At 36.9% G+C, this 72,089-nt stretch overlaps 2 protein-coding genes and 3 long non-coding RNA genes across 6 annotated transcripts; 3 read left to right on the forward strand and 2 right to left on the reverse strand.

Moving 5' to 3' along the window:
- Nucleotides 1-5,676: 5,676 nt before the first annotated feature.
- On the forward strand, nucleotides 5,677-7,633 carry LOC110865315. The gene is made up of 3 exons (XR_002550533.2): nucleotides 5,677-5,873; nucleotides 6,702-6,759; nucleotides 7,486-7,633. It is a non-coding gene; the product is annotated as an uncharacterized LOC110865315 (long non-coding RNA).
- A 58-nt stretch (nucleotides 7,634-7,691) lies between these two features.
- On the reverse strand, nucleotides 7,692-9,440 carry LOC110944661. The gene is made up of 6 exons (XR_004860690.1): nucleotides 9,331-9,440; nucleotides 8,932-9,003; nucleotides 8,781-8,817; nucleotides 8,536-8,681; nucleotides 8,389-8,454; nucleotides 7,692-8,056 (listed from the first exon to the last, which is right to left on the reverse strand). It is a non-coding gene; the product is annotated as an uncharacterized LOC110944661 (long non-coding RNA).
- Nucleotides 9,441-18,449: 9,009 nt separating this feature from the next.
- On the forward strand, nucleotides 18,450-21,055 carry LOC110863936 (mitochondrial fission 1 protein A). 2 transcript variants are annotated; one of them, XR_002549478.2, is made up of 6 exons: nucleotides 18,450-18,663; nucleotides 19,618-19,756; nucleotides 20,306-20,427; nucleotides 20,545-20,608; nucleotides 20,698-20,846; nucleotides 20,914-21,055. XR_002549478.2 is itself a non-coding variant. In XM_022113143.2 (5 exons), the coding sequence occupies exons 1-5, from the start codon at nucleotides 18,583-18,585 to the stop codon at nucleotides 20,781-20,783; spliced, it is 492 nt and encodes a 163-aa protein (XP_021968835.1). In that variant the 5' UTR covers nucleotides 18,450-18,582; the 3' UTR covers nucleotides 20,784-21,055. The 2 variants fall into 2 exon arrangements, 1 of the variants encoding a protein (XP_021968835.1); XM_022113143.2 differs by having other exon boundaries at nucleotides 20,698-21,055.
- A 507-nt stretch (nucleotides 21,056-21,562) lies between these two features.
- Nucleotides 21,563-29,385, reverse strand: LOC110865316. Its single transcript, XM_022114560.2, has 2 exons — nucleotides 29,292-29,385; nucleotides 21,563-23,290 (listed from the first exon to the last, which is right to left on the reverse strand). Exons 1-2 carry the CDS (start codon nucleotides 29,309-29,311, stop codon nucleotides 21,844-21,846), a joined length of 1,467 nt encoding a protein of 488 aa, XP_021970252.1. The 5' UTR covers nucleotides 29,312-29,385; the 3' UTR covers nucleotides 21,563-21,843.
- Nucleotides 29,386-45,122: 15,737 nt separating this feature from the next.
- On the forward strand, nucleotides 45,123-45,944 carry LOC110865317. The gene is made up of 3 exons (XR_002550534.2): nucleotides 45,123-45,300; nucleotides 45,441-45,673; nucleotides 45,774-45,944. It is a non-coding gene; the product is annotated as an uncharacterized LOC110865317 (long non-coding RNA).
- Nucleotides 45,945-72,089: the final 26,145 nt, after the last annotated feature.

Genomic DNA, 72,089 nt, shown 5'->3' on the forward strand with positions numbered 1-72,089 from the left:
TTCTGTGATACTATATATATATACCGGGCTCGATGGGTATTTCTTATAACATAGTAAAGTTATTGAATTCTATCATGTAGTTACAATTGTATTATTATCTATTCTTTCATTTTCATTCTTCATTGCTATCATTATCCGCTCGTGGCATTTTGCTCCTTCGCATTTTTTTTCTTTTCTACAGGTTAGCAGGGATGGCGGGAAAGTGTGAAGAGAGCTAAAATAAACAAGTTGGAAACTTAATGTGTAGTTTTAATAATGCATGAAATAAATTATCAGGAATAAATCTTTTGTAAACTCGTTTGGATATTAATAAAATAAGCCCTTTTGAATCTGATTCTGTAATAGTGACACGTCAGCCCAGAGCCGGGCTGGGGTGTTACAGTTATGGTATCAGAGCTTAGGCTCTTTCCTGTAGAAAAAAAAAAATTAAACGAAATCTAACCTGTGAGTTAATGGGTAGAAACTGGGATAGGAAATCCAATCTTTCGTTTTGTCTGTATTGTCGTTCTTACATTATCTTTCCTTCCAGATGCCTCCTCTAAGATCTGCTCGTCGGAAATCAGGTTCTTCTAAACGACGTAATTTTAATGAAGCCTTTCAGCGTGCTTTTGAAAGAATACTGCCTAATATTCTACAGACCGTTGACCAACACGTACATAACTCGATTCCTCCACCACAACCACCTCCACCTCCAACTCCACCTCATATATCACCTCCTTCATCTCCCCATGTTACTCCTCCTACATCTCCACCAAGAAACAACAAAGTGGAAAACACTGATACTAAACTGTCTGAAGGGATTCATATTTGGAATGAGAGATTCCAAAAGCAAAAACCAAGATCATTCAGCAATGCAGCCAAGCCAGTGGATGCTAGCAACTGGATAGCACATGTGGAAAGATATTTGAAGTCCTCGGTGCAGATGATATATTTAAGACAAGGTTGGCATCATACAAGCTGGAAGATGACGCTCGTATATGGTGGGAAGGAGTTAAACTTGCTAACGGGGGAAATGGGTTTGCTGCTACTCTTCCTTGGGCCGATTTTCGCACCATATTCTTCAAGCAATATTTTTCTGAGGTAGAGAAAAACGAGTATGCTAGAGAATATGCATCTATCGAGCAGCGGGATAATGAACCATGGTCAGAATTCGTGGCTAGATTCTGTAGACTGGCTAGTTTTCTCGGGGCGGCTGCTGGAACACCAGAAGTACAAGCAGAAAAGATGAAGTGGGCAGTCTGTGAAAAGAACAGAAGATGGATAATAACACAAAAGTTCAACAACATTACTGAGGTTGCAGATGTTGTTAAAACATTGGAAATAGAAAATAAGAAAAGATGGGCTAAATCTGAGGAGAACCGCAAGAGAAACCGTGATGACAACCGCATCATAACTACTGGGCAGTCATCCAATCAAAACCACTACAATGGAGATCGAAGAAACCAATTAACGCGTAACCATAACAACCAAAATAATCAATGGCAACCAAGAAACCAAACTTTCAATCATGCTCAACAACCCCAACCCTATATGGCCCCTAGTAGGACTCCACCTGTCAACCGTCAATCTAACAACAAGAACCAAAATCAAATCCCTGTATGCAATATATGCGGTAATCGTCATCAAGGCGTATGTCGTCGGGCATTGGGAGCTTGCTTTAGATGTGGAGCGACTGATCACATGATTAAGCAATGTCCGAAGCCTGACTCTAAAGGAACTAATGTTGGGAATACTGCTCGACCCACTGCTGGAGGGCGAGTGTTTGCTTTGAATACTACAGAGACTTCAAATGCACAAGGTACGGTCTCTGGCACTCTTCGTTTGGGCTTACATGATGTTGAAGTTCTGTTTGATACTGGAGCAACTCATTCTATAGTTTCACTATCGGTTATTAAACATCTCACGACAACACCTATGCTATTAGAGAACACTCTTACTCTTACAACACCTATGGGTTATCCTGTCGTGATTTCCCATGTCTATAAAGACTGCCATATACAAGTTAAATCCCTTACACGTAAAGCAGATCTATTCCCCATGAAAATGGAGGATTTTGATATAATATTAGGAATAGATTGGTTATCCAAACACAACGTCACTATCGAATGTCGAACTCGACGTGTAATTTTTGGAGACCCTCAATCTCCTGAACTCGTCTTTCAGGGGACTCAACCACGAAAAGTCCTCAAGATTATTTCTGCCCTCAAAGCCCAGAAATTTCTATCGCACGGTTGTGCAGGGTTTTTAGCATCCGTTAAATCTCTTTCATCTGAAGAATCAACCATAGATAGCCATCCGGTTGTCTGTGAGTACCCAGATGTATTTCCAAAAGAATTACCTGGAATTCCACCAGATCGTGAAGTGGAGTTCACCATTGACCTTATTCCTGGAGCAGAACCAATTTCAAAAGCACCATATCGTATGGCTCCCTTAGAATTAAAGGAACTCAAGGAACAATTGCAAGAGTTGTTGAATCTAGGATTCATTCGACCAAGTGTCTCACCATGGGGCGCACCTGTCTTATTCGTGAAAAAGAAAGATGGGACTATGTGTTTATGCATAGATTATCGAGAACTAAACAAAATCACAATCCGAAACCGTTATCCTTTACCTCGAATCGATGATCTTTTTGACCAACTTCAAGGTTCCAAATTATTCTCAAAAATTGATCTCAGATCTGGTTATCACCAACTCAAAATCAAGGATACAGATGTTCCTAAAACTGCTTTTCGAACTCGATACGGCCATTATGAATTCCTAGTTATGCCATTCGGGCTGACTAATGCTCCAGCCGTATTCATGGACCTAATGAATCGTGTCTTTCATAAATTCCTTGATAAATTCGTCATAGTTTTTATCGACGACATTCTAGTGTACTCTAAGAATAAAGAAGAACATGAGACACATCTACGTGCTGTTTTGGAAACGCTCAGGCAAAAGAAGCTATACGCAAAGTTTTCCAAGTGCGAATTCTGGTTAAATCAAGTTGCCTTTTTAGGTCACGTGATATCTGCAGATGGTATAATGATGGACCCTGCAAAAATCGAAGCTATTACAAAATGGCCTAGACCTACCTCGGTTACCGAGATTCGAAGCTTTTTAGGTCTAGCAGGCTATTATCGACGCTTTGTTGAAGGGTTTTCTATGATTGCCTTACCTCTTACACAACTTCTAAGAAAAGGGGTAAAATATACACGGAATGATGAACGGGAAAAGAGTTTTCAAGAATTGAAGACAAGACTTGTGTCTGCTCCTATACTCACTCTTCCAACAGGCTCTGGCGGCTACCAAGTTTATAGTGATGCCTCGAAGAAGGGTCTTGGATGTGTTCTCATGCAACATGGAAAAGTTATTGCCTACGCTTCACGACAGCTCAAGCCATATGAAGTTAACTATCCAACACATGATCTTGAGTTAGCAGCGGTAGTTTTCGCTCTTAAGATCTGGAGACATTACTTATATGGAGAAAAGTGTGACATTTTCACCGACCATAAAAGTCTCAAGTATATTTTTACTCAGAAGGAGATTAATATGAGACAGAGAAGATGGTTGGAACTTCTAAAAGACTATGATGTCCACATTCAATATCATCCCGGCAAGGCGAATGTCGTGGCAGATGCATTGAGTAGAAAAAGTTCAGGAACGGTGGCATGCCTCACCATTCAACCTGAGATTGTCAGGGATCTGGAGAAGATGGAGATTGACATTCAGATCAGGAAGTCTGATGGTTACTTAGGCAGAATGCAAATCGAGCCTGATCTTATCTCAAGAATCAAGGAAGCCCAGAAGCAAGATGGAGAACTGTGGGCAATCTCACAAAACCTGGAGTTAGGTAAACAGTCGGAGTTTCGTATAGATGAACAAGGTATTATTTGGTGTGGAAAGAGATTATGTGTTCCGTCTGACTCCACCCTTTGTGAATCATTATTATTAGAGGCTCATAGTTCGCCTTTCTCTATTCATCCGGGTTCAACAAAAATGTACCGTGACTTGAAACAAAATTTTTGGTGGAATGGCATGAAAGAAGATGTTGCCCAGTTCGTGGCAAAATGCCTCACCTGCCAACAGGTGAAAATCGAACATCAAAGGGCTAGTGGTTTATTACAGCCTCTTAATATCCCTATCTGGAAGTGGGATGAAATTTCTATGGATTTTGTGATAGGCCTACCAAAGACCTTCAGAAAGAATGATGCTATATGGGTCGTGGTTGATAGATTAACCAAGTCAGCCCATTTCTTACCTATCCAACAAGGTTACTCTATTAGTAAGTTATCCGAAATATTTCTTTAGGAAATTATTCGTTTACATGGCACACCATCATCCATTGTGTCAGACAGAGACCCAAGATTTACATCACGATTTTGGAAAGGTTTCCAAAATGCTTGGGGTACACGTCTGAAGTTCAGTACTGCTTTCCACCCTCAGACAGATGGGCAAACTGAACGAACCATCCAAACGTTAGAAGATATGCTTAGAGCATGCACATTAGATTGGAGTGGAAATTGGGACGAATATTTGTGCCTTGTTGAATTTGCATACAATAATAGCTGGCAAGCAAGTATTGGTATGCCCCCATTCGAGTTGTTATATGGTCGTAAATGCCGAGCTCCAATCTGTTGGGAAGAAGTTGGAGAAAAAATCATTGAAGGACCAGAAATAGTTCAGGTCACAAATGAAAAGGTCACTACTGCTCGAGAACGGCTGAAACAAGCTCAGAGCCGTCAGAAAAGTTATGCTGATCAACACCGACGAACCTTAGAATTCAAAATAGGATAACACGTCTTTCTCAAAATATCACCTAGTCGCGGTATTCGGAGGTTTGGGATTAAAGGGAAGTTAAGTCCTCGTTATATTGGTCCATTCGAAATCCTCGAGAAAAAATCGGTGAAATTTCTTATCGTCTTGCTTTACCACCACAACTTTCTCATGTCCATAACGTATTCCATGTATCCTTACTAAGGGGATACAATTATCACCCGATTCACGTTATCAATTATCCGCTAGACACGATTCAAGAAGATCTAACATATGAAGAAGAACCCGAGGCTATCCTTGATCGTCAGGAACGTGTGACAAGGCGAAAGACGATACCTTTCGTTAAAGTTCTATGGAAAAATCACTCTGAGCAAGAAGCGACATGGGAAACTGAGGAGTCAATTCGCTCGCAATACCCCAATTTGTTTAACAATAAGTATTAGGTAACTCTAAACTAGGTCTAATCTTTTGTTGAGTTTTTATCATGATTATGAAAAATATATTCTCACTACTCCTTTTGTAGTTAGATTCGCTAGTTAAATTTATTTACAAATTTCGAGGACGAAATTTATTTTAAGGGGAGTATAAATGTAATACCCACTAATAATAATAATAATAATAATAATAATAATAATAATAATAATAATAATAATAATAATAATAATAAACTAACGTTCAAAACAAAATGACAAAAAAAAAAGTCATACTATTCTAAGTCTAAGTTAATAATAAAATACATAAAGAAAAAAAATTAAAACTAAAATGGTTAAATATCTTAGTGTTTACAGTAAATAAATAAATAAATCTAAAAGATGGATAAATACTAAGACATGAGTCATATGAAAACGTGGAATCATCCTATTTTGTTAGAGAATTATCCTATTTGAATGCAACACCTGTCTTTCTTATCCCTTGTATCTTACCTACCAAGAAAACATGACCCCAAAGTTTATACTCACATACCATTATATATTCCCAGGCAACTTATAAGCAAATCCCATGTAAAATATAAACCAATACATATTTTCACCATCTCCACTAGCTATGTACCGAACACTCAGCCACCTCAATTGAGGCCAGAAGGAAACTCACTTTTCCATCCGGTTTTATCGCCTAAGGTAAAAACGTTTCGTAATACAGTTTTATTTTCCCTTAATACTATATATATACACATTCATACCTAAAAACTAAAATATAAATAAAAAAAATGACAACCTGTGCTCTCTCACTTTTTAAATGAAGAAAACATATTCATTATTTTATCATATTTTATAACATGACCCACTAAGTATAAGGCACAACTTTTATTTTAATACTTAAAATTTTATGTTTAACGTATGGATGTATTATGTTACATTAATTAGTATATGTATGTGTAATTATTAGTATGCTTCAACTCAAAATTTTACTTTCTATAGGTTCTTATAATAAATTTTATAATATACACTACGTCTTAAATTAAATTTAAGAAGCATGTTTCATAACTTTGTGAAACCCATTAAAGATATTTTATTCAAAAGATAAAATTTTAGTTAGTTTGTTATTAAATTATATCAATATTACTAAGTATTACTAACTGGACCATTTTTACAATATATTATAGATTAATAATTAAATACAAAATTAAAGAAATGGATATGTATGATTTGCATATACACAAAGTTAGTTTCATTTAACAGTAACATACATATGTATATGTGTCTATATAAATTTAGTTTATCATATTGTAAATGAAGTATCGTTTTCATCAAACTACTAAAGGGTAAAAATTAATTATTCTGATTTAGAAGTAAATAAAGTAGTTAATAAATAAAGCATATATTTTCATAAGTTTCATATAATCAGTGAGAGACTTATTTAAAAACCATTCATTAATATACAATTTAAACCAGCAGATACTAAGAATCCTAGTATTGAACCGGATATTTATATATACATATTTGTAGATTATTACAAATATTATAAACAAGCTAGGATATCTTGGGAACTTTACAATCAACTAAGGTGCGGATTCCTTCCTTTACTATCTGTATAGTATGGGTTTTTAAACTTTGTTCGTTAATCTTCATTTCAAGCTTCGTATTACGATTTAATTAAGTTGTACCTGTTTGATTAATATCCATTACATTTACTTGTCTAATCCTTTCTGATTCTGAACACAACTTTGGAACCATATTACATGCGATATTATCTTTATTAAATTGTGCTCATTATCGCATCCTACTGATAATTTGTCTGACCTGTTATACTGGATTATGGAGAAATATAAAAATATTATACGTTTACCCTCTGTACTCTGATACCCGAGCACGCCCCTACTTGTGGGGGTGACCGCAAGCATGTCATTGCGGCATCAATGGCGTGGCACCGACTGTGACGGTGAGCCTAAATCACAGCGTCTCGCCTGTTCTGAACTCTAAGGAGTGCCGTCTATATTTTTCGAGGCGTATGGATCGATCCTAGGATACTATTATTTTGGTGGGTGGTTTGTATGATGCCCATACACCATCGCACATCGGTTCAGGACTAGCTAGCCTGTTCCGCCTGTTCTGTGATACTATATATATATATACCGGGCTCGATGGGTATTTCTTATAACATAGTAAAGTTATTGAATTCTATCATGTAGTTACAATTACATTATTATCTATTCTTTCATTTTCATTCTTCATTGCTATCATTATCCGCTCGTGGCATTTTGCTCCTTCGCATTTTTTTTCTTTTCTACAGGTTAGCAGGGATGGCGGGAAAGTGTGAAGAGAGCTAAAATAAACAAGTTGGAAACTTAATGTGTAGTTTTAATAATGCATGAAATAAATTATCAGGAATAAATCTTTTGTAAACTCGTTTGGATATTAATAAAATAAGCCCTTTTGTATCTGATTCTGTAATAGTGACACGTTAGCCCAGAGCCGGGCTGGGGTGTTACAATAAATCACAAACCGTAATCAAAGAGGTTGTGACCTATAATAATATCATAGTAGACACCGATTCTTGCACAAAAAATAGGATTTGAATAGTGTTTAACAATTAATCAACCAAAAAAATGAAATACTGACTATTAATCCCAAAATCAAATATATACCACCATAATCCTCAACCCAGCAACCCTCAACTTAAACCAACCACCCACAAAACTAAACTCCGAAAACAATACCAAAACAAAACCCATACACAAAATTAAAGTACCAAAACATACCACCAAGCTACCGATTGGCGATGCCGCGACAGCTAAGCCGCCATAGACACACCCGTCAGGACCCTAACTTTCACCTCAGCCCTCCTCTGTAACAACCGTCTCCTATAGTCAACAATTCAACAACATACTTGAAAATTAGTTGTATAATGTAAGGACCCAAGAATAGTGACACCACTTCATGTACCACAAAATCTAGTTAAAACCCCAAATTTCTTTGATTTATTGCTTACCAACTCAAAATAAAATGTATGCAATCTCCAGATTGAAGAACAAAAATGTTAAAATATCAAATAACATACCAGATCGACAAACAAAATCGGAAACAAACTCGATATCTTTAGCTTACGAACCTTTTAGCGTATTCAGATTTGAGTATCGATTAACTATAGAACAAAAAAAGGCGAAATCAGTATCGATATCTTTAGCTTACGAACCTCCTGGCAGCATCCCGAGGTCTTTTGTGACAACAAAGCTTGGCGTATCAGCAATATTAACATGAACTGACATTTAATTTAAGCAAACAATAATAAGTTTATATGACCTTTTATAAAATTTGTGACATAGACTTGTTTTTCACTTACAATGAGAGCCATAAACCGGAGGTACGCAATGTTGTTATTACTTCCTACACCGTAATCTTCATAATCCGGTTCAAGAAACTGATTCTCATAAGCAAAACCCAAGAAGTGAGCATCCCGGAGATCGATTTGCGGGCCACTCTACATGCCTGAAAAATACAATGAGAATAAAAAATAGTAAACCTTGTGGACAAAGATTAAAAAAACCAAAGAATAATATTTTCGCCAAATCTTTGTAGCAACTTTACCTGATATCAATAGTCATGACATCTGGATTGGTTCTAGCTGGTGGAAGAGCATAATCCGATGAATAAATATATGAAACATGTCAAATTCAATAGCATTTCAATAAAAAAAATTCACCAAATTATTAAAATTCAGGACCAAAAAAGGCCAAACCTGATTGCAAATCTCACAGGTTATATCCCCTTTCTTATTGCACCATTTCTAAATACATTTCCTATGAGCAAACTGCAACCCACAAATACAAAATTACTATCAAATGTGACAATCCAAATCAATTATAAAAAAAATACTAATTTTGACTAAATTATCATCTGCATTTAATAAATAATAACCCATTCAAATTTAGATAAGAATAAGCAGCACATAAGCAATGACCTCCTAATCGCACCATAATTAGTCAAACAGTAAAATAATCAAAAACCCATAACACCTAAAAAAACCTGAATCTTACATTGAACTAACTGATTTCAACAATAATACTAAATTTATCGAAGAAAAAACCGATTATGTATGAAGGCGATAGAATAATATTTAGCGATTTGAGAAACATACCGATGGATCAATGAAACACAATGGAACTGATAGAGGATCTTGGCGGTGGCGATAGGAGGGAGAGAGAGAGTTACAGCTTTGTTTTTCTAGGGTTAGAGGATGAGTAAAAATCAAGCTTGTGAAAGAAGAATGAGAAAAAAAAAAAGAAATATAAAGGATCCATCAACTCTGACCCGATTATAATTCGGATCCCGTGTCCAATTCTCAACACATCTAATATTGTGTCTTCCCTCCCAAAATCAACCTCCACTAAACCAATGGATGCCACATAAGCAAAATGGCTCCACCATTCAAAGACAAATGGCCCAAATCATCTCATTTATTAATTAATATATATAGATGACACATCCACCGGTTCAATTGAAATGAAAACTCAAATTTCCCACCAGAATGAATACCGATTCGCCAAGTATCATTGAATCTCTGTTTATATCATAAAAAAACAGATTTTTGTTTGTTCGTCTCTCTGGAAATTAACCCATATTTCTTCCCTCTGTTTAGATCTCAAACAAAAGATCCATTCGATGCGTGTATTCAATCAAAAAAAATGTATTCAATCTCCAAAACAAATCGATTTGCTACAAAGATAAAATATCATAAGCAGCATAACCTTTCTCTTAACGTCTTCTTTAGTTCCGTCTATATTCCCATTTCATAGATACAAGTTCCGGCCACCATCAAAATGCTTCATCATTTAATAACCACCATCATATTGCTTCGTCATACAATAACCGATATACAAAAATTCGGAGTCGACAACATTCATATTCATTCACGCTCTGTTTCCTCATGAAGGCGATTCGATTCATCGTTCAATAATCTCTTTTTTCAAAACGCGATTCGATTCAGAATCGCGAGGTTATATGATAGAGATTCCTCATTCTTTATTTAACAATTAATTTCAGGATACGTATACATATGCAAGCGTTCACGTAACATAAAAATATGAAAACTCAAATTTGCTTCATCATTTAATAATCGCTTTTGTCAAAAGGAAATTCGATTCAAATTCGTGAGGTGTAGAATGACAGTTTAGAAGAAGAATTCGCGTTGATCCTACAAATCGTTGATCATGAAAATCTGATAAAACCTTACGATTTTGTTATGAAAAATGTCGTTTGTGTCAAAAGGCGATTCGATTCAAATTTGCCATGTGTGGAATGACAATTCAAAGAAGAATTCGCGTTGATTCGAGAAATCTTTGATGATTTTTTATTCGCATTACAATGGATATTGAATTTTCTAGGGTTGTTCTTGGTCCAGTCGGTAATTTTATAAACAGTAATGACTATCATTACCAAACGCTGAAGGATAACTTTGATGTGCTCAAATTTACCGACGTTTGGAACAGGTAAGTTTTGTATCTGGCCATTCAATTTCCGTGTATTTAATGTGAATGATGCTGTTTATGCAAATGATTTCATTGAGTTTTTGAAACATATCAGGATTTGCTATTAAGAAAAACAATGAAAACCGAATCAATGCCTGTAGATTTGGTGAAATTGTTGATATCTTCATAGATTGTGTTGAATGATAGTGTGTACCAGGTTGCATTTCACAATGGGTATACTCTACGTGACACAGTCTGGATTTTTAAGTTTGATTAATATGTATTTTCCTATCATTATATTAAACATTTGATTTGATGAACTTTCCCAACCATACTCGAAGTTGGACCTTTGATATAGCTTTCATTATTTTTAAAACATTAATAATAGGAAGTTACTAAATGGAAATCTGCAGAATTTATGATATTATAGTTAAATTTGAAGTTGTGAGTAATATATATCGATGGCAGTTTATTTTTTCTAATTTTTTGTTGTGTACCAGTGCTATAAATAATATTAATTGTATAATTTATATACGTTGTAGATAATGAGACATGTATAATTATTTTAAATAAATAATAATGGCATTGTACACATAATAATTATATAAATAGACAAATTGAAAAAGATTATGATTCCTATATGTAACTCTGTATGTATGGGAGGAAGAATTTTTGTTAGCAATAAGAACTTTATTTTAGTTTTTTAATTTTTAATTTAAAAAAATTATTTGTTAATAAATAATGACTTCTTTAGTGGCTTATTAGTTAAACCTTATAAAACATTACTATATACAAATGATTTAGTGTCGTAGTGTAGGCTAGGAGTAGAGCAAATTGAAATAAAATATTTTGCCTAAACAAAAAAAAAATTCGCATAGCATGTAGTGATATTAAAGACTTTAATAATCAACATCCCGCCGCAACGCACGGAGAAAATCAACTTGTTTATTATATTATTTAAAATTCATCATTTCATAAATTAAGCATAGTTTCATATCAAGATACATGCAAATAACATATTTTAGACATAAAAATAATATCACTCATATTTAGTTTAAAATCACACTTGGCAATTTTTAACGTTTTCGTGTCAACTTATGTGAATAAAACCGTCTAAACTTCAACACCACGACCTTAATATATATATATATATATATATATATATATATTAGTGGAATGTTCAAATAAGAATAAATTTTTTGTAAGAAGAAAAAAGAATAAGTTTCAACCAATAAGAATGTTTCATTTTACTTGATTTACTATTCGCATTTAATTTTAATGTAAGGGTATATTTTTAAACTTACATAGATCATTAATTTCTAGTTTTCCTTTTTAATAGCTAACTACATTAAATTTGTAACTTATTTTTAAAATATATATTTTTTCAAAAAATAAAAAAAAATAATAATTTAGAGTGTAGGACAAATTACTAGGTTTTTTTTTATAAGTCAATAAAAACATAAGTTATAATACAAACGAATCATAAAAACAGAGACGATTACAGATTAATGACAGGTAGACGAGCAACAAGTTGCGCCGCTACCCCCTTCTGAATTTAAGTATGTGAAGGATAATTTTCGAAATGTGTAGCATAACTTTTTATGTGTGTAGGCAATCAAAATTAGTTTATGCTAATTAATTACTTAAAGATTGTAATAAATGAGATTGAAGAATAACTATTTAATTGTACCCTTTGATTTTTTTTTCTTCTCAATTAAATTATCTTTTCAAATGAACCTCCCCTATACTTAGTTTATGCTTAAAAATAAGTTTCATTTATTGTTTTAAACAGTTTTATAAAACGCTTGTATTTTTACTTTGAAAATTCCGAATTTTAGACTTTTTAAGCGTGTTATAACTAGACTAAAGCACATACATCACATAGAACATATATGCATATAAAATACAAGTTTTATCCTTTGAAAAATATAGTTTGCTTCTGTCTAAAACCGGACTTTAATAAACTTCCATTGTTTGAAGCTAAAATACCTTATTTTAGCCTTTATTTTATATTTAAAATCCATGCATATTAACACCCAATCACAAAGATTACCACTTTATGTGAAAATAATTATTTTCAAAGCCCAATATACAATTTTTAAATCCATTTTTCCAGATCCTTATTCAAACATGCATGTTTTAATCCCTTCAAAAAGCACACTTTTGGACACCAAATCACACATATGATCATCATATACCAAATTATTCATGCATTTTTACAGCATGATTTTGCACATAAAATCACTTTAAGATCAGACTGAAAATCAAATATTCATGGATCATCCATGAAAACTTGAATTTACCATTTTTTTTTTGTATTTTAAACAATCTTTATAACACACTAATGTTCATACACATACATTAAACCCATGAACACTTTAACGCTACAAGAAAAAACCTTATAGGGACAATATTTTTTCAGCTATAGATAGGACATGTTGTCTCTATAGGCCTTTTTCACATATAGAGTATAGAGACGGCATATCGTCTCTATAAAATTTGTCTCTACAGCCTCGTCCATATAGGCTACAAAAGTCGTCTCTATAGGCATCGTTGCTATAGAATAGTTTATAGAGACGACACGTCATCCCTACAAGTTTATGCAAAATAATTAAAAATCAAATATTTACTAAATAAAAGAAATGTTTATTCTAATATTTTTTAAACCCTAGAGAGACGGTATGTCGTCTCTATAGGTTCTCTTTAAAAAATTAAAAAAAAAACATTTAAGCCCTATAGAGACGACTTGTCGTTCTATAGGTTTTTCTTTATAAAAAATATATATTTTCACCTATCGTCTCTATAGGTTATCTTTAAAAATAAAAATACAATCACATAAGCCATATAGAGACGACTTATGTTTCCCTATAGAAACGATATGTTCTTTCTATAGGTTAGACTTTTATTTCCCAGGACAAATTTGGAATGGTGAGAAATTTTGCCGCCTAAAGTGAAATAATTTTTTGACTAGTCAAACTTTTTAGACACGACATGTCGTCTCTATAAGTTAAACTTTATTCTTTAGTTTTATTTTAATTTTCATACATATTGATCATTAATTAAATTAAATTAAAAGAAAAATATTTAAAGTTATAGAGAAAACATGCCGTCTCTATAAGTTAAAATATTTTTTTATAGTTTCCAATTCAACAAACTAGAGAATAAAAAAAAGCAAAAAAAAAATTATTTTCACCTTATAGAGAGGATATGTCGTCCCCTATAAGGTAACCTATCTTAAAAGGCACGAAAACCCTATAGATACGACATGTCGTCTCTATAGGGTGATTTATAGAGAGGACTTTGTTGTCTCTATAGGGTTTTTTCTTGTAGTGTAAAAATGCATTTCAATTAAAGCTAACCACATTTTAAGATTTACCATTATTCAAATATAGATCATAACATGGTGAGGTTTAGTATAGAATCTCTGACGAATTTTGCAAAAAATGGCTAAAGTTGGAGTTAGTATATTTAGTAGAGGCATATGATTATTAGAGACCAAATAAGAGCGTAGTTTACAATTATTAGTGTAAGGTATAGTATTAACAACAATGTAACATTTATCGGGAAACTTCACAAGATAATAAACCAAATTTCAAAAGTGTTCTAATTAGTTCATTCATAACTTTTTTCCCCATTAAGTCACATAACATTCAAATCGAGCCATTGTGAGATTTGTTATCTATCAAGAAAGAAACAAAGGAGAAGATGTTGGGGTTAGGATTTAATGCCCTCGAGTTGCAGCGGAGACCTAATGTCTGCAAAACGCGTGTCGGCAATGACAAACAGATATCAAATATCAAAACATAAATAAAAATGACGTGGTAACGATAGTCACTTCTTCCTAAAAAAATGATTTTAAATAATCTAATATATAATAATAGGACCCACACGTCCTACACGTTGGAAATTCGGTTGTTTTTTCAGTTTAGTTATTACGATGCTAGTACCTTAAAATATGGATGAGCTCGGTACCTGTAACGGCACCGATAGTACCGATCCAGAAAATCATCAAAATTAGGTACCGACACCGAAAATGCTCGGTACCATACGGTATGGTATTTGAAGGTAAAAATCAGTAAATACAAGTATGGTGCTATACCGGTGTCGAAACGAAAGTAACGATTCTGAAAACGCCAAAAGATGGGTACCAAATTGGTACCGAAAATGATTGGTATATCAAATTTGGTACCGATACGATACCGGTTTGATTACAGGATTTGAAATGATTTGCTCGTCAATAATCTAAATATCAAAGTTAATTTTACATGCTACAATTCATTTATTATAGAAAAAGATAAAAAAGAAAACAAAATAAGTTGTTTTGTATATAAAATCTCATCAAACGAAATACAGTTTACTTATAGTGTGTATGAAAAGTAATCTAAACGGTGCAATTACTTGCGTTGCTACGTTTCTACAGGATTTGTGAGCTCGGTACCAACCGGTATCGAAAATACCATTACCGAAAATCCTCAAATGTGGGTATCGGTACCGAATATACCCGGTACGGTACGGTTTGGTACCGGTGGGTACTAGTACGGTACCGGTATTTGAGGGTAAAAACCGGTGAATACCGATATCGAACCGATGCCGAAAATGTCAAAAGTCGGTACCGATTCAGTACCGAAAATATACCCGATTTGATAAATTTGATATTAGTACCGGTACCCGATACCATTTGCACTAATCCCTTGATGATGTTACTGTTCATTGTGTTTAAATTTTAATTTTAGATTTTAAATATAAGGTAAATGTATTTATTTATTTAAAAAAATAAAAAAAACAATTTAACTATACATATTAAAATATTAGAAAAAAAACATGTTATAATCAGTGTCATCACCCATCACTCTCGATGTCATTATTAAATATAGGAGTGTACATGAGTCGGTTTGGGTCGGTTTTGACCAAAAACATAACCATAACCGCGATATCGGTTATTGGATCATCATAACCATAACCGATCGGTTATGGTGGTTATGGTTATTCGGTTTTGATAGTTATAGTGGGTCGGTTATGGGTGGTTAACCGTGTATTTAGCTTAGCTAAAAATAGTTTAATTTTTTTTTAACATGGAATAAATTGTTATTGCAAATTTGTATATATTAGTATATTACATAGTATTAAAAGTACATATAATCTATAATATTAATACCAATTATTATCGAATATTCAAATAAAGTGATATGATACATTCTATAAATTCAAATAAACATTCAACCAAAACCACAAAATGATGTGAAAAACCAATAAGTACTAAAAATCTTCAGCCAAAAACATCAAATATTAAAAATATGGTAAAAAGTCCTAAATCCTACAAAGATTTATTACATGTCGGTTCGGTTCGGTTATGGTGGGTATGGAAAAATGATAACCATAACCGACCCGCTACATTCGGTTTTTAAAAAAGCCATTAACCGACCCACCGGTTTTTTATTTGGTTCGGTTTTTTCGATTCGGTTTTGTCGGTTAATTCGGTTATGGTTCAGTTAATTCGGTTTTTTGCACACCCCTAATTAAATAAATGGAAAAAAAGACGTGTCACTAGGGTTACCTTTAAAATAGATGAAAAACCTATAATTTTTTTTGTAAAACATTAAAATTAAAGTTGAGTAACCTCCTTCACACAAAAATAAAAGTTTAAATTACCCATAAGGCCGTACGGTATGGGCGTTATCTTTATTGCCACCTCAGCCAAAAACATAAAATAGCGTCCCCATCCCCGTACCGTGGGCGTCATGGGTGGGGCGCTATTGTTGTCTTTCGTGCATAATAGCGAGTGTTCATGAGGTTGCTTTGTGGGTTGTTGTGCCAAATAGGCGTTGAAGCAAACAACACAAATTTAATTTAAAAGAAAAATTCTAAAATCAAAAAATCTCACCTCTGTGTATAACATACACTATTATTTTTTTGTATAAACAATCTCTCCCATCCTCTCAATTTTTAACATCCTCAACTATTTTTTTCACTCTCAAACCTTTTTGTCGCATTGGTACGTCGTTGGACCGAGGTGGAGGATATCGCATTAGGATTCCCCATCGAAGGGCCTCAATCTTGGGGCATGATTAGGACCGCATTCTACGAGCGTGTAGGTGGGAACATTCGTGGAAGAGAACAAATTCTCGGAAGGTTTATGCATCTACGCCTAAAGTGTTCAAATTTTGGGAGGCGCTATGTCACCGCGTTGAACCGCGAGAAAGGTGTAACCGAGGATGTAGTGCTTGCCGAGGCACGTGCCGAGTACGAAGCAATATGCTTAAGGCTGTTTGATCACGTTGCGGCTTGGAGGGTTTTTCGAGCCCAGAATGGAAGGATTTTCGTGGCACAACCATAGATTACCCTTTTTTTTTGATGCTTGATGTTTTATTTTTATGTCTTATGTTTATTCAAAGTTGTATAAATGTAATGTTTTTTTCTAAGTTATTAAAATGCTATGTTTTTTTCTAATTTATTTAGACTAGGTTTAAAGAAGTTCGCCTCGTTGCGGTAAATTTCTTTTGTTATTTAGTCTGTGTTTACATGTGTTTTGAAATCACTGTGAGCGTATTGTGAACAGAACTGCTGACAAGAATGAAAAGAATATGTAGAAAAAACACTAAAAGATAACCGAAAGAAAAAATCAACCAAAAAAGTTGTATGGTAACGGTGTTGTTCGTATGAAACCCGTGGTTAGAGATGAGCAAATTGTTCTGGGTACCTGTGCCAAATTTGCCGAACCGAAAGATGTTAAGTATCAATTCGGTACCGACTTTTGGCGTTCCTGGTACTGGTTCATTACCGTTTTTTACCTTTATATACCAGTACCGTAACCGATATTTTCGGTATCAGTACCGATTCTGTATTGGCTGGCACCGAGCTCATCCCTACCCCTGAAACTAAAAAAGAAAAAATTAAAAGTTGAAGAAAATCAACAAAAAAAAGTTGTATGATACCATTGTTCATACGGTAACCGTGATCAGGGATGAGCAAATGGTACCGAGTAGCCGCACTGAATTTCCCGAACCAAAAGATTTTGAATATCAATTTGGCACCAACTTTTGACGTTTTCTGTATTAGTGCCGGTTTTTACCTTCATGTACTGATACCGAACAGGACCATACCGGTATTTTCGATACCTGTACTGATTCGATACCGGTTGACACCAAGCTTCTAATATAAAAAAAGGATTAAAGTTAAAAAATAAAAAAAATAACTATTATTGTAATATTAAAATAATAAAAATATTAAAAAAGTATATATTATTATAATATTAAAATCGCTATTCATTTCAATTCCTTTAGTAATATATAGTAATAATGTTTGGTTTTTATTTATCTATTTCTTTAACAATAAGAAATATAAAAAACAATTAAATGTTAGAAATATTAAAAACAATAAATAGGTAATCACTGAAGGGGATAAATTTCATGTCCTAGGCTTTATTTAAAAAACAATAGAACTCTTTGTCCTTTGTGGTGCTGATGTGTGGTGACAAAGCATTAAGATCGTGGGATATGGTGGGACGTGGGTTGGGGACATGGTGCGACACATAGAGTATAGGGCACCCAAGACCAAAAGCCAATTTCAAAGAGGTATGGTGGGGCATGGCTGGGGTGGCGTGGAAGAAAAGCCAATTTCAAAGGGCTAGTGCTCTTGGCCAATGAGGTTCCGCCATGTCATGTTTGTAGCCCCGCCCAAGGGACCACGCCGAAACCTAGACCCACCCGAGGTGGTAACTTAGACGTTTGTACCCAACCCACCCCCCATACCCCATAGTGTAAAAGGCTACACCCATACCGTCCATCCTCCGTAACACACCTTTAAATTTTTACTATTTAAGACTAAGTAATTACTCAGATAACAATAATTTCAAGAACACATCGTAAACAATTATTGTTTACACGTTTCCGTTTTCGTAACGCTGTCGTGAAAGTTTTGCAACGATGAACCAATTTTTCGAATCGGTAAATTCCTTCTTCTCCGGTGGAGATCAGCTCCCATGGTGCTCTCGCGACATCATTGCGGTAATTTATTCGTCGATTCTCACTCTTTGATTTCCCTCCTTCCGGTTATGTGATCCATTATTCTATTAATATCATTTTTGGGATTGTTAATATTATTGTGTATGCTTTGCCATAATCTATTAATTGGAGTTTGCATGTGTTTAATTTATACCCTACCTCATCATGTTTTAACCTTTCAAATTTCGTTGATTAGTTTTAGTTTGATCAGAAGATATCTGCAGGCTGTCTTTAGTTCCGTTATCTGTTCTGGAAATTTACCTTTAATTTTTGTGAATTTAAGCATTATGTTATAAAGTTTTAAGTTGATGAAGTTGTATAATATGATAATGAATCCAAATGTTAACATGGTCACTTTTCAAATTAGTTTATTTCGTTGAAAATTTTACAATGTATCTGGTCCATCCACTTGTGTTCATAACCCTCAACCAGCCACTCACACACCACCTCCTAAACTACCAACTAGTCAGGCCGAGCCAAGTCACACCTCTTAATGGTTCAGCACTTACTGGCGCGGAGGTTGCCGAACAGCCCCTAAGTGAACTCGTTGTTAGTTAAGATAATTAAACTTTATTATTAATATTATGTTACTTAAATGGTTATGTAATAAGTGATATGTTATAATCGGATTATGTGATAAGTGCGGGTCAAGATCATGAGCGGGTAATTTAAAACTGCCAAACGACAGTTTTGCCGCCAAGATTAACCGCCATCATCACTTGTATATATATGTTATGTCCGGTAACTATTTCCGGTACCAAGACAGAATATTCAATAATCTTTCTGTCCATTCGCTTGTTCTTGATCATTCATATTCAATTGTAAACTTTCTGCACTTCTAAAATCGTTCATGAATATGTCTACTGATGTGCCGAATCCATGTTTATCCGCTGCAAACTCTATCGGAGTCCAACACTCGTATACCAGTTTACGTACTATGATGCTTTGATTTTTCAGGGTTGTGAGAAGGAAGTTGCCGAGGCTGCAAATGGCGCCTCTGATGAGGCGAAGGGTGAGAGCATCATGCGCTTATCTTGGGCCTTGGTTCACTCTAGGCAACCAGAAGATGTGAATCGTGGAATAGCTATGCTTGAAGGTAATCTAAACTACTGCACATGATGATGTTGGGTTGCCATTTTTAAAATTCTGATAGTTTCAGGTACGATATAACTTTGATCGCTGTTCCCTTTATAATTCTCATGATCATGCCGTTATACTTATCAGGAATCCAATTTGTTCACTTTCACTAAAGTCACTCAAACTTTAAAGAATAAAAAATAAAACAAAAAGGAACTAAATTTTCAATATTATTCCTTTGCTAGTGAAATTTAAAATAAAATGTTTAAAACTAAGTGAGTTAGAATGGAATTTGGTTAATATTTAGTGATTATCTTTTCAAAATTAGTAAGAAGTTAACATGCAAATGTGAAAAGAGGTCACTAAATAGTAATCAAGTTTCATAACATGGTACACTATTGAAACATGAGTGGCCTTTATAGTTGAAAAGGTTTGAGTGAACAATATTGAAACATGATTACGGTTTCATGAATTTATTTCTTCTTTTCTCAACAAGTTTGAGGGCGATCCTTTTTGGACTAGACATGCAACTTGAAATCATAGAAAGTAATTAAACTTGTTTCCGCAGCTTCAATAGTCAGTACCAACAGCCCATTGCAAAAGAGAGAGAAAATATATCTACTAGCTGTTGGATACTACCGAAATAGCGACTTTTCAAGGAGTAGGATCCTTCTTGAACAATGTTTGGAGGTTTTTTTTCTCGGTTCTAGTCATGGCCTTTGTTTTTTTATGCGTTTTTATTACATTATATAACTTTTTTATATACTGTAAATAAATTTCATGACTGATTTGATGGTGTGATCATAGATTGCTCCAGATTGGAGGCAAGCTTTGACACTCAAAAAGGCAATAGAAGATCGCGTTACTAAAGGTCTTTGTTTTATTAAATTTGTTCCTTACTGATGTTATTCATGTGTCAATAGGTCATAAGCATATATACTTTTATCATTATTCATGCAGATGGTGTGATTGGAATTGGCATTAGTGCTACTGCTGTTGGACTTATAGCTGGCGGGTTTGCTGCAGCATTAATGCGGAGGCATTAACCAACGATAATAATAACATTGCATGTTTTAAGGATCTATGGTGCCATCTTTTGTAGTTTGCTGGTAACATTCTTCTATGAACCAGTTATGCAGCCCTTTAGTTTTAACAACATGGAGATCTTTGGTGCAGATGATACGAATGGATGCATGGAAGATCATGATTAAAAACAGCAGTTAGTTGGTTAAGGTTATTGTCTTATATTTGCTTTTATTCTACATACTTTTCATTTTTATTCATATAGTCGTTTAACATGATATGTTTAGAAAAAATAAAATGGTCTTTCGTGTTTATATATACATTTTAATAAATAAATAAATACAAGTTAGTTTGTTCTTGTTCTGTATGAATCAAGATATGTATTTACTTCTACTTAGTGCATGTTTTGATAAATATTAAAGAAAAGTTATACTAAAACTAAGGCGTTAAACATGTACAAACTACAAAGATTATAAAAAATGCTTTTTACTTATTATTTTAACATTGTAAGATTTATTTTAACAAAGTATACTATTTTAGAGGAATTAATGTAGTTACAGAGTTTGGGAAAGTTTTAAGCTTTCAGTTCATTCCTTAAAAGAGATGACAAAATAACTTTCTTTAGCATTGTATTCGTTTCGTTTTTTCACTTAATTACGATATAGTCACATGTATTTTTAATGTCTGTTCCACACCTGAACTATTTGCACATGATGTTTTGATTTTGGGTGATTCTACACACTTATATATCTAAGATTTTAATATACATAATCAAATAAAACCTGTAATAGTAACCACACGCTACTCGTAAATACAATATGGTATTTCTAGGTTAATTGTGTTTCTTACATGAGCTAATGACATGTAATATGTGTATCAAAATAAATTCAAAGTAAAACTTAAATTTGACTATGACTAAAAAAACTTGAATAATAAAACAATCCATTTATATTATTTGAAAAACTGCTTGAGATCGCGGTGCAACAGCAGGTCTCTCTTAATTCTGGCAGATTGAGTAAAGATCGTTGACTTGAGGTGATTGTCGCTTATGAGTAAAGATCGTTGACTTGAGATCAAGCAGGTCTAAGAAGTATTATCAGGAAGTGGCCTGATCGTGAAGTAAGTCTGCAGAAATGTAGTGAACAGAATAGCAGTAGCCACCAACAAAGCCAGTGTCTTCCATGGACCACTAAGGTAAACTGTCAACAGCTCTGCCACCCACGTCTTATACTTGCTATTGCAGTGCTTCTCGATCTGTTGTCGAAGCTGATGAAACATATAAAGATTAACTGCTGGTGTTTCAATCTCATCGTACATCTTCACCACCTCTTCATCGCGACCAAGACTATGAATCAATATACCTTTAGCACGCAACTCCTTCACATCATCGCGGTGAATAACTAACGACTTCATTACGCGAAGGTAAGTTGAGATTCGAAGGTCGTTTGGGTTATGCGGGCACATCTCGTACGCAATCATGTTCAAGTATATAGTTTTGGTATTTGGGGACACCACTCTACGCACAAGCACAAGCTTACCATAGCATTGACGAGAGTAGAACTTAATGCCTTCATTCTTAGACTCGTCGTGGGTACATTTCAAGAAAATCCCTTTAGCTTTGAGTTCTGTTACCGAAGCAAACGACCGATTTCGTTTCACATAATTATAATCCTCAACTGAATCATTCTCTTTACTCCGTCTTCGTCCCATGCTTGACGATTTAGTTGAACCGAGAGCAACAGAAGCCGAAAGCGATATGAAATACGACCTGTAAAGCTCGAGAAGATGAAGGGGTTGTTTTCTTCCGAGCACCTTTTTATCCCTAATGATCACCTCGCCATAGTTTAAATAGTTAAAGAATCCGTTTAGAACATCTTCGCCATTATCCTTGGGGAACCTCAACTTTAACAAAACTTCAAGTACTATAAACGGGATCTGGTTCTCGAGCAAGAAAATGTCACGAGTCAAGTTTGCAAACCCTAATGCGCCCAAGTACTCGTTGTTTAGCACTGACTTGTCGTTTTGACATGATATGCATTCAATATAGAACAAAACAAAGCATCCATCGCGTAACATCATTTGGTTGAACTCATCATCATTGTAAGCGTCGGTAGAACCATCAATATAACACTTTCTCGCATCATGTACCACTTCAAAGACCTTGTTGTATAACGAATCAATAGTTTCTCCGGTGCTCAAACTATACTCTTTCAGTGTTATGTGTTTGTATTTCTCAGCTTGAGCAAAGCGGATTCTTGACTTATGGTGGTATGGGCCAAGTGAAACCACAGCAGGCTCGTAACAGTCACGGTTTCTTTCACCTTTCTCACCTTCTAAGAGTAATGGTGGTACTTTTTGGATGTGGCGTTGGCGTTTGTAATCATTTGTGGCCTCCTTTCCTCTAAGGCAAGCAACCCACTCCCCGATCACGCCAATATTGTTGTTATTGACCGGTTGATTATTGGTGATTTCGACTGATACAGCCTCGGTTTCAGTCATGTTCATATCAATTGTGTATGAGTACTTCTTGCTGCAGTCGAACTATGAATAAGAATGGGATGACTAAAGCAAAAATTAAGCAGATAAACATACATATTAAAATAAAAGCAAACAAATGACTAAAGCAATACTTTAGGCCCCTACTCAAATTCTCAGCCCACTATTAACTACTTGGTACTTGGCCCACTATTTTATTTACGTATAGTTTGTTCTTTTCACACGAATTGGCGATATGTTGGCGAATTAGTGTTTCTTGGAGCACAAGTCGGTGACCAAGAAGAGAAGGTTCCTTGCGAGTTGAGGCTAAGGAAACCGATTATATTGATTAATTAAATGTATTTCGAGTTTGTTTATAGTTTAGTTATCTAGTAAGTTTGTTAGGAGCCAAGGAGTACTTTACAAGCCCGGCCACCCGGGCAAGCCCATTGACGAAAGGCCACCCAGGCCCGGCGAACACAGATAACGTAGGTGACCAGGCCCGCCCACCATTCCAAGGTGTAGGTCCCGGTTTCGGGATCGAATCCGTGATTTTCATGATTATGTTCATAGATGGAAGAAGATAGAGATGATAAACAAACAAACTTTGTATTAATCCGGTAGTAAACATTACAAGTCGGCCCGATTACATGATAACCGAACTAATACCAAAGAAGTATACATCCAGGGAGAAATCAAGTGGTGATTTCTCCCGGTGAGGTCTCAAACCTCCTCTCACTCTCTTGTGTTGCAAATGACAAGGTGTTGGTATTTATACCCAACACAGGTTGTATGGTCGAAGGATCTAACTGACTGATCGATAGATCATCTGTCGATCATTCAGCTTTCGAAAGATACACATATACCTCGAAGGATGACATATCCTTCGAGGTCCATCTTCATCCTTCGATGGATATCTTTCGAGCTCATCGAAGGATATACACAATCCTTCGATGCCCTATCCTTCGACACCAAACATTATACAACCATAAATTGTCTAGCAAACACACACACGGTCAACCGAATAACCTTCTCGTTTGACCACTTCAAACGAGCGGGTCTATACACGTTCGATAGACCGTGTCACTAACTATTACAAATTCAGCGTAAAGTAAAACTAATCTATTCGACAAGCATCGGACACAAAATCTGCATCAACACAAGGGAAACCTACTGTTTGAAGGCCCACTGTGGTAAAACCTCTAACCCACCTGAAAAATATTGCACCAAGTGGGACTCCAACCCATAATCCATTAGAAGGCGATGGGTGCCTCCTCCCAAACCCATTGATCTAGGACTCATTAGCCAAAACTTGTTTGCATTTATTCTTTGATACCGCTTCTTTACTTGAATTGGTATCAGTGCCAAGTTCAAGATCAAAGAACTTGTAAAAATATTCTGGTGTTAGCGAAAATCATGAACGACGACAAGAAGAGGAGTGTGAGTCGTTTTCTTATTCTGAACCAGCCGAGTTTTAAGGGATGGATATTATATCCTCGATAACTCTATAGAGTTGTAAGAAGAGAAGATCAAGGATGGTTGAAACAATAGCACCACCAATGATGTCATCCATATGCGAGTTATATTTAATGTTCATGGTGTTTGGGACGTTACTGGACCAGGCAACGGAGATGCCAAGGAGAACAACATTGCAACCGTGTTGTTATTCCATTTAATTCCCGAAGATCATATTTTGCAGATCGGTAATTTGAACACGTCTAAAGAGATGTGGGATGCATTGAAGACCCAACATCTAGGAGCCGGTCGGGTAAAGGAGGCAAGACTTCAAGCATTATAACCAAGTTTGAAGGGTTAAAGATAGAAGACACGAGAATGATTGATGACTTTGCATTCCAATTTATCAAGGATACATCAAAGGCAAGTACATTGGGGCAAGCAATCGATGAACCAAAGTTGGTCAAGAAATTCTTGCCAGGTTTGCTAAGGAGGTTCATTCAAATCCTCGCTTCAATTGAGCAGATCTTAGATTTGAAGACTATCAGTTTTGAAGATGTTGTTGGATATTTGAAAGCCTGTGAGGAAAGAATGAAAGAACAAGAACTTAGGTAACTTAATGTTTTCTAAATCTGAATCATCTTTTAACTTTAAAAAACATGAGTCGTCTAGGAAGCGTGAAAGAGGATCCAACTCAAACCGGGGTCGTGGACGTGGATGTGATAATAACCAAGACCGTGGCAACCCGGAATCTGCTAGTAAGAATGATGATCAGAAGCAGAAGGGAAAAGGTTGAGATTATTCCGAAATTCGGTGCTATAGATGTGCCAAGTTCGGTCACTTTGTATCACACTCCATGATCGTCACAAATACTAAAAGAAGTCTTGCCTCCCTTACCCGACCGGGTAAGGAAATTAGACGAATGAGGTTGATGCATCATTTTACATTATGCAACAGATCGGTTTATTTGAATAAAAAACACGTGATACTTGCGAAAGTTGAAGCTGATTAAAAAGACAAGGATGTGTGGTATTTGTTAGGTAATTAGTGGGATTTCTCGCGCTTCGCGGCGGGATTTCAATCAATATAGGCACGGTTCCTTAAAGTATCGGCTCGGTTCTTATAGCAACCAAAAGAAATACAACCAAAAGAATATCGACACGTGTTTTACAACAATCGAAAACAATCGAAACAAATATCGATACTGGTAGCTACGTTTTTCGGGCAGGGAATCAATTTGGTCACCCACACTTGCTATAGCATATAGTACTAAAAATACTTTATTGCCACACAACTTTATTTAATCACTTTTATAATGCCACGTCGAGAAAACATAAAAAACGAATACGATACCAATACCAATATAATTCGAACAATATTGTTTCGGTTCGTTACGACAAAGAACAAAAAGATTCCCATTTGATTAAAAGATTTATCGAATCGTAGATGAAAATAAACATGTTACAACAATGTATTCAAAATTTTATATTATCTTATTCAAATAACAAAAATGGTAAACGATATATATTAATAACTGAAGGCAATGAACATGGATTAACAATAATATTAGCAACATAAGAGCATTCACATCCATTCCATCAAATAATGTGTGTGGAGTTTTTATAATATAAAAAGTATAAAAAGTGGTTGTGAGTGGAGGAGAGAGAAAATGTTATTGTTCATATGTACATTTGGGGGGCACTGTTCACCCGCTATAATTTTTTAATATATTTTAAAAGTGGTTGTGAGTGAAAGAGAGAGAAAAGGTAATGATAAAGGTATAAAAAAATATTATTTAATTGAAGATGAGATAGAAAATATAGTATTTTTTAGTGTAATTTAGGGTAAAAATATGATGAAATGAATGTGAATGCTCCAAAAGGGAATTAATACTAACATTAACGGCGTCAGATGAAACTATGTTTCCCAAAGGCCACCATCCAAACACATGTTTACCACGTGTTGCTCTATTGATACACCAGGTGCTTTTTTAATACCACTAAACCTGCCATTAGGCAGCCTGTAGTGGAGCGCGAACAAGGGCATAGCGCCCATATGGAGCCCCCCACACCGCCCCCAGGGGCGCCATGAGCAAAAAAAAGAAAACCCCCGTGAAAAATTTCGCGGCGCGAGGAAGAAGGAGATTTCCACTTTGGTCCCTGCATTTTACAATTTGGTCCCTGCATTAAAACACTTTGGTCCCTGCATTTTACACTTTGGTCCCTGCATTTTACACTTTGGTTATGATGAGGTAGGGCTTTATGACTACGGCCTCAAGCCCCATAAAGCCCCGGGGTGACGTGGCATGCCACATGGCGCATAACGCCCATTTGGGGGCTTTATGACTACACATGGCCTTATAACGTGATAGATACCCTTTTTCCTCGAATTCATTTTACTAGTGGTTTGATTAGCATCTCCGGCGAACTTCAGGTCATCCGGAGTATTGGTATTTAGTTACCGACGACAGCGACGACATTGTTCTTCCACCGAGCCAACCTCCGGTGACGATGGTGTGAGAAAGAAAGGAGATGGTTGCTGCCTATGAACCATCTGCAATTAGTGGATGCGTTGCAAAACCTAGCACTAGCGGCGACAGGTTCTGAGACGGTTACCGGCTGCCAGAATTTCAAACTGTAGAAAGAGAGGGAGAGACTGAAAAGCTTCGAAGGCCTAGCCGCCGCCTCCGGTAATGGCGACTTGGGTTCCGTCGACCCTTTCATCCTTCCGTTAAAGCTCCGACGAGCAGGGTCTCCATTGAATGTCCCGGTTTCGTTTTTCAATTATATTAAAAAATAACTATAAAAAATTATAAACATTTAATGGACACCATACAATTCACTTTAAAGTGTAACTAAAAAATAAAAAAATATATATATAAGATATAAGAATAAAAATAAAATTGACCATTAAAAGAAAGTATTGTTAAAATACTTTCAATGTAAGATATAAGAATAAGAATTAACAACAATTCGAATAGCTTGAGGTAGAAGTAATCTAATCCTATAAATACATATTGTAATTAGTTTTTTGAGTACATTTTCTTATTTGAGATTTGGGGGTTAGCCAAAACTTGTTTGTGTTTATTCTTTGATGCCGATTCCTTACTTGACAATTGTCACACGCCATGATCAAAATTCTTACGTATGTGAACTTTAGTAGGTAAACATATGTGCTATATAAGGATCATGTGAGAACTGTAAGATATGTGAGAACTGAAAATCAATGTGCCGATGTCCCATTGGCATTTAGAAACACTTAGGCTTGAAGATTTTAGGTTCAAAGACTTAAAGATGACAAGATTAAAAAGTTAATGTCGTTCCAAAAAAGAGAAAGAACTTATATCAACCAATTAAATGATTTCTTTTATTTATTTATTTTGCTTAAAAAAAAAAAAAAAGAAATGGTAAATTTGATACCCCTCAAGTTTTGGGAGTTTTGTAAATTAACTGAATCACACAATTACTTCCATATTTCTTGCTATTTTGTTAGTTTACATTCAAATAATTAATTCTTCAATGATTCCTATTGATCTAATACCTAATACTAAACATGTGCTCCCTATTTGGGGAGTGGTAAACTTACTTTTAACTAATAATGTCATGCAATGTCAAGTCGTCACTCCACTCCACATTTTGCACTCAGGCTAAAGGGTGTGGGGATCATGGTTGGTACATGATTCATCACCTACGAACATGAATGGAAGACTACACCACCCCCTTGTTTGATCCACCATGATTTGAATGGATTAAACCGTGGCAACCATGGTCCTCATTTTCATTTTTCAAGAAATCATTTCTTTTTTATTTAGACAAAGATAAATAAAATAAATAAGAGGCTAGTGGTTTAGGTCATGACCACACCCTTAGGATAGTGGTTTTGAATGGTGGATTAGAGGTAGGTGACATGACACTGACGTGGAGCGTGATGGTGGTCATAGCCTCAATCACTAGCAATGCTCAATCACATGGAGAGCGGTAAACAATTAAAAAAAATGTGATTGGTTGAAAGGGGTTGTGGTCCACCATTAACCCCCTCTCTCTCCCACCTCTCTCCTCTTCCCCACTCGGTGACTACTCACCGCCTACACCCATGGTCGGCCCTGAGGGTGGGCGGAGAGGACAACCGGCCAGGGCCCGATATTTCGAAGGCACGTTATTTAAAAAAAAATTGATATGTATATGTAAAAAAATAAATTAATGTGGTATACCCATACAAACACCAACATAGACCCACTTACAAAACTACTTTTAAGGTTTAGATTAGTTATTAGCCCATTGTCATTAGGTTTAGACCTCTCAATACCCAATTTCGTGGGTGCACGAATTTTCAGGGCCGGCTCTGTCTACACCCCTCCCCGCTCACCGATTAAAGGCCGGCAACACCTCTCCGACCGGCAAAGCCCCTCCCCGCATGAGTTCCCCGAACCCACTCCTTCCACCCTTAGATTCCAATACATAGAACAATTATAAAGCAAAAACCGATACATTGATTACACCTAGAGAGAGTGTGTGTATGTGTGAGAGAGAGAGAGAGAGAGAGAGAGAGAGAGAGAGAGAGAGAGAGAGAGAGAGAGAGAGAGAGAGAGAGAGATATCATACCTTGGTGCTACTGAAGACATATATGGCTTGCTAGAAACGCGGAAGTGATGTAAAGAAAGCTTAAGGTAGATGGTGACTATATAAATAGCAGCAAAAGTGTGGTTGCATGCAATTAATTAAGTTGAGAGATCGAATAAGTAATTTGCTTGAAACTAATTTGGCATTGATTCTACTTTAATCTGCTTTCAATGATGCTTTATTCCAATTTGGAATTGAACTTATCTTAAACTATGTGTTTAAAAGCAACTCTTAGATCCCATATTCCCACTTTAATGCAAAAGAAAAAGGAAAAAAAAAAAACTTGTAAAATACATTAATGTCTAGCAAGACAAATACATTTGTAAAACTACTCTTTTTTAATAGCCAACTGAACTTCATTCATATAAAATTGGAACCCAAATGTTCTCAGCCAGAAGCTGCTGAAACATAATACAAAAGAGAAAACAAACCGAAAATAAAGCAAAGGGAAAAAAACCAAACATCACACCTACTGATTGAAACTAAACTCCCACCATTGTTGTTTTGTTATCGTACTGTGTTTTGATCTTTGTATCACGCCTTGAAGGGATGTGTCTTTTATTTCCTCGATGATCATTTGTACCGTACGTTGTCTACCCGAAAAAATTTGTCATTTCTGTTCTTCCATAAGAGCCACATAGTTTGTATTGCAATCGCGTGTAGAATCTTCCTTGTGCTACGGCTTCTGTGGCTTTCTAAGATAGTTTGCAGCAGTTCCTTTACGTTATTAACAGTGTTTGCCATCGGTAATCCTGTCCACATCTCCACAGCTTCCCATACTCTCTTTGCGAAGTTACATTTCAGCAGGATATGAGCTGCATTTTCTTCATCCGCACCGCAGGTTTTGCATATCGTGTCCTGTAAAATCATTCCTCTGCTTGCTAATGCTACAGCCAATGGGATTTTTTCGTCAATTGCTCGCCAAACGAAAGCTGTACTTTTACCCGACACCCAGTTGTTCCAGCAAAACGTATTTGGTGATGAATTTATATCCAAGTTTCAGCCCAAAGTCAACCTCACGTTTCTGACGCTGAAATCCTCATTCTCGAACTGTTTCCATAACCACACGTCGTCACTGTTGGTCATTGTTTGTTGCTGTAGACGCTGCTTCATCGACTCCATTTCTTCCTTTTCCACTTCACTATTCGGAGCTCTACTCCAGGCCCAATCCCACAATACCCCCTGTTCATAATCCTATAAACCTCTTGTACTTTTGCTCTTTTCCTTGAAGATAACTGATATAAACAAAGGAATTACAACTTCAATGGTTCGCTACCGATCCACGTGTCTACCCAAAATAAATTTTTATCCGGCCCCCTTCCCACTTTGCTACATAAACTAGTGTTGATATTAATATTCCTCTTTCTGAAATCTTTTGCTATTTCCCCAATATTCTTCCATACACCTATCTGAGATTTTTTTAACGGTACTGGTTCCACTTTCCTATGACTTCCATGTATCGATTCTATGACTTTTGCCCATAAAGTATTAGATTCCATCTTTATTCTCCACCACCATTTAGCTAGAAGAGCCAAGTTCATGTCTCTTAGATTCCCTATCCCAAGTCCCCCAAAATCTTTCATGGCAACCACTCTTTCCCACTTTACCCACCTAATTTTGTTGTTTATATTACACCCCCCCCCCCACATAGGAATTTCCTACGAATTCCTTCTAGTACTTTTAAGACGCCAATAGGACATTTATAAAGTGAGAAATAGTAGTTTGGTAAACTACCCAATGCTGATTTTATAAGTATGACCCTCCCCGTAAAAGAGAGATTCTTTGCCTTCCAACTAGAAAGTCTTTTATTAAAAAGATCAATAATTTCCTTCCAATGGATAATTCTATTCATATTCGCCCCGACTTTTAGACCGAGATATACAAAAGGAAATTTACCCGCCCTACAGTTGAAAAAAGATGCCATATTTTTTTCTTCCTCCTCATTAATACCTACACCATACAAATGACTTTTTCTCGAATTTACTTTGAGACCTGATATTAGATAGAAAATGCGAAGAATTCTTTTGAGATTCTTTGTATCATTTTCCTTCCATTCACCTATAAATATTGAGTCATCCGCATATAACATGTGTGTTAAATATGGGCCGTTCCTAGGAAGTTTCACCCCTTGAAAGATATTGTTTTCTTTAGCCTTTACCATCATAACATGTAAGGCTTCCATAGCAATAATGAAGCGAAAAGGGGACAAAGGGTCACCTTGTCTCAGGCCTCTTTTATAATGAAATTCCCTCGTTGGTGAACCATTCACCAAAACCGATCCTCTACCCGCGAACAGTATACCCATAATCCAATTCCTCCACTTAAGGAGGAAAGCCCATATGTGCTAAAATTGAGATCAAGAACTTCCAGTTTAGAGTATCATAGGCTGTCTCAATGTCAGCTTTAAAAACGAACAAACACTTCCCGGCTTTTTTTGCATAACCCACCACTTCATTTATAACTAGGGGACCGTCAATAATGTTCCTATCCGACATAAAAGCCGACTGAACATTTGAGACAATACTCAACTCTACTAGCTAACACTTTTGAGATTATTTTATTTATCACCCCAACAAGAGATATAGGTCTAAAATCCGATAGAGTAATAGGATCAATTACCTTTGGGATAAGGGCGATAAACGAGGCACTGCAAGAATGATGGATTGAACCGTGTGTGTAGAACTGATCCATGACTTCCATAATTAGAACCTTCATATCCTCCAAGTACGATTTGATGAGCTTGAATGTAATCCCATCCGGTCCAAGTGATTTATCTATCCCACAATTCCAAACTGCATCACGGACTTCCTGAATCGAGAATTTACTAATCAAACCTTCTGCTTGATCCTCGTTTAACCTTTTAAAACCCCCTGAACCTAATCTCGGCCGAACATTCACCGGTTCTTTGAATTTCTCTTGAAAAGCCGCCAAGAAGTGAGACTTAATCTCCTTTGGGTCCGTAACCCACTCCCCACCTATCCATAAACCGCTAATCTTATTCCGAGCAATATGGTTATTTACAATTGAATGAAAATAATTGGAATTTTCATCACCCAAATCTATCCATTTCAGCTTCGCCTTCTGTTGCAAGTCTGCTGCTAACTTCTCATGCCACTTTTTTGACGTTATCTTTACTTTCTTGCCAGAGTTCTGTCTCCGAAACTAATAATAGTCTGTTTTCCGCTAAATCATCCAATTAAAAGAACTTATTATGTGCTTCCACCAATTCTTTCTCCTCTGTTTCCTTGTTATTTTTTCGCCACTTTTTTAATTCTTCTTTTATCTCCTTGAATTTTACTACCACAACTTCATCTTTGAATCTAGAATCGCAATACTTACTCTAACCCCTTTTCACGGCCTTGTCAAAACCTTCCAAACTGAACCAGCTGTTAAATAGCCTGAACGGTGATGGGTCGAAGCTGTTATTGTTTGTTGTTAAAATTAATGGACTGTGATCAGAAATCTTTCTGTTAAGGGCCAATAAGGAAGCATTTGACCATTTGCTCATAAAATTGTCACAAACCAAAACCCAATCTATTTTACTAAGTTTGAGCCATCTCTGGCTAGAAAAGTATACTTCATCCCCCCCCCCCAATATTATATTCCTAGAAACCTCCCCTGCTAATGAAACTATTGAAGCACATAGCACCGTCTTCATCAAATTGGGAATTTAGCCTTTCATCAGGAAATCTAACCTCGTTATAGTCACCCAACATTATCCACAAACCCTAATTGAATTTTTTGCTACCAGTAATTCCTCCCACATTCTTCTCCTATTTGCTTTGACCGTTGACCCATATATATTCACAATAACTAACTCCACATCATCCCCTACAATCCTTCCTTTTAACAATATAAAATTTTGATTTTTTACCCCTGACTCCTTTTTAAACACTTGTGGATTCCATAATGATAATAACCCCCGAGATCGACCTTCCGCATCCACTTTAGAGAACTCAAAACTAGATTTATCCCAAAAACTTCTAATTTTGTTTACAGGTAAATCTCTAAACTGGGTTTCTTGTAAAGCTAGAAAAGATAAATTGAACTTACCTAGTAGACTTCTCACTTCAGCTGCTTTTCCTGCCCCTCCTGCTCCTTTTATGTTAAGAGATCCAAAATTCATTGCTGAATGACATCCTCCTGATCTGCGATTACCGAATTCCTGACCATCGACTCGTGTTTTTGCAAATCAACCCCAATTTGTGTCCCTACTTTTACTGTTGCTTGGACTTCATCGTTCACAACCTGATCATCCGGCTCATCTGTATCGACGCCACCTATCTTCAATGAACTGCTTCCACTTGATTGTTGACGCTCCGTTATAATCTCTTCTTCCCACTCCGAATCCACACCATCCTCTAAACTATCTCCTTTAAACTCATAATAATTTAAATCCTCCTCTGTAATTTTGATTTTTCTCTTACTTCTCTTTTTATTAGCTTTCTTCTTTTTAAAAAGAATCTTCTTTTTTGGTCTAGTTCTTGAATCATCGGAAATCTCAATATTTAGATCATGTATTTTATTCTTACCTACCACGCTTTGAGGTTTGAGTGAGTTGGAACGGGCTTCGGCCAAAGTAATTCTTTTTCTTTTCTTTAGGGCTGCACCTTCAGGCCCACCGGTTATTGGAGTCTTAAATAATTCATCAATGCGCCCATATCCTGATAATGGGGACCCATCAGTTGCTGTCGGCTCCTCTGCATTAAATGTTGCCACATTTTCATTAATATTAGATTCATTAACTTGGGCATCCTCGTACTCTGGTCCACCAAACTGTTCGAATTCACCACCTGACTTTTCATTATCCGCCTGTTCATCACCCATCGGTCCATTCCCCGGCAACTTTTCCGGTATCGGAGCTGACCCACCGTCATCCTCTTTCTCCATAGAATCCGGTTGTGGCTTATCCTCTTTTTTCTCCTGTTCTTCATTAACCTCTTGTGTGTATGTCGGAATATCCGTTTGGTTCGCCTCGTTTACAAATTCCGGTACCCAGTGTTGATTGAGCTCTGAGACCCACACATCAAACAGCAAGTTCTTCCGATTAATCGTTATTTTATCTTCAATCGTAGTTTCGTTTTTTACTAATACACCAATCATATCCTCATTGAAACATGCATCGTTTTCGTCTGCATCTGATTTCCTTATGACTCTCCCGTATCTTTCTTCGATACATTCGAAGACAACATCCATCCATACTTGCAAGGGAACTCCTCTTATCTTCAGCCACGCGATCCGCTCGAAGGATATTTCTTCTCCATACCATCTTGTTATGCTGTTAAACCATTCTTCCCAGATTTTTTCCTGCTCCATCAGTTTCCGGTCCATCTCCTCCTTCGAATAAAAAATAATTAGTAACTTCAATCCACCGATGTAACGGACCTGTGAATTCTTCAGACCCAATCTGTTCTTCATTCGGCTAACCCCTCTTAGTGCCTCGATGTCTTTCAAATCTCCAATTATGGACCTGCCTTTCCATTTCTTAAGTGGAATGGATTCATTTGTAAATGATAAACAACTCTCCTTCTCTTGTTTTGGCGACTTACCCGCTGCAACGTCTGCCCAGGAAACCCCTCGTCTCAAATATCCATTTCTTGAAGACTCCGGCTGGTCATAAACTACATTCACCGGATCCTTTCTTTTTTCCGCCCACACCTTATTCTGTCCTTGGAACGAATAAAAACGTAAACTTTTATGGTACAATCTTTCTCTTTGTCAAGATTTTCAAATATATCATATATATGGTTAAGGAGTTGTTTCACAATCTTTATCTTTGACCGGGTAAGTGATAAAGCATTAAAAGGTTTAAATAAGTAAGAGACTTTGAACTAATTAGTGAGCTAGTAAAGTGTTATTTAGTTAGATCTTCGATTAACTGTGAAGAATGACTTTTTGTTACCCCTCTAAACTACTTTGTTCTAAATTAAATATATATGTTTGTTCATTCTCTAATAATTTTTCAGTCTTTATATATCTAAAAGTAAATTGTCATCTTAATCCCAGGCTAAAATGTCACTTTAGTCCAAATAGTTTTTTTCTTCTCTGTGTCCCTGACTTTTCTCATATTTTATCAATTTGATCCTCTGACCTAACTCCATCCAAAATACTCAGTTAAGTAAAGGGGTATTTTGATCACTTTACTATTATATTTTGTTTTTGTCATTTTCATCCAAAACATTTTTCACATTATTTTTTAATCACACACACACACACACATATATATATAGTTAGGGTAAAATGAAAACTTATACGGGTTATGAGAACTTAGAGAACTCGGCCTTACGAAAGGTTTATCGAAATTTTTTTTACCAAAAATCCTAAAAATAATCAACTTTTCCCAAAAAAAAAAAAAAACTAAACTAGTTTTTTACATGCTTATGTTATGTCATCAAGCTGCTGTAAGGGGGCGAAAAACACCACTTCAATTTTTTTTAATTTTTTTACAGCAGTTTTTTGTAACATTTTAATCTAAAGGTGTGAAATACATGAGGGCAAAACTCGCACGTGAAGGGTTTTCCCTTGATCTTGATCCTATATATATATATATATATATAACTAGATGTGAAACCCGTGTGCAAACATGGGTGGTTTTTAGAAACCATGCATACCACATTTTATTAAACAATGAATGATTATACATTTTTTAAGGTTTAATTAAAAATGGATTATAAAGTCATGGAAACGACATGCTAAACCAAAATGAGATGGTACCAAAACTTGTTATCTATTATAGACAACAATAAACTTAGATTATACGTTAATACATACTTTAAATAAGTCTACTTCCCTTGTCCTATCCAAAAAAAAGATTAGCTACCCATTGACATTGTAACATGTTTATACACATAACTACATACAAAACATGTCTAAGAAGCTAAATTACTACTACCGAGGAACCAAATGTACAACCACAAAAAAACTATCACATCAAACATTGTTTATAAACCTCCAACCAAAGCAACATTCATGAAGAGGGCTTTGTCTTTTTCACAATATTCACAACTTTTGTCAGCTTCAGCAACTGAGTAGAGTTGTGAAACTCAAAAAAAAGTTCATCACCAAATACAATATTGCAAGATCTCAGATAAGCAGATAAGCAGGCTGATGCGTGTTGGTGTGTATATAATTTTTGATGTATATTTAAGCCCTTTTTACACTTTTAGCCAAGTTTTAAATTTATAAAACACGATACTCACTAACACTAAACACACATATGGGCAAGTGCACCCATCGTGGACGTAGTATAGTATTGGTAAGATACCGAGGTCGTCCAAGGACACAAGAGCTTTTAATACCGGTTTATCCTCAACGTCTAATCAAATCAAAAAGTTAGAAAAATGTTTTAAACTAAGAAAAATAAAAACTAACTAAATGCTGAAAATAAAAATAAAATAAAAACAGATAGACAAGATGAATCACTTGGATCCGACACGTGTATTAGTATAACCTTTGATTATTTTCGCACTTTTGCACTTGTTTAAGAGATTATCTTAGTTATTGTAGTAGGCCCCTCTTTTGAAGGTGACGTTACCCTCAACCCAGTAGTTTGAGTAAGCAAGGATACAATCCTAAAGGGTCGGATTATTGAAAGATAATGAATTAAGTTATTAATGCAAATTGTGGTAGGCCCCGCTTCTGGCGGTGACGTTACCCTCGGCTAAGTAGTCTGAGTCAGCAGGGATACAGTCCTAAATAACCGGGTTATAGTATTAATAGTAGTTAACTTATGAGGGGGTCAAAGAGTTTGGATCCCCGCCATCCAATACCTATGGGCATTGAAGGAGATCCTACTAAATTTGACCCAGGTCCCAAGCAGGACCTCTAAACGCTGAACAAGGGCAAGACCCTTACCAAACCGTTCCCTTAACCCCCGACCAGGTAGCCAACATACCTCCATATAGACCGTGGAGATATGAATGGTGAAAATCTTTTATTTTATATAGACAGTAAAATAACGCCAAGACACCACGGACAAACGATAAGGAAAGATCACCTTCAACATAAGTAACTAGTTATTAAAGTCATTAATACAAAACCAAATAAAAAGTGCAAAAGATTAAAAATAAAAAGTATTATACTAAACACTTGTCTTCACCAAGTGATGTAAGAGACTTAGGCAAACATGGCCTTGATTGTCAAGAACTCTTACGATCAATCTTGGATCCCGAGACGACTCACACACTCTATGATGGACAATGGATGATGGTGGTGGATGATGGTATTATGGTGGTGGTGGGTGGTGGATGAAGTGTGAGAGAGGTGGTGTGCCAAGGGATGAGAGAGAATGAAGCCAAGCTCCTCTATTTATAGGCTGAACAGAAGGCTGGACACGGCCCCGTGTCCGCTGGACACGGCCCCGTGCCCGCCTGACACTCTCTCTCCTCATTAATTGTAATTGCGAATTACAATTAATGCGCCTGCTGTACTTTCACCACGCCCCCGTGCTCGCTGGACACGGCCCCGTGGTGGGCAATGGAAGCTTCTATTGGTTTGTCTTTTCTGCTGCTTCCTGGGCACGCCCCCGTGTTCGCTGGACACGGGGCGTGTTCAGACTCTGTTTCTTCCTTTTTGCTTTGGGAGGTGCCGTTGAGGGTCCGGCCAGTCTACTTTTGTTCCTTTTCTTGTATTTATGGTAGAATTAGTGGTCTTTTTGCTTCTTTTGTGATTTTGAGCTCATTTCATCCTGAAAATACAAAAGGAAGACAAAAACACTCTTTTTCCAACATTAGTACTTAAAAAGGGTTAGTTTTATGCCTTAATTGATGTGTTTTATATGTTGCATTTTACACACATCACAGGCCATCCAACAAATCCGTACATGAATCTAGTAATGGCTTTTTCAGATCTTGTCAACAGCTCCTGGACTTCACATTTCAGGTTTTGGATCATGACAGGCTTAAGATTATTAGTACGCAGACCTAAGGCAGATGATACATCTGATGGCAGACGTTGAAAAGTAGAAAATTGAATAATGGATTTTCTAAAATACTGATATTAACTGAAATTGTTGAAATAACGAAACAAATTAAGGACTGCAAAAAACTTACAAGCATGTGTTCAGCTTGTTTGGTGAAGTGTGATCGGATGTCGATGGTCCGGTCAAAGATACATTTATAAATCCCAAGTTACCTCAAACAAATAGTTAGTGGCAGTCGGGGTGTCGAACCACGAAGAGTCTGTGGTCTGTGTCAGAATCCGGGTGATTACAGATTTCAAAATAATTTATGAAGCTTGCTATTTAATTATTTGTTTGTTTGTTTAGTTGAAAAGATATCGGGTTGATCCGACAATTCGCTAGTAACTATGACAATGGTTCATTGACTGACTATGATTGCAAAACTTAGTTGATTAGTTAAAAATAATATAGGAGAAAACGAATCACACCCGGTTGCGAATTAATAAGTATCTAGAGTTATTTAACATGAATGGTTTGATTATTTTATGAACACCAATGACTTCTTGAGTTTATCAATTGAAAACCTAATTGTAGGCATCAACAATTATCTAACATACGCAAATGGTGCAAGAAAACCTTCACAATATGAATTAAAGACAATAATATCTTTTATAAATCAAGAACAATGAACATACCCTAGCACAAATCAAAACTCATAGCAGTAATCATCTCTCAATATCAATGATGCAAGAAAATCTTAACAAATTCAAGTTCAAAACAATACTAACAATCAACCCGCACAATTTCAATCAAAAGATTACAAAATGTTTGTATTAAACCAAAACATGAAAAGCAAACCCTAGACAACTCACAACCTTTCACCCGGGGATGATTGTGAAGAAATTAGCCACTCATGGTTGATGATTAATCTTCAAAACTTGGTGGAATATGATAATAGATCAAATGGAACCTTCAAAAATCTCTCAGAATGGCCTATGGCCTATGGAAGTCTAGAATGGAGTGTGAAGATAGATATTTGAAATGGGTTCTTAACTAAAGTTTTCCACAAATTCACGCTAGGACCAGCATCTGGGACGCTGGTCTGGGCATCTAGGACGCCGGTTTCTGAAGTCTTTGTCCGGTTTTCGCCGTTTAGCTCCGTTTTTTCGCTCCCATTCTTCCTAACTTTATTCCCAAGCTCCGTTAAGCTTTAAAAATACACCTTAAACATGTCAATGCCTGCAAAATACAACCTCAAAGTAGTGTATTCTAAAACTCAATTTCACACAAATCAGTAAAATTAAACACGTTAAGCTTTTGAAATTCACCAACCCGTCATAGTGTAAGACTAGCTTTGGAGTGGATGGTACTGAATCGAGCTTTTGAACTTTAGACGCTCTGTGAACGGCTTGTTTACCCTGCGCAATGGTCTTGCCGCGAATTGCGATTATTTTCAACCTATGTAAATTAATTTAGACTATAACAAATCTGAATTTTTGAAATTATCTAAGGTTCTTTATCAACACAAACTATGTTTTCAAGTCAGGTTTGAAGTTTAAGACTCAATCATACTGAAGGATATCGACATATCGAAACAATAATAAAATAGGAAGTTTAAACTAATAAACACTTACATTATATACAACACTTGGAGAGGCAGGGGTGTTATTTTAAATATAATAACAACTGTTGCCACCACCACCACCTCTACCCACCTGCCATCTCCACACCCCCCCCCACCGTTCCCCAAATCAAAAGCCGTATCAACCATTGTTGTCCTCTCCGCCAGAACAAAATGACGATGACATGCCGAAACCAAAGGATTCGTAATCATAACAATATACAAGTATAAAGGATAACGACCAAATCAAACAGATCCACAACTATGGAATATGCATATGTTTATTGGTGTTGTTGTCAGCTTCCTAATTACCCTTCGGCTCTTTTACAACCTTTTGGCCCTCGTGAGTAGTACTTACCAATTACCAACCTTCTTCTTGAACTTCTTCTTTGCATTTAAACAGAGTAAACTGCCAAAATGGTTCATGAGGTTTTGTCACTTTTGCCACTTTATTCCAAAACTTAAACCTTTTGAATCTGGGTCTCCGTGGTTTCAATTTTATCGCCATTTTCATCCAAAATAAAAAATTTGGTCAGATTTTTTTGCAAACATCCAACTTTTTTGTCTTTTTCCTCCCTTTTAATAAAGGGCAAAATGGTCTGATTTTTTAATTTGTTATAATAAAATATTAAAAGACCATTTTGCCCTTCATTAAAAGGGAGAAAAAAGACCAAAAAAAAAAAAAAAAACTAGATGTTAATTGAAAAATCTTACCAAATTTTGATTTTGGATGAAAATGGCAACAAAATTGAAACCACAGGGAGCAGATTCAAAAAGTTTGAGTTTTGAACTAAAGTGACAAAAGTGAACAAACCTGAGAGACCATTTTTACAATTTACTCTTTTAAACATGACTCTCTGAATCAAAGTTGGTGTTCCGATGGTAGATGATAGAAACCTGAGCATGATAAAAACAAAATAAATTGCTTGCATGATGTATAACATAAAGCAACAAAACAACACAATAATTCTCTAACATTTCTTTCATCAACAACATAACAGATACCTAGAAGAAGCAAAACAATATTAACTCAATATATGGTTTCAGCAAAATGTTCAAAGTGATTGCATACCCATTTCCTAGAGGGCTTGTCTCGATTATATTGAAGCCTGAGTAAGCAAAGCTCTAAGGCTTTCTAGCATCGTAAAATGCAAATGGAATAAGCTATAAAAACATGAAGCACACTAAATGTAAGGATTAAAACAAGTTTAGAGTTCTTAACACTTTGTCACCACCCGATCTGACCTGTTAAATTAAAAGCATTAGGGTTTAGGGTTTAGTTTTTAGGTTTTAGCATAAGGTTTAGGGTTTAGTTTTAGTATTTAGGGTTTAGAGATTTTAGTTATTGTTCAATGAGCCGTTCCCAATGCCGCTAGAATAAGCTCAATCAGCATTCATTTGACCCGGTTTCCTACACTTCTTAGGTTAAGTATATATATTTTTCATAATATACATATATGTATAGTTTAAAAATTAACTAAATCTATATGTGTATAATTCAAAATTGACAATATACATATATGTATGGTTGCAAAAGTCGCTAGGCGCTCCCTAGTCGGTCGACTGGGGAGTTGAGAGTACTTGGCATAGGCGGAGAGTACTCGGGGAGTACTCGGACATGTTAAATTATAAAGAAATTAGTTTCCGGAAATTAAATATATGTCTAATAACATAAATTTACTAATATTTATAACAAAATATGTGAAAATGATATTCATTATTTAATATGATAGTCATATAAATTATGTTTTATTATTTTTTAAGTCAAACTCGGCCCGAATTGACCTACTAGATCCGATTTTGGCCGAGTTTGACCGCGTTTGATCGATTCAAGTAATTAGGCGGAGTTAGAGAAAGTCGCCTCGGCAACCTACCTTGTAGCGACTACTCGGCCTTGGAGAAATATGTGGTTTAGAATGCTTCTCAAGTTTCTCAAATATGGTGCTCTTTTCTTAGGATCCCTACCCTATCTATTCTAATATAATAAAGTGATTTTAACTTATGTGTCATATATACATAAAACCACCCCATTATTTTGACAAGTGGCATTTCTTCTTTCATTATTTTTAAAGTTTACATCTGACACGTGTCTTTGTTAAACTCGCGAGATTTTCATCAGGATCCCCACGGTTCTTTCCAAACCCTATTCACTTCTACGCCTTCATACGTTCCTAATCTATCCATTTATTCAAGCCTAATCATCTTCGCAAGATCTTATAATCTTCTCCATCGCCGTCCAAGAAGTTCCTGATTCTCGATTTTTAGTCAAGATACCACAGGTAAAGCTTCTTTAGTTTTCGATTTTGCATGCTTTTTGAGGTTTAATTTCAAGATTCTATGATCGTTTTGTTGGGGTTTGTTTGAATTTATATGAAACATTCGTTTAGGGTTCGATTTTCATATGATTTAGGGTTCGATTTCATATTAAACATTGTTTAGGGTTCGGTTTTCATACGATTTAGAGGTGGCAGTTTGATTCATTTACTTTTTGAAACATGGGTTATGTTAATAACCATTTCAGGTCCTTAGGTTATTAACGAATCAACATGCAATTTGATTCATTTACTTTCTGGTTGTTTCATATCAACTTTTTGAAACGTGGGTTATGTTCATAGCCATTTTGATTCAAGGTACAATTTTGCAGCTTTCTGGTTATTATTATTATTATTATTATTATTATTATTATTATTATTATTATTATTATTATTATTATTATTATTATTATTATTATTAGTATTATTATTAGGCCACTAGGGGTGGTTCACTAGTGATGGATTCTATCACTCCCACTCTCCAATCAAATCATGACATGTCATCAACCAAATTTCTATCACTAGTGATAGAAATGTAGGAGGGGTGGAATCACTAGTGATGGAATTCTATCACTCCCAATTTTTTTAATTTTCATTTTAAAATTAGAAATTAAAAATAAAACACTAAATTATAAATTTCATTAAACTTTAAAAATAAATTACATAACCAAATAAAAAAAAAACAACTAAACCGGTGGCATCTCCCAACCCCACTTTGCGCAAATCGCGCGCTTTTGTTCAATGACAATTGACTTGAACGGTTCGTCGAGATGGGCGTGGTTTTCACACAAGATTTTTAAATCATTTTGTCTTTCAATCGTTTTCAAGTGTTCCTTGTACGCCTGCTCCCGTTCAACTTTTAGGGACATCATTGTTTCTTTTCTTTGTTCGGCCTTCTTGAATTGGGTCATTTTCTCCTCTTCGATTCTAAAGATCGACTCCGCCACCGCCTCCTTCCCTTTGCTTGACGATTCACCACCTCGTCTGCATCCCGTGTTTCTTACTCTCCGAGATGTGCAAATACGCCTTCGTCAACGAGACCTCCTCCTCGCTCGTCCAAGGTTGTCGGCCGATTGGAGCGATTTCTTGAACCTCAACATTTTGTTCTTCTTCCTCTTCCTCTTCCTCCGCTTCTTCTTCCTCTTCATCTTCCTCGTCCTCGTCAAGACTTTGTTGTGGTTCACGTGGTCCATTCCACGCTTTTGCAAAATGATGAATGAGGGTGTTGTCTTCTAGTAGAGGGTCGAGTGTGTGGGGTTGGGTTTGATACGTTTGCGATTGAAATTGGTGAGGTTGAAACGGTGGAACGAACGGTTGGTTATGGTACGTTTGCGATTGAGAGGGTGGATATTGTTGGGTTTGAAAGGGTGGATATTGTTGGGTTTGAAAGGGTGGGACTTGGTCGGGTTCGTCTTGCAACCTAAATCGAGCGGGCTCACCAAGATTCGCTCGAACCTTGGGCCTTATTTTCTTCGTACCCGAACCGCCACCTCTTTTTTTCGATCCACCACCTCTCTTGCTTGAACCTTCCATATTTCTTGTAAAAATGAGTGTGAAAATAGTTGAGAGTTTTTTTGAATTTTTTGTATTGAGTGTGAGAATTGTTGAGAGGTTTTTTGTATTGAGTGTATTGAAATATGTGGGATTTTATATAAAAAAAACAATATACAACGGTAAAATGGATCCAAACGGTCAAAAAAGCAACGTTTAAAAAATAACAACGGTCAAAAAATTGCAAAGTTCAACGCGTGGTCAGGTTAACGCGTTAAAAGATCAACGCGTGGTGGGACTAGTGGCGGCGGTGTACCGTTTCAAGTTCAACGCGTGATGAAGGCCATCACGTTACCGCCCCGGGTGCTCTTAGTATTATTATTATTATTATTATTATTATTATTATTATTATTATTATTATTATTATTATTATTTTAATTTTGTATGATTATGTTACGATCTGATTGTGGGATTGTGGATTTGGATTTTGGGTTTTGAATCATTAGTGGGGTGTATGTATGATTTGTTTTTTTTTTTTTTGGAATTTTAATGCAAATTATTATTCAGGTTAAGGTACAATTTTGCAGTTTTTTTTCTTTAATAATATATAATTAGGTTACGAACTGATTGTGGGTTTGGATTTTAGGTTTTGAATCTTTAGTGTGATGCATATATGATCTGTTTTTTTATATATATATAATGCAAACTATTGTTCAAGTTAAGACTACGAATCCGAAGAAGTATTGTGTTTGTCCCAACACCGGAGTTGTTTCACCTAAATCAACATGTGAAATTATAGGTGACATTTTTTTTTCGTAATTTAGCTTTTCTATTTGATCTGTGGTTGCTGGAAATTGCTAATTTTAATCCATATGCCTCTAAAAGTTGTGTGAAATCACCATTAAGGCTATTAGTTGGGGCCACTAGAGTGCTTATTTGATAATTATGAGAGAATTAAGCTTAAGCACTTTAAAGTAATGGGTTAAAAAGGTTATCATAGTTAATGGGCAATCCCCGTTATCTCTTAATTGAGTTTAAGCTATTGGTCATAAAGATAAATGAAATTGTATGGTGCATTTTAAATATTAATTGAATTAGTTTCAAAAAGTTTTAAGATTAACTGAACTGCTTAACGTGTTTGTTTAAGCATTCACTTAATTAGGGGTGCTAAATGGGTCGTGCTTTCGGGTTTAACCCAACACAAACCCGAATATTGTGTACTTGTGTCGAACACATGAACCCGAAAGAAATGTGTATTCGTTGGCTCACACGAACATGACCAGTTTAGACGCTAATTTTGGTTATAACTCAAAGCTAACTTTCTCATAAGACGTAGATGTTGAAATTATTGTTGTTGTTGTTATTATTATTATTATTATTATTATTATTATTATTATTATTATTATTATTATTATTATTATTATTATTGTTGTTGTTGTTGTTGTTGTTGTTGTTGTTTTGTTATAATTTTGGCATTAGTATATTAACAATGCAAGCTCAGAAGGAGGCTCCTCCACTCATGCAATGTAAAGACAAGTTTCTCCTTCAGAGTGTATGTAACTGTAGGCTCAGGAGCAACCACAAAGGATTATGTTAATAACCATTTCAGGTCCTTAGGAGGATGCTTCCAGCGTACTTTCAGCATATGAAATCCTACAAAATAAGGGGGTAATGAAAATGTCCCATGCTAGCTGCACTTTTATTTGTGGTGTTTAGTCTTAATTGTTGCTTTTCTTTCGTAATTTATATTGTCCTTTTTATTTTCGGACTAAGAACGTAATTTGCCCAATTTATATTTGAGAAAACAGGAGTGTGCATGAAAAGATAATGGATATGCTCCCTGGCGCAAAAATGCACCTTTCACATGGGCTATAAAATGGAGAGTTTGCTGAGTGTTGTGGAGATCAATGCTATGGATAATAATGTATTTGATACCAAGGAAAAAAATATGGACCAGATTTCCTCCGGAAGGATCGAAACATACTCCACCTCGTCAGTCGTGTGATTTTAAATTTAAAGTCTATTGTCCATCGGTTTTCAGGTTAGTTGATACTCTTACTTGATTTGCTAAATAAATATCATGGTATGTTTTGCGGTTTTGGTTGATTGTAGTTTTTATTAAATGATATATATGGTTTAAGGACACTTAGGAATTTGTTTAACGTGGATCCAGTGGATTACATGTTATCAATTTGCAGGAATGAGGCTCTCCGGGAGCTCTCATCTCCTGGAAAAAGCGGCTGTTTCTATTACATGACATCCGATAACAAGTATATGATAAAGACAATGAAAAAGGCAGAAGTTAAAGTGAGTCGATTCTTCCCGTCTAATTCACGTTCTTTGTTACTTGATGTCAATGATTATAAATGTTGTATATAAAGAAGTTTTTAGAGATTTGTAATTTGTATTTGTATCTATAGATTTCTTAGTTGTGATAGTAAATATGATATATAATTATAAATAAAGAATCTACAATTACGATATGTATTTATTTTTTATAACTTTCTATTTCAGTTTTTTATGTTACCCAACCCCGTGTACCACACGGGTTTTAACCATATATATATATATATATATATATATATAAAGGCCTGATAACGTATAATATTCCTTAACGTACGAGCGTACGCTGTGAGATTACGCACGTTGTATAACTCAAAACCCTAATCATGTATGTTGAAAAGACATAATTATGCATGTTGAAAACCATAACATACTTCATTACATAAGTATAACATGCATTATTGGGGTTTTGAGTTTTACAACATGCGTGATTTCACAGCGTACGCTCGTACGTTAAGCAATACTGTATTTTACACTTTCACTATATATAAATAGGGATTGGGTAAAATGAGAACTATCACTAGATAAGAGAACCATAGGAACCATTCTCAACCCTTGATCAATGTTGTTTGTGTGGCTGAGATTCACCCAATATGTCACATGCAATTATTATTTTTGTCTCATTTGTAAATATAGTTTTTAATGTGAAAATGGCGATTTCGTCATTTTCTATACTAACTTTTTGACAAGTGGGTTTAAATATCTCCATGTGTTATAACACATCATATTATGTCGATGTTTAAATAAAAAAAATCAATTCTTTTATATTATTAATGTCTATCATATATATATATATAAACAAAAGTTTAAAGTATCTCAAATTTGATACAAATTTAATTCTATAAAGAAAAATACAAATAGCTATTAATAAAAAAATCTAAAATCAAGTAGTCGTCCATTTCTAATATATTTTTGAGCACAAAATCCAAACTTGAAAAAAACAGTTTAATTAGAAAACTATATATATATATATAGAGAGAGAGAGAGAGAGAGAAAGTGTATAATACAAATCCCCTAGTCATACATTACTTACGTGATGCCCATAGCCATACACGTGTCCCTGATTCATTTTTATTAGACAAGGGTATATCAGACATTTCATTCAATCATAATCATCTGACGGCAAGTTAGAGAATTCCATCAACAAGCAAGCAGATCACGAGTTCGTTACACAACCATCTCTCTAATTATGATCCGTATCAGTTCGAAAGTAGGGTTTGATTGATCCGTATCAGACGAAACACATATGTCGATTCCAAAAATGATGAATTCGTCATTTATCATGTTTATATGGGTTGTTATCAGATGGTTACGGTTGAGGGACGTCGTTTATATTTGATTTTGAAGGTTTTTAATGTTATTAGATTGTAATGAGATTGAATTTAAAATGTTTCAACTTGTATTTGATGATTTTAACAAATCGCATGTGTTGAGTTTTCATAAGATGCTCGATGCAATAACTATCTTAAGATGCTCGATGGACATGAAAATGATGTTTCTTTCATCGTTTGAATGACGTTGTTGATTTTGTATATTTGTAGTTTTATGTTCTAGTGTTTTATTTAATAAAACATGCAAGTTCTATATGTTCCATATAATTCGCATGTTGTGTTATGGCATGTGATTTAATTTCGCATGTTTATTTTCCATATTTTGCATATTATAAATAATCCAATGTCAAACATGCGATTTTACACTTCAAACATGCGATTTTGAAAACATAAATGTAATTTAACAAGTATAATAATCCAACAGCAAATCAACATCAAACAAGTCTATTTTTGCCTTCCAATAAATGCTTTCAACCTTAATGGGATTTTTTTATCCAAATCTTTGATATACCTTTCTTTGTCCGGCCTTTTATTGAAAGCAATTATCTCTTTAATTATTTGTTGATGCCCCACAATGTACTCGGATAGAATGATCTTACTGATATATCTGTGTCTCAGGAGATGAAGTTGTGAATTCTGTTTATTGTTTACTTCATCTTCATTCACAAACCCAGATAACCACGGTGTTTTCCCCTTGTATGTTTCTATATGACGCATTGTAAACACCCCACAATCTATACCGTTAGTAAGTGTTCTCCATTCCATCTTTTTTCTTTCTATCTCTGATTCTTCAAATGCTTTTATAGCTGGAGTTGGTTTTATGGCCTTTTGTAGGTATAAAACCAGTACCCTTCTCTGTAATATAGCAACATTGTGTTAGTAGCTTTACATAAATATAACATGTATATGAAGAAGTTTGGTATTACCGGTGTGTCTGGAAGCCCTTTGTATCTTTCCTCAAAATCTAGTTTAACTGTTGAATTGTCAATCAACTCAATTTTGCCGGTTTTCAAGTGGAAGCACAAGACATAGAAGCGGTCACCTTGAAGTACCAGAATAAACACGAGGTCAACCGATTCAAGTTTTTTTACCTCATATTTCAGTAATATGTCTTCAAAATTTGAGGTAAATACGTTTAGCTGTTGGTTGTCTGTGTAACAATCCTTGTACATGGCATCCGGCTGTATGTTAAGTAATTACAAGCATTGTTAAGTAATGTATTACAAGGTAATTATACATGCGCAATTATTACATGCAAAATGCTTAATTGTTTCATGCGAAATGTCTGAAAATATTTCACTTGCGAATTGCTTATATTTTGTATGCGAAATCTCTTAGTATGCATTTTTTATTAGACATGCGAAATGCTTAACTGTTCATGCGAAATCTTATTTTGTTCATGCGAAATGTCTCAACTTTTTTACATTTGATTTTCTTATATTAGTATGCGAAATCACTGAATATGCATTTTTTGTTTGATATCAAATGCGAAAATGTTTAGATAAACATGCAAATGCTAAATCATATTGTTTAAATTCAAAAACATACCAGCATTGTGCTAAACAAGAAGAGTCTGTATGGTGATGATTTTCTATCCCTCTTCTTCTCTTCAAGGTTGAGCACATCAACAAATGCATCGATTCCGTTTGATGCTACATACTGACCTCTGAAGAAGCTTTCGAAGATACCTTTGAATGTGCAAACCCCAATTTTTTATCGGTAAAATACTTCTCTGCCAGGCAAACATTATATAATTAAATATTTTAAGCATATATATAGATGTTTTTAGTTGATCTAATTGTTTACTTACTCTATTCCCTCAAATGTATCAAATGTGTATCAAATCACACTCAATTCACGATCTAGTAGTGCTTCATGCATATTAACCACTCTGTTGCAGAATGGGGAACAAAATGCATCTCCAAGGTATGCATACCTTTTCTCATTTCGAATCTTTACCATTTCTATTGTCCTATAAAGGAGTTCATTTAACCCCTTTGGTTCCTCCTTTTTTTGTTCTCCACCTTCTTCTTTACCGACTTTTTGTTTTGCAGGGGGTTGTTTATTAGCTGGTTTTGAGTTTTCCCCTTACCTGGGTTCCTTCCCTTATGTACTACCAGGCTGGGTGCCAGGCTCAAAAGTGACTCAACCGATTGCAATTCTTCAGCCGTCACCTCAGGGCATACCACTTCTGGCTCCTTTTCAATTTCGATGCCTGAATCAGTTTGTTGTGGTTCCTTCTGTGTAGTTTCTCCTAAATTAACTGCTTCCACTTCAGTTTCAGATTTATCCTCATTGTTTGGCCCAGAATCTGCAAGTGTGTTGATCGAATGCTTTTAGTAAAAAATGTCAAAAGTTTATCCTTTTAGAGTTGAGTAGATTTGTTGTACTTGTGGAAGTATGTTTTTCTAGAACTTTTTCTGGATGTTTTTGTGTAGATTCAGCTAAGTTCACTGCTGCTTCCATCCCAGTTTCAGTTTCGCCACTTTCTGCAGGCCAGTTTAAGTTAAAAAAAAATATAAGATTTTGTTCTTTTATTTTATTTTCTTGTATAAAGTGTTTACCATGGACAGGTGGTTTGTAAGCGTATACACCTGGTTCCACAGTTTGAATATTTGCAAAAGGGTGTCTGTTATTCCTCCATCATTTGTTTTTGTTAATCCTTAATCATCTGGCTGTAGTATTATACACAAATTATTGAATTTTAATAACTCAGAATCAAAATCGCATGTTATACATGACATGGCATGCGGAATCAAAAATCAATTGTATGTGTGAAATCGCATGTGTATTTAAGAAATCGCATGTGTATATAAAATCCAATGTTTATATAAAATCGCATGTGTTCATTTGAAATCGCATGTTTACCTTCTGATTCCATTTGTCTGATGTCACACCCCCAAGTTTTACCTGCGGAGTAACACCCGTTTGAGGGCGTGACCGACCAGGATCCAGCCACCAATTATACAAAGCATTGGTTAATAGTAAAGTAAATTGCTATCTTGAGTAGTTTAGCAACATCTTAGTTTAAGTTCGATAGTAAGTTTAAACAAAACAGCGGAAGCATAAACCAAATAGTTTTAAAAGATAGTTCATGGTTCAAGATAAATAAAACCCACCACACGGGTTTTGACGATCACTACACATTCCCAAGCAGCAGCTCCTCAGTCACTGGTTACCTGCAAAGCATGCAGTAAGGGGTCAACAATAATGCTGAGTGAGTTCACTAGTTGTCCAGTTTTAATTACCAAAAACTTGTTTCACCAGTTAATTTATCCGTTTATACATGCCATGGGGAGCTACCCCAAAAGTTAGCGACTAAACTGTTTTTCCAATACCGAACACTAGGTAACCGTTTTGCGTTTCCGCAGGATGCCCCGATGTCAATGTTCTATCATCATTGACGGATGCCTGAGTACATTAGTTCACGACCGATCCCAAACCATGGCACGGTGTGAGGTTGGTAAAACCTAAATAGCGCTATCAACTAATAACCCGTTCGCCTGGCCCCGGCGACTAATCGGTATTATGTAGTAGGGACTTGAGTGATAGAGTTTCGTTTAGTGCCGTTAGTTGCAATCCGTATAAACAGTAATTAACTAAAGGTTCCCAATAACAATGGAAGAAAAGTAAGTTGTGTCCCTCATAGGGGGTAGTGTTGTTTGTAGTTCCGTTTCCCAAACCACCGGGAACGCATGCTTTAGGTTGTGAACTCACCTTGGGTTGCTCGGTAGATATTTTACTTGGTCAAACACGTTGGTCACCACGTCCTAGCATGGTTACCAAATATAGGTCAAGTTGGGGTACAAGTAATCACGTATAGCAAACATGTATAGACACACTGAACATGCATACAATCAAACAGCTGGGGGTATTGGGCCTAAACAGTAGCAGATACACAAGCAGTCCGGTTAACAGATAATCCAGCAAACTTTTGGCCCAATAACAGCCCAGTCGAGACAAGGGCGGTTTCGACTCGAGAATGCATGGTTTCGAGTCGCAACCTTGGTCTCGGTTCATCACGCTTTGGTTACGAGTCGCAACTAGGGGTTTCTGACTCGCAACCCTGGTTTCGGTCCATCAAGTGCTGCTTGCGAGTCGCAACCGGGAGATCTCGACAATTCACGTTGTGGTCTCGAGTCGCAACCAAGGGTTCCGACTCGCAACCACTGTTACGTGCACCTGAATTCTTCTAGAACCTGTCATGTGTACTGACCAATAGAATTGTGTTTTTGTGTGATTGTGTACTATCCAATAACATTTCACCAACATGTTTTCTTGTCCGGTAATTAATCAAAACAGATCAAAACATGCATTTTTTTGAATATTCATACCACATTCAAATTGTTCTTCATCATTCATTTGCATTCAAACAATTCATCTTTAGGGTTATCTCATCCTAAACAAACATGTTCCATCAAACCGATTCATTCATGTGGACTTAGATGCGAATCACTAAACCTTCAATCCACCCAAACATGCATTTATCAACAATAATCATGTAACATTTGATCTAAGCACTAACAACATAAATCTATGATCATGAACACCTTATACTATCAATCATTCATCAACCAAGTGTCTTAACACTTCATTATCATGCAAGAGTTCCATATTTCATCCATCTTTTCAAACATTACAAGGCAAATAGCACATTATGCATCAAAACACCTAGTGAACATCTAAAACACTAACCGATTCAAGTGAGACACAAAGGTGTTCAAGTTGGTGCTAGGATGAAGCCTTCGAGTGATGATTCCAAGCCGATCCGAAGATGTTCTTGTTGCCGGTTGAATTCGAGAAAGATGAGAGGGTGAGGAGGTGATCTTGGTTTGCTAAGGTTTAGGGTTTTAGTGAGGGAGAAGGAGTGAGTGAGGGAGAGTGTTTGCAAAAGTGGTAAAGGTTGGTCACCCTCATGGGTTTTATACCCATCTCGAGTGGGTTGAGGGCTCCCGAATGGGCTTCTCGGTTGCATAGCCCAACCGGCCAAACCGGCCCGCTTATTAGTGTTCACTCGAGACCGAGAGTGGTCTCGAGTCGGATCCGTGGGGTCTCGACTCACTTGTAACACGCATATAATATACATACACACAACATGTAATAACAAATAATTCATAGATTTTCATTTAATAATATACGTACACACATGTTACATCGAAAGATTGTCCGGGAAAACCCGAGGTGTCACATTATCCCCAAGTTTTAGGAACTTTCGTCCCGAAAGTTAAGGCAGTCACTGTCAAGCTAGTATAAGTGAGAACGTTTCAACGGGGTGTCACATCATTCCCCCGTTAGTTTGGAATTTCGTCCCGAAATTCGGTTGTAGCTTCAGTGCTGGGGTTTTCGTTTGGGAACAACTGGGGATACTTGTGCTTCATCTGGTCTTCCCGCTCCCAGGTAAACTCTGGGCCACGTCGCGAGTTCCAACGGACTCGTACAAGAGGTATCTGGCTACGTTTGAGGGTTTTGATCTCTCGATCCGTGATCTCAATCGGTTCCTCAGTAAAGTGTAGCTGTTCATCAATAGTTAGTTCCTTGAAGGGAATTACGAGCGTTTCATCTGATAGACACTTCTTCAGATTAGATACGTGAAAAACGTTGTGTACCGCACTCAGTTCTTCAGGCAGGTTCAATCTATAAGCAACCTTACCGATTTTCTCGGTAATTTCGAATGGTCTGATGTATCGCGGATTAAGCTTGCCCCTTTTTCCAAAGCGAACCACACCCTTCCAGGGTGAGACTTTAAGTATAACCCGGTCACCGGCCTGGAATTCCAATGGTTTCCTACGCTTATCAGCGTAACTCTTCTGACGGTCACGAGCTGCCGCCATGCGTTGTCTGATCTGGGCAATCTTTTCCGTTGTATCTACCACCATCTCTGGGCCCGTGATTTGACTATCACCGACTTCCGCCCAGCAGAGAGGTGATCGGCATTTACGACCGTACAATGCCTCGAAAGGTGCTGCCTGAATACTAGTGTGGTAGCTGTTGTTATAAGAGAACTCTACTAGCGGTAGATGCTTCTCCCAATTCTTGCCAAAATCGATCACACACGCTCTAAGCATGTCTTCTAGAGTCTGGATGGTGCGTTCGGACTGTCCATCCGTTTGCGGGTGATAAGCGGTGCTCATGTCCAAACGTGAGCCAAAGGATTTGTGCATAGCTTGCCACAATTCCGAAGTAAAGCGAGCGTCTCGGTCGGAAATAATCGAGGTTGGCACTCCATGCCTCGAAACTACTTCCTTTAAGTAAATCTCCGCCAAGGTAGAAAACTTGTCTGTTTCCTTAATAGCCAGAAAGTGCGCGGACTTGGTCAATCGATCTACTATTACCCAAATAGTATCATTTCCGCGTTGAGACCTAGGTAGCCCTGTAACAAAATCCATGGAAATTTGCTCCCATTTCTATTTCGGGATTTCTGGTTGTTGGAGTAGGCCTGCTGGCTTCTGGTACTCTGTCTTGACTCTTGCGCAAGTCAAACATTTGCTGACGTATGTTGCTATGTGGGCCTTCATGCCAGGCCACCAGTATGTTGTCCTCAAGTCGTGGTACATTTTATCCGAGCCAGGATGTACTGAGTAGCGGGACTTATGGGCTTCGTCCATCACGAGTTCACGTAAACCTCCAAAGAGTGGAACCCAAATGCGCCCTGTTACATAGTAAGCGCCATCTTCTTTCTGTTCTAGTCGCTGTCTCGATCCTCGCAGGGACTCAGCCCTGATGTTTTCCAGTTTCATTGCTTCGACTTGAGCACTTCGGATCTGGGTAGGGAGGTTAGACTGGATGGTAAGTTGCAATGCTCGTACGCGCTTTGGTATAGTGTCCTTTCGGCTAAGGGCGTCTGCCACGACATTGGCCTTGCCCGGATGGTACTTGATGGCGCATTCGTAGTCATTCAAGAGTTCGACCCAGCGGCGCTGTCGCATGTTCAATTCCTTTTGCCTAAAGATATGCTCGAGACTCCTGTGATCGGTGTAAATAGTGCACTTGGTACCGTACAGGTAATGTCTCCATATCTTAAGAGCAAAGATCACTGCTCCCAATTCCAAATCATGCGTAGTGTAGTTCCTTTCATGCATCTTAAGTTGGCGAGAGGCGTAGGCAATAACTTTCTCGCGCTGCATTAACACGCAACCGAGCCCATGGATAGACGCATCGCAGTAAACCACAAAGTCGTCAGTGCCTTCAGGCAACGAGAGAATAGGAGCGCTACAGAGGTTATCCTTTAGCCTTTGAAAGGCCGACTCCTGAGCTTCGTTCCACTTGTAAACAATGCCTTTCTGAGTAAGAGTCGTGAGGGGTTGTGCAATCTTTGAGAATCCCTTGATGAATCTGCGGTAGTACCCTACCAATCCCAAGAACTGGCGAACTTCGGTTGGGGTCTTGGGCGTAGGCCAATTCTTTATCGAGTCGATCTTAGCGGGGTCGACGTGAATACCGTCCCTGTTGACCACATGCCCAAGGAAATGGACTTCTCGGAGCCAGAAGTCACACTTCGAGAATTTGGCGTACAATTGCTCATTGCGTAAGAGTTCGAGGATAAGGCGTAGGTGTCGTTCATGCTCTTCTTGACTTTTCGAGTAGATCAGAATGTCGTCGATAAACACAATCACGAATTTGTCGAGATAAGGCTTGCACACTCGGTTCATGAGATCCATGAAAACCGCAGGTGCGTTAGTCATTCCAAAAGGCATAACGAGGAACTCGTAATGACCGTAACGAGTCCTGAACGCAGTCTTAGAGATGTCTTCATTACGAACTCTCAGCTGATGATAGCCTGATCGCAGGTCAATCTTAGAATAGTAGCTCGATCCTTGCAACTGATCGAATAGGTCGTCGATGCGCGGGAGAGGGTAACGATTCTTGATGGTGACCTTGTTCAACTCACGATAGTCGATGCACATTCGGAATGTGCCATCCTTCTTCTTGACAAAGAGTACTGGTGCTCCCCAGGGTGATGAACTAGGACGGATAAATCCTTTATCCAATAGTTCCTCTAGTTGCGTAGAGAGTTCCTTCAGTTCGGCAGGGGCTAGACGGTACGGTGCACGGGCTATGGGTGCTGCTCCGGGAGCTAGCTCGATTTGGAATTCGACCTGACGGTGGGGAGGGAGTCCGGGTAGTTCCTCAGGAAATACCTCGGGATAGTCACGTACTACAGGGAAATCTTCAATCCTCTTTTCCTTTTCGTGGGTGTCGGTGACAAGTGCTAGGATGGCGGTGTGCCCTTTTTGTAAACACTTCTGGGCTTTTAAAAGTGAGATAATGCCTGTGACTTCTCCACCTTTGTTGCCTTGGACGATGAGGGGTTGACCAGAACGGCGAGGAATACGAACCGCTTTCTCTTGACAGAGGATCTCAGCGCGACGTTTGGATAACCAATCCATACCAATGACGACGTCGAATCTTCCAAGTTTGACGGGGAAAAGATCGATACTAAACCTGTGACCAGACAATTCTAGTGTGCAGTCGTGGATCACGTGCGTGGCCTCGATGTTCTTACCATTAGCTATCTCGACGATGTGCTTAGAACTTAATAATGCAGGCGGGTGCTTAAGTTTCTTACTAATGCGAAGGGATACATAACTGGCATCGGCACCGGAATCAAATAACACAGAAACATAACGATCATCAAGTAGGAACTTACCCGCCACGACGTTGGGGTCGTTCCTTGCTTCTCCAGCTCCAATCACAAAAGCTCTTCCCCTTGCACCATTCCCAGCATTGTTGTTTTGCTCATTGTTCCCAGCTCCCTGGTTGTTGTTGCGATTCTGATTCAGTTCAGGGCAATCCTTTCGCATGTGCTGTAACGCCCTGCGTTTTCAAACATCCTACATTTAGAAACCTTACGTGAAATTCTATCTTTGGAAATCTTGTGTTCTTATAACCATTCTTTCATTGTAATCGTTGTAAAATACGGAACTTGCTTCGTAAATAAAACTTGTACATTACACTTTTTACCTAGTTAAATCATGTTTTATTTCATATTTCACCTTGTTACAAGTTAGGGGAAACATTGTTGCATATTATTACACAACTTAATTAACAAAATTACTCATTATAATGTTTTAAAAAAATGAAAAAAAATAAAGAAATATGGCAGCCCAATTCAGCAAAATTCAGCCCCATATAGTTGGGTTTTGTGGGCTAGTTTCAAGGTGTAACCCCTTCTAAACACTTCCAAAGCCCAACCCATTGAAACCCTAATCCTTCCCCCTATAAATACCACTTATAACCAGCCTCCCTACCACTTTTGCAACCCTAAAAACTCACAAAACATCCACCAAACCGTAGCTGAAAGCAAGGGTTCGAGTAGATTGACACCCCTTCACGAAAATGAGCATAACTCACTCAATTCTTATCCGATTCACTCGATTCTTTTTCCTACTTGCTTGTATAATCATGGGGTTCGATTCCTAGACTTCTCCTTGGAGAAATCAGACCTGGAAATGCCCCGAAATAGTCCATAAACTTTCTGTTTGTTTTTATGTTCATCAAAAACTTGTTTAAACCTATGCAACTTGTGTCTAACACATCTCATACCTATGTCCTAATGCTTACAACTTATCCCATGGTTGGTTAAGCTTAAAAACAAGGTTGAGACATTTAAAATCAGAGGATTAAACCTCATAAACTTGGTGTTTTGTTTAGGGTTTTTAACCCACAAGTCATGTCAAACTTTGTCTTTGATACATGAGTGATTATGGAACAACTTGGGTTGTCCAAACATACAATCCTCACATGATTTGATGATTTCTCTTAGTTAGTGTGTATATTTCTTATTCTTTATTGTATGTTCATGACCCTCCTTGGTTGTTTTTTTTTTTACATCAAGTGTAGTGGTGAACACATAGAGGTGCCTAAATGGAAGACTTGATCTTCCTACCTCCTACATGACTTCTATGACATTTAGAGGTACCAAAATGAAGATTTTAATCTTCTACCTCATGCTTGAACTATTGGACATATATTATATAACCTAAATATATTATTCGAATAATCGAATCTTTGATGATGAACTAGTGTTCATATGTCGGGGTACTAGATTACATCATCCTAGACTATGATAACTTGTCACGATTCTAATGGAACCTTGTTCCATGAAAACATCTAAACTCCTTCGAGTTTCCTAGTGTCAAGAACAAGCATCATATGTACTAAATGATTATTTTCCATGTTATTCTCATATCTTATTTTTATGTTGTTTTAAACACCGAATCTCGACTCTAAACATACTTGAACCTTAACCCTTATACATTCGGACTCTAAATCTCTACTCGTCAACAATTGGATAATCGGAAAACATATGCAAACTTTGTGAGTATACTCGTACTTTTCCCCTTTTACTTTTACCACTTTTGGGGTGTAACATGTTTACCTATTGAAACTTACACATGAACTTTTGTCTAAACACACGAACATTCCTATAACAATGCTTGTATATGTGATGGCTTGATACTTTAAATTTGGGTGATTCTTATGTGTTGAACTTATCATTAACTTCGTACGAGCCAAACCTTGACATATGTAGCGCTATAGGATTAACGACCCGCCTCTACTGAAACTTTGGTTATGTCATGAGCAAGTTGCGTTTTCTTGGTTTGATATGTTAGACACATGCCATGTTTAAATGTTTATCTTGAATCACATGCTTGCTATGAGGAATTGTTCAAACTTATCTTTTGCTATGTACGTATCAAACTTGTATACTCGTCTTTGCTTTTGCATTGAACTTTATTTTAAACATGTTACAGGTTGAGGACGATGATGCTATGAAATGAAGTAGCGTTGATGCCTAGATACACATATAGACGTTAGGGTTTAAAATGTTGTATCAAAATTTTGTTATGTTATCATGTTGTTTTGTTAAACTTGTCGTATTTGAATTTCTTGTAATGTTGACTATTTGAAGTTATGAAATGAAATGAAATTTGGATTTTCTAAATATTGTCACAAATAGCGTTATGATGTCTCTAGCAATCTTCACACTTCGTCTCATCCCGATGTTTCCGCCATTGGTTGGGGTGTGACAGATTGGTATCAGAGCCATAACTATAGGGAATTAGGGAAAGTAGGAATGCTTTAGCCTAGTCTATAGTTTTAGAGATTTATTCTTATGTTTTGCTTGAAACTACTTGCATGCTACCTTATTTGTTCTTATTTATTCCTTTTTTTTATCTTTTAAGCATATATGTCGCTTATGTGTTAACACTTGGTATGCTATATTTGCTTTATTATGTGCTAATACATGTTTTATTGTCCCATTCATTATGTGCTATTCTTAATATGCTTCATTGTGCGTTTAAATTTGTTTGTTTATTCCTTTAACATACTCTTTCCCTCATGCATTTTACTTGATTATTCTAAATCCGACAACACTCATATTGTACAAATGAGACGAATTCACCAAAATAGGCGTGAAACCCGCAATTTAGTGAACGACTCTCAATCTATCTATTCTTCTTTTTACACGAGATATCGCCATTGAGCTAGGAGTGAAATCCACATCTAAATGGCAAATCTCAAATTTCAAATTCTAGTGGACCCTCGTCAACATGTCGAAATTTAAATTTTGACCCGACGAGTACCAACCACACTTAGGATACGAAATCGTCAAGATAGGGGTGAAACCCGCACCTTGTCGACTAGTTCCACTCCTTGATTTTTTCATAAATCCCGCCAAGTCTCGAAATTTCGATTGATTTGGGACATGTAGTAACCGGAAGGGTAAATACCGTTAACCGACTTGTCGGCGAGAGTATTTTACCTATTAGGCCAAAGCATGCTCCTCAAATTCAAAAGACTTTTCGACCACTTTGGTTAGTCAAAGTTCCGTTTGGAACACTCCAAACTTTGGTCAAACATGTGTTTCTATTGTTCATTTTATACGATGCAATCTTTCAACCTCGAGTTTACCTTTGATTTCTCTTTTCACACGCACAACATATCGAACCTTTTCGATACATTTATATATGCATGATTTTCATATAATTTAAATTCATATTCCTTGTAACAACTAGTGGAGAGGTATCATCGAGATTGGAGTGACTTCCTTACCTTGACGATTGACTCCACCCCTCTTCCCTTAAAACGACCTCACCAACGAGTTAGGGGTGATTCCCTTACTTAGGTGACCGTTACCCAAAACTTCTCTTTCAAAATATTTTATTATGCAAACCCGATCATGTTTTATACCTAAATCATTTATCATTATTCAAAATACCTACTTATACCGATTTCAAAATACATTGTTTATCAAACGTACTTCTTATTCTACCATCCATTTTCACTCAAATCATATACACGAGATTCTTAATAATGTCTTTACCGTTTTACTCCACGAATTTCCAAACCTTACGAAATGCTACCTATCAATTTAGTCGGTCTAATGAATCTCTTGCCCATGAACTTCACATCTGATTTATTAACTGAAACACGTTCACATTATATCATCATACTAGAGACTTCCACTCTTAATCGAAATCAAACTAACCTTTCTCAATTACTTATAAGACCTCATAGATGTTATATGATCGTTTTACCAAATACTCTTTCCAACATCAATAAATCCTTTGTTAAAATTATTTTTAAACAATCACTATGTTCTTTTACTAAATTTCTTTTCTAAGGGTCGACGTTTTCACAAGAACTTTCAAAGTTCAAAATTTCATGTTTTGATGCCAATGAAACAAACCCGTTATTTAAAAAAAAAAAAAAAGCCTTCTCTACAACGCTTAACTCGTCATCCAAATTTCAAAACACCTGGGCTAGAAGACTTCATGGGGACCGACAATTTTCAACATACGTGAACTTCTTTTTTTTTTTTTTAAACAAAAGTAGCATTTCAATCATTACAAAATACGTTAAGCATGACCAATGAGTACTTTATGTTCCTTTACATATACAAACTATATTCTACCTTTCAAACCAAACTCAATCTAATTTTGATTCGACAAACTCAACGTTTTGTTTAAACAGCTATACATGCACATCATCATACACATTTTAGACGATATCTCGCGATAACATCATTTATATCGTTCGTATCTACATACTTAACTTTTTTTTTCTCCGCAATGTCTCAACGTACACCATATACGCAATATTTATTTTTCATACCTACACCTATGTTCATACGTTTTATGCTTGTACTCATACACATACTACTTATACGTTTTACGCTTCTACTTGTACACATACTACTTACACGTTTTATGTTTATGCTCATACATACATGCGTATTCATACTTAAACTTATGCTCATACTTTCATCCTTACTCATGATTCGTACATTCGTACCTATACGCGAGCGTAATCCGAGGGATTCGCTTACGTGGGTCCCATACATGCTTAAACATAAACATGCTTGCATACGACATTCTTCTACGTACACATTCTTATTTTCAAATTCATGTATACCTTGATTCATACATAACTAGTACAAGCTATGTGGATCATGCGACAATCAGTATAATCACGGGTGCACACGGGATTATAGTGATAGGCGTATGAGAACCATAGAGTGTACTACTGTGTACGGTAAGACACGGAACGTAACATGACCCCAAGTAACGAAACGGACGTAATGTGGTTAAAACATGGTGGATACGCCGCTGGTACTTCCTATATATAAGTGTTTTCACCATGTTACCAAACTTTCGTAAAACGTGCCATGAGAAATTCAGTGTGTTGCAGACCTTTTGGACCTAATACAACTTCACGCAACTCACAAACGCATTATATCCGATTATTCATGACGAGACTTCATCCTTAACACAGTACATTCATCTATCCAACACTTATGCTATTCACATACTTGTACTCTTTAAGAGCCATTCGTTCATTCTATACTCGTATTATTTTATACAAAACTCGTTCGCAATCCAGCTTGTTTAAACATTTGAGTCCTAACTTACCTCATTACCTATAAAATAGCCTCCCTATTCTTGATTCTTGTGTAACTATACTTAGTATACCTCTATTGCTTTATTTAAAGTAACAAACCTTTTCGTTCTTCTCAATAAACAGGTTTTACGAAAGTATGATTTTTTTATACTATCCTTAAAAACTTCCCCTTGCAAATCTACCTTGATGTTCTCCAAAATTTGGTACTTTTCAAAACTTTCAAACTTCCCAAGTTTCAATTCTTAATGAGCACCTTTATGTCAAAAACTCTTTCAAGCCTTCCTCTTGAATAAATTTCGGGACGAAATTTCCTAAAGGAGGGGAGACTGTAACGCCCTGCGTTTTCAAACATCCTACATTTAGAAACCTTACGTGAAATTCTATCTTTGGAAATCTTGTGTTCTTATAACCATTCTTTCATTGTAATCGTTGTAAAATACGGAACTTGCTTCGTAAATAAAACTTGTACATTACACTTTTTACCTAGTTAAATCATGTTTTATTTCATATTTCACCTTGTTACAAGTTAGGGGAAACATTGTTGCATATTATTACACAACTTAATTAACAAAATTACTCATTATAATGTTTTAAAAAAATGAAAAAAAATAAAGAAATATGGCAGCCCAATTCAGCAAAATTCAGCCCCATATAGTTGGGTTTTGTGGGCTAGTTTCAAGGTGTAACCCCTTCTAAACACTACCAAAGCCCAACCCATTGAAACCCTAATCCTTCCCCCTATAAATACCACTTATAACCAGCCTCCCTACCACTTTTGCAACCCTAAAAACTCACAAAACATCCACCAAACCGTAGCTGAAAGCAAGGGTTCGAGTAGATTGACACCCCTTCACGAAAATGAGCATAACTCACTCAATTCTTATCCGATTCACTCGATTCTTTTTCCTACTTGCTTGTATAATCATGGGGTTCGATTCCTAGACTTCTCCTTGGAGAAATCAGACCTGGAAATGCCCCGAAATAGTCCATAAACTTTCTGTTTGTTTTTATGTTCATCAAAAACTTGTTTAAACCTATGCAACTTGTGTCTAACACATCTCATACCTATGTCCTAATGCTTACAACTTATCCCATGGTTGGTTAAGCTTAAAAACAAGGTTGAGACATTTAAAATCAGAGGATTAAACCTCATAAACTTGGTGTTTTGTTTAGGGTTTTTAACCCACAAGTCATGTCAAACTTTGTCTTTGATACATGAGTGATTATGGAACAACTTGGGTTGTCCAAACATACAATCCTCACATGATTTGATGATTTCTCTTAGTTAGTGTGTATATTTCTTATTCTTTATTGTATGTTCATGACCCTCCTTGGTTGTTTTTTTTTTTACATCAAGTGTAGTGGTGAACACATAGAGGTGCCTAAATGGAAGACTTGATCTTCCTACCTCCTACATGACTTCTATGACATTTAGAGGTACCAAAATGAAGATTTTAATCTTCTACCTCATGCTTGAACTATTGGACATATATTATATAACCTAAATATATTATTCGAATAATCGAATCTTTGATGATGAACTAGTGTTCATATGTCGGGGTACTAGATTACATCATCCTAGACTATGATAACTTGTCACGATTCTAATGGAACCTTGTTCCATGAAAACATCTAAACTCCTTCGAGTTTCCTAGTGTCAAGAACAAGCATCATATGTACTAAATGATTATTTTCCATGTTATTCTCATATCTTATTTTTATGTTGTTTTAAACACCGAATCTCGACTCTAAACATACTTGAACCTTAACCCTTATACATTCGGACTCTAAATCTCTACTCGTCAACAATTGGATAATCGGAAAACATATGCAAACTTTGTGAGTATACTCGTACTTTTCCCCTTTTACTTTTACCACTTTTGGGGTGTAACATGTTTACCTATTGAAACTTACACATGAACTTTTGTCTAAACACACGAACATTCCTATAACAATGCTTGTATATGTGATGGCTTGATACTTTAAATTTGGGTGATTCTTATGTGTTGAACTTATCATTAACTTCGTACGAGCCAAACCTTGACATATGTAGCGCTATAGGATTAACGACCCGCCTCTACTGAAACTTTGGTTATGTCATGAGCAAGTTGCGTTTTCTTGGTTTGATATGTTAGACACATGCCATGTTTAAATGTTTATCTTGAATCACATGCTTGCTATGAGGAATTGTTCAAACTTATCTTTTGCTATGTACGTATCAAACTTGTATACTCGTCTTTGCTTTTGCATTGAACTTTATTTTAAACATGTTACAGGTTGAGGACGATGATGCTATGAAATGAAGTAGCGTTGATGCCTAGATACACATATAGACGTTAGGGTTTAAAATGTTGTATCAAAATTTTGTTATGTTATCATGTTGTTTTGTTAAACTTGTCGTATTTGAATTTCTTGTAATGTTGACTATTTGAAGTTATGAAATGAAATGAAATTTGGATTTTCTAAATATTGTCACAAATAGCGTTATGATGTCTCTAGCAATCTTCACACTTCGTCTCATCCCGATGTTTCCGCCATTGGTTGGGGTGTGACATGTGCCCTGTTGCCCCACATTTAAAACATGCTCGGTTGTTTCCCTGCTGCTGTTGCTGTTGGGGTTGTTGCTGATTCTGTCTTGCTGGGAACTGACTTCTACAATCCTTGGCTTCGTGCCCCATCTTGTGGCATCGCTGACATTGACCCTTATTACATGCCCCATTGTGGTGCCTGTTACACTTGTTGCACTTAGGGTAGCTTCCCCGGTAGCCACCCTGTTGCTGAGTGCCCTTGTTGTTGTCAGTTTTTCTTTGCTGAGCTGGGGCCTGAGTAGAGTTAGCATCCTTGCCCTGATTTCCATCCCACTTTCGTTTACCATCACTAGAAGTTCCTTCCGCAGCACTGATCCTTTTGGGCAACCTGCCCTCTTCCACAGCCTGGTTGGTGAGTTTGTGGGTAAGACGAACCACGGGCTGTATGGCAGTGAGGTTGGCCGAAGTTACATGGCTTCTGATTTCGGGGACTAAGCCTTTGATGTACAATTCGATCCTTCGGTACATGGGTCGGGACATGTTTGGGCAAAGAGCAGCATAGTCGTTGGACAGCTTGGTGTAGGTCTCAATCTCTGACCCAACCATCTTGAGTTCATAATACTCGTCCTCGAGTTTGTGGATGTCATCCCTGTGACAGTACTCTTCCTTGATCATATCCTTGAAATCTTCCCATGCAGTAGCGTTAGCAGTCTCCAAACCAAGCATTTGAATTTGCGCCTTCCACCACGAAAGCGCGCTTCCCTCAAGGGTACCAGTAGCAAACTTCACCCAATTAGCAGGGGGACACTCGCAGACAGCAAAAACAGCTTCGACTTTCTCGATCCAGTGCAGAAGACCTATGGCACCCTCAGTGCCATTGAATGGAAGAGGCTTGCAATCCATGAAGATCTTGAAGGTACAAACACGTGGTTGCACAGGCGCATGCTGACCTCCTGGGTGAGCTGCGAAAGCTGCAGCCACCGTGTTGATCAAGTTAGTGAACTGAGCCTGAGTCATGTTGACGTTTCCTCGTCCGCGTCCACTCATTGTCTTCATAACCAGAAAACATAGTATGAGTGTGGTGTCGTAACATAGCGAGAATGAGATAGAAGAGGGGAGGCGAATCCATCTAATTAGGCAAACTAGTACGTATAGTAGAGCAGAAAGCATAAGACAAACAAGCAAGTAAACATGGGTCCGAGCTATGAGGTCAGATAAGTCGAGCCTTGCACTTGGAGTGTAGTGTCGTCACGAGTCACGGGTTATAGTCTGGTTTTTCTCAAAAAGATTTTCCCCTTTTTAAAACCAAGTTCACTATAACCAATGGCTCTGATACCAATCTGTCACACCCCCAAGTTTTACCTGCGGAGTAACACCCGCTTGAGGGCGTGACCGACCAGGATCCAGCCACCAATTATACAAAGCATTGGTTAATAGTAAAGTAAATTGCTATCTTGAGTAGTTTAGCAACATCTTAGTTTAAGTTCGATAGTAAGTTTAAACAAAACAGCGGAAGCATAAACCAAATAGTTTTAAAAGATAGTTCATGGTTCAAGATAAATAAAACCCAACACACGGGTTTTGACGATCACTACACATTCCCAAGCAGCAGCTCCTCAGTCACTGGTTACCTGCAAAGCATGCAGTAAGGGGTCAACAATAATGCTGAGTGAGTTCACTAGTTGTCCAGTTTTAATTACCAAAAACTTGTTTCACCAGTTAATTTATCCGTTTATACATGCCATGGGGAGCTACCCCAAAAGTTAGCGACTAAACTGTTTTTCCAATACCGAACACTAGGTAACCGTTTTGCGTTTCCGCAGGATGCCCCGATGTCAATGTTCTATCATCATTGACGGATGCCTGAGTACATTAGTTCACGACCGATCCCAAACCATGGCACGGTGTGAGGTTGGTAAAACCTAAATAGCGCTATCAACTAATAACCCGTTCGCCTGGCCCCGGCGACTAATCGGTATTATGTAGTAGGGACTTGAGTGATAGAGTTTCGTTTAGTGCCGTTAGTTGCAATCCGTATAAACAGTAATTAACTAAAGGTTCCCAATAACAATGGAAGAAAAGTAAGTTGTGTCCCTCATAGGGGGTAGTGTTGTTTGTAGTTCCGTTTCCCAAACCACCGGGAACGCATGCTTTAGGTTGTGAACTCACCTTGGGTTGCTCGGTAGATATTTTACTTGGTCAAACACGTTGGTCACCACGTCCTAGCATGGTTACCAAATATAGGTCAAGTTGGGGTACAAGTAATCACGTATAGCAAACATGTATAGACACACTGAACATGCATACAATCAAACAGCTGGGGGTATTGGGCCTAAACAGTAGCAGATACACAAGCAGTCCGGTTAACAGATAATCCAGCAAACTTTTGGCCCAAAAACAGCCCAGTCGAGACAAGGGCGGTTTCGACTCGAGAATGCATGGTTTCGAGTCGCAACCTTGGTCTCGGTTCATCACGCTTTGGTTACGAGTCGCAACTAGGGGTTTCTGACTCGCAACCCTGGTTTCGGTCCATCAAGTGCTGCTTGCGAGTCGCAACCGGGAGATCTCGACAATTCACGTTGTGGTCTCGAGTCGCAACCAAGGGTTCCGACTCGCAACCACTGTTACGTGCACCTGAATTCTTCTAGAACCTGTCATGTGTACTGACCAATAGAATTGTGTTTTTGTGTGATTGTGTACTATCCAATAACATTTCACCAACATGTTTTCTTGTCCGGTAATTAATCAAAACAGATCAAAACATGCATTTTTTTGAATATTCATACCACATTCAAATTGTTCTTCATCATTCATTTGCATTCAAACAATTCATCTTTAGGGTTATCTCATCCTAAACAAACATGTTCCATCAAACCGATTCATTCATGTGGACTTAGATGCGAATCACTAAACCTTCAATCCACCCAAACATGCATTTATCAACAATAATCATGTAACATTTGATCTAAGCACTAACAACATAAATCTATGATCATGAACACCTTATACTATCAATCATTCATCAACCAAGTGTCTTAACACTTCATTATCATGCAAGAGTTCCATATTTCATCCATCTTTTCAAACATTACAAGGCAAATAGCACATTATGCATCAAAACACCTAGTGAACATCTAAAACACTAACCGATTCAAGTGAGACACAAAGGTGTTCAAGTTGGTGCTAGGATGAAGCCTTCGAGTGATGATTCCAAGCCGATCCGAAGATGTTCTTGTTGCCGGTTGAATTCGAGAAAGATGAGAGGGTGAGGAGGTGATCTTGGTTTGCTAAGGTTTAGGGTTTTAGTGAGGGAGAAGGAGTGAGTGAGGGAGAGTGTTTGCAAAAGTGGTAAAGGTTGGTCACCCTCATGGGTTTTATACCCATCTCGAGTGGGTTGAGGGCTCCCGAATGGGCTTCTCGGTTGCATGGCCCAACCGGCCAAACCGGCCCGCTTATTAGTGTTCACTCGAGACCGAGAGTGGTCTCGAGTCGGATCCGTGGGGTCTCGACTCACTTGTAACACGCATATAATATACATACACACAACATGTAATAACAAATAATTCATAGATTTTCATTTAATAATATACGTACACACATGTTACATCGAAAGATTGTCCGGGAAAACCCGAGGTGTCACATTATCCCCAAGTTTTAGGAACTTTCGTCCCGAAAGTTAAGGCAGTCACTGTCAAGCTAGTATAAGTGAGAACGTTTCAACGGGGTGTCACATCATTCCCCCGTTAGTTTGGAATTTCGTCCCAAAATTCGGTTGTAGCTTCAGTGCTGGGGTTTTCGTTTGGGAACAACTGGGGATACTTGTGCTTCATCTGGTCTTCCCGCTCCCAGGTAAACTCTGGGCCACGTCGCGAGTTCCAACGGACTCGTACAAGAGGTATCTGGCTACGTTTGAGGGTTTTGATCTCTCGATCCGTGATCTCAATCGGTTCCTCAGTAAAGTGTAGCTGTTCATCAATAGTTAGTTCCTTGAAGGAAATTACGAGCGTTTCATCTGATAGACACTTCTTCAGATTAGATACGTGAAAAACGTTGTGTACCGCACTCAGTTCTTCAGGCAGGTTCAATCTATAAGCAACCTTACCGATTTTCTCGGTAATTTCGAATGGTCCGATGTATCGCGGATTAAGCTTGCCCCTTTTTCCAAAGCGAACCACACCCTTCCAGGGTGAGACTTTAAGTAGAACCCGGTCACCGACCTGGAATTCCAATGGTTTCCTACGCTTATCAGCGTAACTCTTCTGACGGTCACGAGCTGCCGCCATGCGTTGTCTGATCTGGGCAATCTTTTCCGTTGTATCTACCACCATCTCTGGGCCCGTGATTTGACTATCACCGACTTCCGCCCAGCAGAGAGGTGATCGGCATTTACGACCGTACAATGCCTCGAAAGGTGCTGCCTGAATACTAGTGTGGTAGCTGTTGTTATAAGAGAACTCTACTAGCGGTAGATGCTTCTCCCAATTCTTGCCAAAATCGATCACACACGCTCTAAGCATGTCTTCTAGAGTCTGGATGGTGCGTTCGGACTGTCCATCCGTTTGCGGGTGATAAGCGGTGCTCATGTCCAAACGTGAGCCAAAGGATTTGTGCATAGCTTGCCACAATTCCGAAGTAAAGCGAGCGTCTCGGTCGGAAATAATCGAGGTTGGCACTCCGTGCCTCGAAACTACTTCCTTTAAGTAAATCTCCGCCAAGGTAGAAAACTTGTCTGTTTCCTTAATAGCCAGAAAGTGCGCGGACTTGGTCAATCGATCTACTATTACCCAAATAGTATCATTTCCGCGTTGAGACCTAGGTAGCCCTGTAACAATCTGAAACTAAGTTGTTCATCTCTTGAACAATTTGAACCATTTCAATGTATTTTTTTGACATTGATCCTCATTCTTTTCAACAGATTATGTAATATTTTTAAGTTAAAATACTATCAATCTAAATGCTAAAATAAATGGATAAAATGAAATTAATATTTGATGGGCTTACCTTTTTATTGATGTTCGAAGCCTCTAGATTTTGTTGCTGGTCTGAACCGTAGACTACAGTGGGTGAAAGTGGAACACGAGTGCTGCAATGGTCCAGCATTTTCTGTGTTTGTGTCCCAACTCCCATCACAAGGTTCAACTGAGACATTTCTGGAATGTAAAACTTAAATCCATCATATCATCAGTGTGCTCGTTAGGGTCCTCCTCGGTTTCTACGTTTTCTACTACAGGTGCAGTTCTTCTTTTGTAGCTTTTTGTGTTGTCAACGGGTCGTATTGTATACTCCGCCGTTGAATGACCCTGTTCATTATCATTTTCATTTTCATTTGTCCACAGCGGTCCGTTATCCGAAATATGTTCTTCGACTTTATCAATCTCCATAGATGTGATATAACGAATAATCGGTATCTCCATGACTTTCTTGAATAGCTGATGCCTCTTGTTGTACTCATGTGTGTATAGAAGGTGTTTAAATATAAAGAGGAGTTAATTTTTACTTAGAATATGTATTTATTTTATCTTCTTATATAAATGTTAATAAATGTAGTAAAGCATACCGTAAGAAAGGCAACAGGTCCCACATACTGTATTTTTGTGTTCTTCTAGCCCGCTCTTGTACGACGTAACGTGTCCAGTAGATATGAGCACCAATCTTGATGCGGTATATCCTCAACAGCCTCTACCCCAAGCAAACATCTATCATTTACAGTTGTAGCTTTTGTAATCTCTGCAAAAAATGTCATCCAGTACACCAGAAAATTGATTCTAAACAGGCTTCCTCCATCTCTTTGATTTTCCATTGTTGTTGCAATTAAGCTATGGGTTATTCTCGCGTTTTTCCCCATTGACCGATGAATTTATGCATAACACTCTCTCCACTTTTGGGTTCTTTACTCTTTTCAGTCTTTTCAACCTTTTTAACTTTTCTTTTATTGACTACTATGACAACTGGCTTAGGTCCTTTTAGTATTCCAAATACCTCATAAACTGTGTCCGATGTAATTTTGATTTGATGTTTACCTATGTTTAGCTTATCGAACACCCCGTCAAAGTTTCTGACTAGCCAATATCCCAAACGTGTCGAAATATGGTTGATATTCATATCTATAATAGCCCCAAAGCCCATATTTTTCACCTCATCAACTTGTTCTTCTGAAAATTTTTTCACAGTTTCCATATCCATATCTGATGTAGGTTGACATCTCAACAGTATTGCTTCGTTGTGGTATTCAAAGAAAGCCGTAGGTTCTGTTCTAGGTGGTTCAGACTGGCTTGCTTTTTTTCCTTTTCCACTTTTTCGAAGGTTTATTTTTCTGTATTTTAGATCTCTTGTCCTGCTTCAGTTTCTCACCCTCTTTCTTCTTTTTTGGTAGTGGCTCAACAAAGTCATCATAATCAGAACTTTCATCTACAACCCTTCTTTTTTGTTTTCGTTCACGTTCTTCAATGTTGATATAGGCACTTGAAAGTCATCATCAGACTCTATTTCTACAAAATCACATGTTACACAATTAAGACTTCGCAGGTTATAAGAATCACATTTTTTCGCATATTTTCAGACAAAAACCTTATAAAATCGCATGTATCAGTTAACCATTACCAAATGTAACGCTTCCATTTTTACCATATAAGAATTTTAGGGTTATTTAAATTTATTAACCACTAGTAACTACTTTTGTTTTTAATATAATTATTCAACCCAAATAGTTTTAAAAACTATTTTATATATAGTTGATTGAAATATTATACTAATTAACTGGCTTGTATATGGGTGACCTTTCTAAATAAAATAAAAGTATATAAACTTATATTATTAGACAGGTAGATTACGGGTAAGCTGGCCGTTAGAAAAATGAAGTACCTAGACGGATCTAGTGACCGTCTAATAATTAAATTATAAAAATACATTATATTTGGACTTACTCCATTTTCAATAAAACCTGGTTCAAAATGTAGATATAAATATTCTCGTTCTAATGACATATTTATTATTTTCTAGGACGTCATATTTTAGAAGTTATACGCGCCAAATAAGTGAAGCAGGTAAATTAATTATAAGAATAAAATAATAATAAATTTAACATTTGATTTGAGAATTTTGTGTACATATGGTCGAGATATTGAGAAAAGAATAAAATAATATTAAAACTAAAATATCTAGAATTGCATGAATATGCATGAGGATTGATACGTGGAAGTCCAAAAACATTTAAAAGAAATCAAGAAGTGGACGTGTCATACAAAGGCAATCTAGCATCAAATATATATAAAAAACATTTGAGCTTTCTAAAGGAATGATTCTTTCCATCTTCTGTGTCGCCCCTATCTATTATACATACATACATACATACATATATTTTTTAATTCACCCTATAATAATAATAAAGCTCTGCCCCGTTTTAAGTGTTTTAACTCCCGATCACCGCTACCCATTCCGATTGATATGGAGCCCCATAACACATGTCAAGGCTCTGCCCGACTAAGTTCATTGGGGTTCGGTCTCGTGACATCGGGATAAGGTTGAATTAGGGGTACTATACTTAACACGAATGCATTATATATTTTTAAAATAGCTCAGAAGTTATACCCAAGATTTATACCAGGAAGTTTTCTAGTTGAATCCTAAAGTTACAAAGTGAGTCTATTCTCTTTTCTCACCATTTTATTCCCTTTTTGTGATATAATTATATTAAAAAATGTCCCAAATTGATCCGTTAGTGAAAGCCCGGACCCCCAAAACCTTAATCCATATCAAAAATCAAGAAAATTATATTTTTGACCCTCTCGCGGGCCGTGTAAGGCACAAGAGGGCCCTTACGCGGGGCGCGTCAACTTGAGAGTTGACCGGATAAGCATCCGGGGCTACTTGTCATCCACCTGGCAACCCTACTCGTGACCCAACAAACCTATACGTAGACTAGGCGGCTACACGGGCCGCGTAGGGATCAAGCAAGGGCTCACGCGGGCCGCGTGAAACCCAAATTTCAGCTATAAATAGAACAGGCCATGAGTAGTTCACTGGTGTCGACGAAACTTTCAAATCCTTCATAATTCTGTTCGAAATTCACTTTCAAATAGTGAGGTGCTGCTACGATACCGGGTATTAACTCGATCGCTGCTACGATTCAACGTTCGATCGATTGAAACTATCCGATGAATGTTTTCTGATTAAGCATAGATTTAGTGAAATTAAGGGTGTGACAACCCTCACTAAACCAGGTATCCGTACGATTTAATTAACTATTAATTGTTGCTTAATTACTGTGCTTAACTGAGATTACTGATGAACTGCTACTTGACTGTTGATACTTGTACATGTCTGCATCATACTTTGATTTCCGTCACTACAT

Source organism: Helianthus annuus, chromosome 6 (genome assembly GCF_002127325.2).
Source record: "Helianthus annuus cultivar XRQ/B chromosome 6, HanXRQr2.0-SUNRISE, whole genome shotgun sequence".
Taxonomy (NCBI): domain Eukaryota; kingdom Viridiplantae; phylum Streptophyta; class Magnoliopsida; order Asterales; family Asteraceae; genus Helianthus; species Helianthus annuus.

Excerpts from the sequence above, each read along its gene's own strand:
- LOC110863936 (XM_022113143.2), top strand. The coding sequence starts at position 18,583 with ATGAACCAATTTTTCGAATCGGTAAATTCCTTCTTCTCCGGTGGAGAT. Across the intron at positions 18,664-19,617 it reads GCTCTCGCGACATCATTGCG|GGTTGTGAGAAGGAAGTTGC; the intron begins GTAATTTATTCG and ends TTGATTTTTCAG. Across the intron at positions 20,428-20,544 it reads TTCTTGAACAATGTTTGGAG|ATTGCTCCAGATTGGAGGCA; the intron begins GTTTTTTTTCTC and ends GTGTGATCATAG.
- LOC110865316 (XM_022114560.2), bottom strand. The coding sequence starts at position 29,311 with ATGTCTTCAGTAGCACCAAG. Across the intron at positions 23,291-29,291 it reads ATGTCTTCAGTAGCACCAAG|CAAGAAGTACTCATACACAA; the intron begins GTATGATATCTC and ends GTTCGACTGCAG.